At 43.4% G+C, this 70,954-nt stretch overlaps 2 protein-coding genes and 2 long non-coding RNA genes across 5 annotated transcripts; 1 reads left to right on the top strand and 3 right to left on the bottom strand.

The window, feature by feature from the left end:
• Positions 1 to 7,570: 7,570 nt before the first annotated feature.
• Positions 7,571 to 17,248, bottom strand: scn3b (sodium channel, voltage-gated, type III, beta). 2 transcript variants are annotated; one of them, XM_076734894.1, is made up of 6 exons: positions 16,301 to 17,248; positions 14,734 to 14,912; positions 14,408 to 14,636; positions 11,328 to 11,466; positions 9,149 to 9,232; positions 7,571 to 8,593 (listed from the first exon to the last, which is right to left on the bottom strand). In XM_076734894.1, the coding sequence occupies exons 1-5, from the start codon at positions 16,353 to 16,355 to the stop codon at positions 9,169 to 9,171; spliced, it is 666 nt and encodes a 221-aa protein (XP_076591009.1). In that variant the 5' UTR covers positions 16,356 to 17,248; the 3' UTR covers positions 7,571 to 8,593; positions 9,149 to 9,168. The 2 variants fall into 2 exon arrangements, with proteins under 2 accessions (XP_076591009.1, XP_076591010.1); XM_076734895.1 differs by lacking the exon at positions 9,149 to 9,232 and having other exon boundaries at positions 16,301 to 17,074.
• Positions 17,249 to 20,318: 3,070 nt separating this feature from the next.
• LOC143323419 (uncharacterized) lies at positions 20,319 to 38,662 on the bottom strand. Its single transcript, XM_076735256.1, has 43 exons — positions 38,638 to 38,662; positions 38,405 to 38,508; positions 38,111 to 38,290; positions 37,823 to 38,020; positions 37,269 to 37,448; positions 36,956 to 37,147; positions 36,262 to 36,411; positions 36,021 to 36,124; positions 35,190 to 35,392; positions 33,871 to 34,091; positions 33,584 to 33,730; positions 33,329 to 33,493; positions 33,004 to 33,155; positions 32,668 to 32,836; positions 32,360 to 32,468; positions 31,727 to 31,863; positions 31,518 to 31,643; positions 30,859 to 31,038; positions 29,964 to 30,188; positions 29,732 to 29,858; positions 29,364 to 29,563; positions 29,050 to 29,262; positions 28,782 to 28,927; positions 28,126 to 28,253; positions 27,855 to 27,999; positions 26,718 to 26,850; positions 26,410 to 26,568; positions 26,195 to 26,321; positions 25,897 to 26,108; positions 25,643 to 25,805; positions 25,426 to 25,514; positions 24,399 to 24,559; positions 24,177 to 24,291; positions 23,872 to 24,068; positions 23,746 to 23,794; positions 23,518 to 23,664; positions 23,058 to 23,390; positions 22,797 to 22,894; positions 22,605 to 22,711; positions 22,429 to 22,508; positions 21,753 to 21,781; positions 21,516 to 21,647; positions 20,319 to 21,175 (listed from the first exon to the last, which is right to left on the bottom strand). The coding sequence occupies exons 3-43, from the start codon at positions 38,250 to 38,252 to the stop codon at positions 20,666 to 20,668; spliced, it is 6,600 nt and encodes a 2,199-aa protein (XP_076591371.1). The 5' UTR covers positions 38,253 to 38,290; positions 38,405 to 38,508; positions 38,638 to 38,662; the 3' UTR covers positions 20,319 to 20,665.
• A 9,051-nt stretch (positions 38,663 to 47,713) lies between these two features.
• LOC143323513 (uncharacterized) lies at positions 47,714 to 48,947 on the bottom strand. The gene is made up of 3 exons (XR_013077401.1): positions 48,842 to 48,947; positions 48,188 to 48,341; positions 47,714 to 47,793 (listed from the first exon to the last, which is right to left on the bottom strand). It is a non-coding gene; the product is annotated as an uncharacterized LOC143323513 (long non-coding RNA).
• An 18,273-nt stretch (positions 48,948 to 67,220) lies between these two features.
• Positions 67,221 to 68,218, top strand: LOC143323040 (uncharacterized). Its single transcript, XR_013077377.1, has 4 exons — positions 67,221 to 67,265; positions 67,356 to 67,406; positions 67,517 to 67,629; positions 68,152 to 68,218. It is a non-coding gene; the product is annotated as an uncharacterized LOC143323040 (long non-coding RNA).
• Positions 68,219 to 70,954: the final 2,736 nt, after the last annotated feature.

Below are 70,954 nucleotides of genomic sequence, written 5' to 3' on the forward strand. Positions count from 1 at the left end.
GCAGGGATGTGATGAGGAATTCAGCAATAATTCCAGCTGTACTGTGTGGTTTTGCTATTGATCCAATGTGTTCGTTAGTCGCTGCTTTAAATTATTAGTTAAGTCACAGAGGATCATCACATTCATCTCTGCCAGATAAGCTTGAAGGCTTAATCAAAGCACAGGGAAATAATCAGGTATTTTACAGAGATTAAAATTGTGGATAAAACCTCCTATGCCCTGTGCACTTAATTGATCCCGGAGGATTTGTGGAAAGGAGTTTTGACTTGAGTGTCTTTGCAGACGTGGGATTTTCTGTTGAAATAAGGGTCTCCCACCTTGCATGAGATAGCAGCAGAGAAGAGCAGCTGCTATTTCTCACTGCCCATCTATAACTTTATCCTCCACAGATTGAACCTGCTGGTGTGAGAGGGAATTGAAGAGTTTAATTAATTGGGTTTTGATCCACGGCACTAGTGGTGTAAGTCTCTGGTTGCAAGACACAAGCTATCATTCCTAATGAGTGCCCTTGAATGAGGCAAACATGCGAGCATACTTGGGTGAAGAGTGTGCATGCATTCATAACCGTGGGGGTAAAATAACATTTATCAGACATGGTGGGGCTCTCTCTAACTACCAGTGTCAAGAAGGATATCAGCCAACTGCTGCCTTGGCTGCTGCAATGTAATAAAGCGCCAAGCTTGTCAGGGGTCTGGCAATGTTTTAATGCCTTCCCTTTTCCCCTCATCAACTTTTGACTACATGGCATAATTAGAAATCTTTGAAAATCCACAGGGCTAATTTCCCTGTCCGCCACTTTTGTTTAATCAGGTCTGCCGATGTTTTATCGTCAGCGCCTCTTCTCCCTGGAAACAATGTTGCAGTTAATACAGCAACACGCAGTAAATTTTCATCCTGTCGACCAACGAGTTGCTGATTGATTAGATGAAAACCCTGCATCTCAGGCACAGTTAGCTTTGAATTCAGCCAGCCTGCGATGTAATGTTCTGCTTTGTGTCAATTTGTGTGGAGGGCCTCAGGTGCTGCTAAACACACAGCAGTGATTTAGCACTTCTCTGGCAGCCAGGTGTTCATTTCACTAACAATAGAGCTGCGACGTCATTGTGCTATGGGCCAGCTCCATCCTCTCATCGCAAATTAGAAAGCAGGACCCAGTCACTGCCTCGCTTCCGAGTCTGACTTGTAAATGGTCTTTTTATTTAAGGCATCCTCTTTGTCTCGCTAATCAAAGATGCCTCTTGTTTGAAATGCGGGTGAATGAAATGGAGGATGGGATGATGGATAGGAGAGATGGATGGGAGAGAGGAAAGGTTAAAGTACAGTGAAAGGGTTGCTGTTTAATTCATGGATTCAGTTTTCATTAGGAGTTTTAAACAGCTGGGGTTTTGGAGGTGTTATTTCTTTTTTTTTTGTCAGCATCAGCCCTCAGTGATAGACCTTATCGTCTGATAATGAAGACAACAACGACAAAGCAAAGGCTTCAGTTTAGTGGGGTTTTTTTGGGGGGAAAAAACATTATAGATTCCTTATTGGCATTTGACTAAAGCTATTGAGAAAATAAACACGTACCTGCATTCTGTAATGCACACAGCAGGTGAGGAGCGGTACGGCAGGTCCACGTGCATGAAATGACAACAATGACTCAGTAACAGTCCTCCATATGGTTTATTGTTGATTCTACAGCTTCCTACGGGTCTACTGCATCTGCTGCTGTATCTGAGTCTGTACCAGATTTAGAGCAGAATCAAATAAACCAAGGGAGCTTTTGTGGCTACGAGAAGAGAGACGCACCAGATTAGAAAAGGCATGAAAGGTTTGAGGTATTGCTCAACAAATATCACACCTCACTGTGGGATGACAGGAAGACTATAAATAAAACTTCTGATATAAAGGAGCCTTGACAGATTACATTACAGTGAATGAATATTCCTGAGAAGATAGGCTTCTCATTCAGTAGTCAGGAGCAGCTCTCTGCTCATCAAACTCTACCTCTACCGCTTTGCTCTCCTTCACGCCAATGACACCACAGGGGGATGATAACAACTCTGTTACAGCAAGGTTGATATAATTATACAGACACTCAGGAATAATTCACGGGGACTGTGAACATCGTCCGCAGCCAGATAATGCCAACCTTAAGTGGAAGGGTTCTCCAGAGGCGCTTCAAAGTTGTGCCGATGCAATTTAACGGCTGACAAAGACGCTGTAAACCCTTGAGCGATGTGTTGTGCCAGCAGGTTTCAGTTTCCGTAATAAGCATCGACTTTGAAGAATGTGTGAGTCAGAGGGGAAATGTGAATCTCTAATCAAATGTTGACCAAATAATAGTGTGCTGCACCAATGACGCAGAATCACAGCCAGGCATTAGTATCAGTATTAGTGTTTTTTCATTTTTCATTCTTAGACAGCTGTCTTACTGTTAGAAATGTCAACAAAAACAGCATTTTTTTTAGTCTTTTTGCTCTCTTTGGGATGATTTACAAGGTTGTAGTAAAATTGAAGGAATAGTTTGATATTTTGGGAAATACGTTTATTTACTTTCCTTACATAAAGACTGGAACCAGGGGAAACAGGTAGGTAATAAAATCTGCCTACCAGCACTTCAGAGGTTCACTAATTAACATATACATCTAGTTTTTTGGTAGGTGGATTTTGCTACCTTTGCACAGATCCAAGCTAGTTTTTTCCCCCTGTTTCTAGTCTTTAAGTTACGCTGGCGGCAGCCTTATATTTACCAGATAGCCTATGAGAGTGGTATGTGTTCCCACCCTACTCTAGGCAATAAAGTGGGAAGGCGTATTTCTTGAAATGTCAAACTATTCCATTAAATGTGAATGTTTAACATTACATGTCTGGTTTGTTTTTTTGAAAAGATCCTGAGTAGACTGTAAATGAATGCCAAATCAATTATTGATGTTTAACATGGAGATATTTATCCTTAATCAACATTTGACAACACCGTGCAACCATGTCTTCCATTTTTAAATAGGCTCACCTTTCAAATAAGCTGTTTTCTCTATCACATCATTTGTTTTCAAAAGGAGAGTTTAATTATTGCTGATTTATTATCACCCCGGCCTGATGAGAAGAAAACAGTCTGGCTTTAACGCTATCTTTGGTCCGAGACTCTGAATTCCAATTTAATTTATGTCTCCTAAAAGACAGATTGTTTGCAATCCAAAAATATCTCCCATGTCTCCTTTGGCTGGAAGGCTATGATCAAACTGGAGCTTGTACATTCCAGAAATGAATTAATAAGGTGTGGGCTTTTTCGCATGGCAGAGTTAACAGCCTATAAGTCTAAAGTCTATAAGTTTACAGCATAAAATATGTGGTGATTTATAATCATTAGTGGGCTGCCCCCGGCTTTCTCAGAAAAGCCGAAAACATTCAACTTCTGTGCCATCATTTGAAATGTGTGCATTCATTTTTAGCCTCTTAAAGAAATGGAAATTGGCAGGCTGGAGAATTACTGTGGAAATGCCCTCTTAGCTGCTGCTTGGTCTGGCACAATACTTTGAAAATCCCTTTAGAGTCTGTGCCACACAGAGAGAAGACCCCTTGGGAGGAGAGGAGAATGGGGAAAAAACAGCTTTCATGGTTAACAGGTTACAAGCTATCCAAGTTAGAAAGTGAAAAACCAAAGCAAAATATTCACTCAGCTGGCACTTCATCAGTATGCTCATTATGAGTCTCTAACACTAAAACAGATAGAGCTCCAGCAAAGTGACTATTTATCATCTGCAATCAATACTCAAGTCATGTAAATTTTATCCAAAGAGACAGAATCACAAATCACTATGTGCCTCAAAGGGCTTCACAGTCTGTACAACATATGACACCCTCTGACCTTAGACCCTCGATTCAGATAAGGAAAAACCCATTCATCGGTACTGAGTGGACCCAAAACCCAGCAACATTAGTACAGAGGAAAACCACAAGGAGCAAAGTTTAAAGCTTAAGTTGGCCTGAGAGCATTGCTACTGCTGCAGTTCACAGAAGGATCCGGTGAACACTGGCAGGAAAGCTGATGACATGATGACGCGCAGGTGTGCCAGCTGCAGGAGCTTGAGGGGGGGGGGGGAGTGGCCCCGCCCACTGACAGACAGGGGAACCTCAGGAGAGAAAAGGCTGCGTAAAACACAGAAACACAGGGAACAAACTGGAGTTATGGCAAAGACCATGACACCAAAACAGGGTTAAAAAGGAAGAGCGACTGAGAAGGGGTCTCCTTCCTTTTTAGATGTCATTTGCACAGAATGGATCAGCAAAAACAAAAAAAAAATCACAATATGTACAAATTATGATAACAAAAATGTAAATATACTAATAAATAAATGAATAATACATAAGTGAAGAGTATGGATCCATGAGGACGTTAAGCAGTATTCAGCTGGTGGGTATGGTCTCAACCATGGAGACCTGGAATGAGGACAGATGACACACACAGAGAAGAGGCAGCACAGATAGGAGAGAGACAGAGAGAGAGGAGAGGAGAGAAGAGGCTGAATCTCCCGAGGGATGATAATACAGAGACAAACATCTGGATGAGGCACCGACAGCCAGGAGAGAGAGAGAGAGAGAGGTACCTGGACTGCTGATGGTCCCGCAGAGGAGAGCCTGAGGTAAAAGAGGGAAGGAAGAGGAAAGTAGAGAGAAGAAAGGACAGAGAGATACACACAGCTTGTGGGAAATAAAAACAACTGAAGTTTAGAAAGAATTGTGATATCAGAAGTTTACAGTTTGCTGATTTTACCCGAGTACCAAAGTTAACAGACTCATTGAGACTGAGACCGAACAGGGATGAGGTCTGACGTATTGAAAGATGAGCAATGAGTTTTTAGTTTGGATTTAAACGCCTCAACAGAGTCAGACTGAGGAAGGATTTTTCCAGAGAAAATAGGCACAATAGGAAACAGTCTGTGTATCTAAAGACTATAGGAGAGGGCCAAGAATAAAGCTCTGAGGTACTCCACATTACAGAAAAAATATTTTTGTATCTAATATCTCTTTACTACAGAAATAAATCTATGTTGTTAGCTGTTCATGCAGCAAACAAAACACACTTGTAATGCAAAACACTCATGCCAACGTACACATTTACCTTCCAATCTCCTGTAGGCCCTCTTCAGAGATTGTGTTTTGTCTGTAAACCAAGGTGAAGACTGACTGTCTAATTTTGGTAGAAAGAGGCACAATTGAATTCAGATGGGTTGCAATGGTTTCTGGACCAGTGCGACGAGTAGTAAAAACACTGCCGACATCAAATTTAATTAGAAGGTGGTCAGACAACACGGATTAGACAAAACAGACAGAGAGAATCAAGTCCAGGGTGTTTCCACTGCAATGAGTTCATGTACAAACAGAGTGAAACCAAAAAGTATCAGTGAGCGCTACAAAGACTTTACTTTGAGGGTCAAAGGCCTTATTTAGGTGAATGTTGAAATCACCAGATTTTATCAGAGTGACTAATAAGATGAGATAAAAACACCAAATTCTTCTAAAAATGGTGGATGGGACTGGTTTTAATACCAGAGCCTCCAATTAATTCAATGTGACATCCTGTTTGGAGGTTAGGTTGAAAATAGACTTAAAGTTGCAGACAACACTCCCACCCTGTTTAGTGCAACATGGGCATTGTTATATTGAGGTGGGGGAGATTCAGCCATGTTTGACATAAACCATTCATTGTCCACATTATTCTGAGGGGTCAAACCATTTAGCAGTGAGGCTTTGATAGTCAATGATCTGATATTTACATTGAATATAACGATCTGATATGTTTGTATGAGAACATTAACACAGGGGCCACAGGCAAGCATCTCTCATCAGCCCACCTTTCAAAAAGATAAGATCAATAAATCAATAACAAATATCTGAATTCATTGCAAAATATTGCTACCATCAGCAACTTGCACACCAGAAATCCTTCCCCTCATCAGGCAGTTGTGCAGCAGCATTTTTCTTTTTTGGACTTGCTTGACAGAGAGAGAGAGACAGAGAGCTTGAAATTCATAAGCTCTCTTTGATTTCATGTCGATATATGATGACATGATGTGCTTTACACTAGGGGGAGACAAAGACCCTGCATAGATGGACAAGAATGTTCTCCAGGTTGCATGATTGATGATTTAGGGTCATATTTTATGATGTCATAATGCATGAATGCCTGCAACTGTTCAACTGGTCATTATCTGGCAAAAAATGAGGAAGCGGCGGCTGCACCGTCCACACATGAACTACAGGCCCACACGGTCTTAAAAACAGCACTGTTGTATGAGTAGACTGCTTTTTCAGTGGGTTATTGAGCTACTAAATCTCTTTCTGTCATTACCGACACTTTGTGTGATTAGCTATTTCCATTTACGAGCAAAGAAGATTAGCTTCAAATTAAGAGTGTTTATACCCAGGGCTAGTCCGCGTTCTCTGTGTAATGTGACTTGAAATGCTTAGCAGAGCGCCGAGGCAGTTGGGGCCTGGTGGTTTAATTGAAATGTATATTTGCAGAATGTGGGCCATATTACTGGGTTGTATCCTCAGGGAGGCCCGTTGTAACAATAGAGAAGGAAGAAGGAGAGACACAGAGATGCAGAGAGAGAGAGAGAGAGAAGAGGGGGGAGGGTCAGAGAATTACACTTCAGAGTAGATCTCAAAGCCATAACGCCATATTGTTGGAGAGTTTATGGGATGTGTTGCACAATCAATAACCAATCTATGGGAACTTGATGGACGGATAAAAGGCGTGCTTGTTACATTACCTACTTGCAATTCAGACTACATACGTGACCTTGATGGGTTTGTGGAGGCATCTCTCCTGTTCTGCGATAGTCCATCAAGCCTCTTCTATTCCTCCTGAAGCAAAGCATGTTGGGTGGCCGGTCCTCATATTTTGTGCATACTAAGTAATAAACCGCTCTTCATTTTTTATGGCTGAGCATAAATGAATGTCTGAACTATCACAGTGTAATATCTTTGCCACGCAATCTGCCTTGCTACAGCCATGCCTGGGTTGCTATAACAACAGCTGCCTGCTATATCTGTCACTGCTGTGGGTCACGGCTAGCTAGAAGAGCAATTTACATCACATCTCTCTCTAACTGCCACTCTTTTCCCCTTTCTCTCCTCCCGTACCTCTTCCCTTTGTTGTCTTTCTTTGTATTCCACGACCCTTCTGGCCTTATCTGGACCAGCTCTGCTCCCACTGATAAAACCTCTTCTGCTGCACAGAACTGCATCTCAGCTCCGTAAGACAGGCAATTAAAATACACAGAGTTTACTTCAACTAGAAACAAATCGAAAGTCTTTTTTGTTAGCTGCTTTTCAGCGGTGTTAATGAGAGCTGGAAACACCAGAGGTGTTTACTGTGGTTCATTTAAAGCTCACTTTCCCCCCCCCCCCTCTTTCAACACCAGCACAGATAATAAGGAGAACATAAGACAGAAGCTGCTGGGAGTCAACAGCACATTTTCCTCTCAACACCCTGCTATAATCTAAAAGTGGGCTCATCTTATTGTGCAGTTTCAGTAGAAAGAAAAAAGTTTCAATAAACAGAGGAACTCCAACACAGATTGTGGAATGCATTGTGTTTACTAGATCAGAAGCAGCTCACTCACACAGGAGATATATGTGTAATAGACAAAGAACAGCTTGGCATGACTGACTCGCGATACATTTCTACAGTGCTGTGCGATAGAAGTAGGCACACGTTTAGTCTCAATAGCAATGCTACTGTAGAACATGAGCAACAGTCAAAGCTTAAGAATAAATTTTAGCGTAACTGTGTTCAGCAGGATTTAACCTACTGAACATACTTTGACCTCAGTGCTGAACATGAATTACAGATTTACACAGAGGAGAGTATAGGAAAGACCTCTAGATGTATTGTAGATCAAGTGAAATAACGTGACCTGATACAATATAACCCGCTCTTTTACATTGTTGTTTCACTGATGCAAACAGCAAAAACAGGGAGAAATGCACAACCATACAGTATAAAAGCTATGCAATCCATTTTCCTTAAAAAGACATCAAAAAGATATTTGCCAATACAAATGAAAGTGCGACTCAAAATCTCAACATGGTCTATAAAATTGTAATAAAACCAAATTAACCAAACAAGTACAACAGAGTCAGTATATAAGTTGTATATAGCAGCCTTGGGAGCAGTGGGACGGCGTCTTTCCTCGGATCTTTTCTGTTTAGAGGTTATAAATCACAGAGGCGGCACTAACTAAAATATTTAGTAACTCTACGCACTGGCACGTCGAAATGAAGCACGGCTGGTATTTATCTGATAATAAGTGCAGGAGGCTCATGTTGTTGTTAACCTGGCGTGTTAGTGAAAGCACTTGATTTCAGACATCCAGCATGAAGGTTTAACAGAAAACAGGAAAGTGGGGAGAAAAACTGAGCGCTCGGGCAGTTTTGACTGGCTCTTCACAGGACACAGTCGTTACACAGGGGAGCTCGGATGACAGGGTTCCCGTGGCTGTCCGGGAGTAAGGATACCTTCATTGCGGCATAGATAAAGGTTGTGGAATCTATGCCTCCGTCCGTCAGCTGGCCATGAAGTCCCATCGCGATTGGTTAATACCTACAAAGAGCAGGGAACATATTCCCTCTTAGTCAACATGGAATGATTCATATGCTGAAAAAACATCAACTACAACCTTAAACAATATGGACAATCAACATCTGATTCACATAAAAAAACTGATATAACTCAGTTATTGCATACACATGCAAATGCTGTATTTCTTAGTGCCTTCAGTAGATCAGTTCCAGAGGAGACTGCCATGCTCACACTGAACCGTTGAATGGAATACTTCACAAATTATGCCAGTTTTCACAAATGAGACATAAAGCCTTTCTTACAGCACATACTTTATGACTTATCTAATTAATTTATTTAAATGGAGATTGAGTACAAATGGAGGATTTATGGTTAGGAGAGAATTCCAAAAAATGGCAGGAATGAAAGTCCTTTTGAAGGGAACGAGCAAGAGGAGACACGGGTGGTGGTGAAGCAACGGGACTCCACTACGGAACTGCACAGTTATGAGTAGTAAAGGTACAAACAATGAGTTGGAAAGAGAGGAGGGTGATTTCACTGATCTGGATCAGGTTGAGAGAGTCACATGTAAAATACCGTGTCACTGAAAACCACTTTTATTCGGTAACAGGAGCGGCTGGAGGGGCTTTCTGCTCAGAGGGAACGGCTAGGTAGTTTGTCCTGCAGGCAGATTGGTAGAAAAAGCAGAGGAGTGTCTAAGAGGTGGTGGTCAGGGCCTCTGTACCACCAAACACCACAGACCAGTGCCGGTTAAGGTTTGAACAACGCTCACTACAGTCGAACATAACTGAGTTTCCTTCATTCTGGGACTGTGAGGCTTTCAAGTCTCTAAATCATGATGCCTCAACAATGTAGACCCCCAGAGGGAATGGATTTTAAACATAAACACCATCACTGTAATGTGAGCAGCGGGGAGATAATGTGTACAGGCTGCACATCAGGAAGACATGACACCCTCATAGCAAATTGTTAAAAACAGATGTACTAAACATGAACCCAGTTCAATAGAGCTGCACAGAAACTATGTAGACGGAGCAAATAGCGATGAACAGTGAACAACAGTGAAAGAGCTTTGCGGCTCTGTCAGCAGACTTTAAACATAGCCTCATTTTGTTCCATCTTGTCCCCCAGTAACATGACTCATACAATCTGAGCCACTAATGCATCACAAAATGTCACCTCGCAATGATCCACCCGTGCTACGTATCCATTAAGCCCAACAAGACGACCACAAAACAGCCTCTTTGAGTGGGTGTAGCTTCTCACTGCGCGACGTGTGTCACACAGGTCAATAATGGCTGCCAGGTGGCCACAACCCATTAACTCTTTCAGCTGAAGGCACTGATGAAGTTGAGTTATACGCATTCGATTACTTGATGCTTAACTTAATGTGCACTCCGGATCTGTTCGCGGATCGATACGCTTTACCTAAATGCAGAGGGCAGACAAAACAAGAAGAATCATCTCACAGTTGTGTTCCTCCGCCAAACAGTCAAGTTACAGTTCACATCCATGTCTGTCCAGACTTATATCATATATGTAATATGAAGTGAAGACTTTCAAGGAACTTATTAAAAGGTATTGAGTGTATTTTGTTGTGAAATTAGAAGTTGTTACTATTTTGACATGTATGATTCCACTAAGAAATCTTCAATTAGAGACTATTTTCACAGAGACGTGCAGAGGACTGATAGACAGCTTCATCATATGGTGCCATAACAATCAGCTGAAGCTCAATATCAGCGAAAACTATCAGCCTGCGGTGGACTGCTCGAGGATCAGTAGCCCCCCTGCTATTGTTGTCATCCAGGGAGAGTCATGCAAGTACCCTGGGGTCCAGTTCAATAAAAAACTGGGCTGCACTCACAGCACTGAAGCCCTCTTCAGTAAGGGACAGAGTAGACAAAAGTGATTTGACTTGACTTTGTTTAGCTTTATTGCTCTTGTTCTGCTGTTTGCCTATTACTGTTTCAGCCGTTCATTATCATTATTATGTTGTGTTTTGTTCACCCCCTGTATATGCTACTCTAAAAACATAATCTTAGAAATACATTATCCAGTAGTTGGGCTCCATGCATCACTGCAGGATGACTGCAGGATTAGAAATCAGGTTTAATTGTCTGCAAACCCACATTGCAGCGCCTTATCTATGATTGGTCTGTTCAGGACATAAATTGCCTGTTCAGAAGTTGTCAGCGTGAATCAAATGGCCTCGTCAACACCATGGCAATCCGGTGGGAGCTGACTATACAGGTGCAGTCGGCTCTTTGGCAGTGCTGACAGGGTGACGCAAAAAGTGGCTGCAAATCCACCACGGATGTAAAGAGGTAAGAAGAAAAGAGCAGTCAGCAGTGCGTAGAATTATTCAGGCCTGTCAGGCAGTCCGAGTGAGAAGACAGATTACTGCTGCAGGTGGGTTAAAAACTGATGCAGTTTAGACTCAATTACCTTTCTGTCTGTCTGTCTGACTTTCCCTCCTGCTCTTTCTTCCTCTTGATTGCCTCCTAAATTTCTCTGCCCCACGTGCGTCTGAGATTTTAAATTACTGTCATGCAAAGCAGAAAATAAGGCGCACACAGGTGAGGCTTCCACTTATTTGGCACACACTGCCCTGCTGTGTTGTGAGTCACAGAAAAGAGAAAGTCAGTGTGGATCCGGCCATGTTGACGGTCGGTCTGTTTTCAGGACACACAGTGTTCCAGTTGGCCATTTGTTTGCATTTGCCTGCGCAGCTGCATGTTTGTGTGAGACTCACGCTGTGTCCTGCGTCTGTTCATCAGACTTGGAGATCTTCCTGTAGCAGTAGACCATCTCTACCAGCAGCCAGAAGGTCAAGAACACCAGCAGCACATACATCATGATCTCAGAGTAGATCGCTGTGGCGTCTTGAGTGGCTGTGGAGCACAAACAACAGCAAGGAACATGTTTTATTCATATGCATCCTACCTCTGAATGTTTTTTTTTTTTTCTATTTTTTTGAATAAAGCAGGGGAGACTTATTTATTCATAGGTTTAAGGAAGTACGCTAAGCTTGTTCATGTATGTGCAACACTGCTGACCCACAATCGACTGTCAGTTTTAATAGAAAAGGCAATATTTCTGTGGTCCAGTTTACTTTCATTTCACTGACAGACCAGTCCAGCTCAAAATGTAAAATAGTTATTACTATGCAGCTGATCTTTAATCAAAGCAAAGTCATGTTTTCTTGTGTGCATCCAGTTCGGGGATACACTTGATGCACAAATGATGCACAAACTATGTTGCATACAGAACATTATGACCTGTAGTACAATGATAATAGAGCCTGGGGAGTTAAAGGTGCCCTGTGGAGTTTTCTTGTAAACAAACAAAAATTAACGTTTACATTCAGAATTTCTCACCACAACGCACTGGGTGAATCCTTAAGGTCTAACAATTTCCTTCCTCGCTAACATAAAAAAAAAGTATTTCCAAAAGTATTTTAGATCGTGTTCAAACGGGTGTGCTCATTAAACATTGCTCCACAGCACCACTAGTGGTCAAAAACTCCACAGGGTTCCTTTACATATGAATTAAGATGGATATGCAAAGTCACAGTGGTTCTCAGGACATGACAGGTTTTAAGTTTAGAGACTTAAAATTGTAACATTATAATCAATTCATTAAATTATGTCATTACATTTTATTTAAGGCGACACGCTCACATTTTTTTCAAGTCTGTCTTACAGTATGCCCGCATGAACAATGAAACACTTTTTCTGAGGTTCATAAATAATGTGGGCTCTCTGCCACAGTCACAGTCTTTTTAGTACAGAATTCCCTCTAGACATTTTATAGATATTTTTCTCATTCCGGCTACTGAAGCTTCATATTAACCTTGAATGTATTTTTGCACACAGAGAGGATTGTGGATTTTCTCCATCGCTTAAATTGGAAATGCATCAGAAAGCGAGCTTTTAATCGCCAGTATAAAGCAAGCAGGCACTGTTGCAATGTACATATGGGCACCCAACTGCTGTTGTAGGACAGACTTGAAAAAATGTGAACCTCTCCTTCAATATCTTTCACTGCAGGATCGTGATGAGCCACTGTGAACCACTGTGCCAGTGGCCGTGTACCAAATTCCAGAAAGCCTGCTGACCAGACAGTTGACAGATTTCACTGATTTGATTCTGCAGTCTCCCGCAAATAGAGGCTGTTAGTGTAATATAATCCCTTAGATAGGAAAGCATGTTTGCTGCGAGCTAATCCATTCTGCCACTATGGACATCATTGCCGTAACATGATTCCCAAGCTATAATGTACAGTGCACTGACTGACGGCTTTGTGAAATTTGATACCACAGCTGTATGGGATGTGGAGGAGAGGCTTTTAAAAATGTATAGAAGATCAAACTGTAGTATATTTTGGAAAGTCGCACATCGGAGGATAATCACAATTCAGATTGCACCCTGGGATACAACTAGCCTATCTTTATATGCCTCTGATAGTGAACTATATACTACGTGCAAGCAGTAAAAGAAATGGGCAGAATTAAATAGTTCCAAATATACATGTTGTGTTGTATATTCGATCAAGGTGGAAAATGACACATTCAGCAAGCCAAGCATTCGGGAAGCAGAATACATTACCCCTTATATTAGATAGCAAAGTGGTTGGTTTGAATTAACCCCTTCACTGACAACAGAAGAAAGCTTTGATGAACAATAAAGGCAGACAAAACATAACACACAATTATTCCTCGTCAATACAGTCACAGCAAAGGGGAGAGAAGGAGAGTAGTGTTGTTAGTGGCAGAGCGCCCTCACACTGATGCATCACTTAGAGAAAACAAAGAGTCGGAAAGATATAATAAAATGAAAAGCCCACTTAAAGCGGTCTGATAAACACATCGAAGGAGGGGCGTGTACAGCACAGAGAGAACACTCAATACACAGAAGTCAACAGAGCACAGACTTGTGTTTCTGCCAGGAGGGACTGTAAGTCAACAGGCCTGAGCTAAATCTCTCCAGCATATACTGTGTGCAGCTTTACCATCAGCGTCAACATCATCACCATATTTACAGGCCTGATTCCAAAAATGCTGGGATGCCTTGTAAAACATAAAGAAGCCCAGAATGCAGTCATTTGCAAACTAACTGTGTTTACCAACAATGGTTCTACAAAGTGTTCTTCAGCCAATGCAGTAATATCCTTTCTACAATCATGTGTTCACAAAGCTGTGAACCTCCCTCCATCCTTGCTGGTGAATGACTGAGCCTTTCCAGGATGTCCCTTTCATACCCAATCATGATACTTTCACCTGTTAAGCAAAGCTGTACACAGACTAATGGTTGGTAGATAACTGACTTATTTTTCAGTACAATCACTCCTGTTGAGATGTCGTTAGACTTCTACCTCTACTCTTTATAAGACCTTATATTTATATCATGGCCAAATGTGAATAATACATTCATTTGCTTCAGGGCTTTAAAAGCATTTCTCGCCTTGTTAATTTTCCAAATTTTAAAACAGAAACAAACAAAAGAAAAACATGATGCAGTAGATCAGATGGACTGTGGCGAAAAAAAAGCTGTCAAAGCAACAGCGTGAATGTCAGATTTGAGTGGTAGATCTCTTGGGACTGATGTCTATTTTTGGTAGCCTCACAAAGGCATGCCACTGCCTGAAAAGCACGGCGAACTAAAGTCTGAGGTCTCAGTAACCTCATGCGTAGCTCTGGAATAACCTCGGCTAAAACTAACCACAGCTGGTCAATGCTGAACGGTATTGATACGGCAACCAAGCATCTGGCTGAACCCGAGCGCACAACAAGGCAGAAAAACATGAAAGAAAGTGGAAAACTATTGGCCGTACCTTTCTCTATAACCCTCAACTTGATGTCCTTGGCGATGGAGACCGAGGGAGTGAAGAAGTCAAACTCAAACTTGCGAAGTACGTGGCACTCATAGACGCCGCTGTCATCATAGGTGACGTTGATGATTTGAATGGAGACGTCTTGCAAGTCCTGGCTCCCATTCCAGGTCAGGCGGCCCTTAAACGGTCCATCCAATTCAACCGGACTGTCATCCTCATACATGTATATCTAAGAGGAAAGGCAATTAGGCATTTCTAAAATATCTACAGTAGTATGAATACGCATACCACATCAGGTCATATACAATAATGGAGGCACAACCTACATGAGTTTTGTTGGGTGGGATGTTTTTTTCTTTCGATGGCATGTAGTACCAATCCACACGCGTCTTTGCTTTGATCTCCTCCCTCCTCATGCAGGCGATGCAGGTCAACTTCATGGACTTCCCCAGGACTGCGTCTGTCGCCGACGGGACATCGACACATACTGGGTGGCTCAGGTGAACTGCAGGAGCAAGGAAATGTAACAGGAAGTTAGCTCAGCAGCTTAAAGTCCTCTTCAGTCAAAGATGTGTTTTTCACTTGGATGTTTGTGCAGAGTTTAACAGTCAGAGGCTGTTTTCACCTTCATCTATCATTTATCTGTGCTCACCCTCAATCAGAGTTTAAAATGTGTACATACAAGATGACCAGTCAAGGAAAAGTACAGTAATTTCTTGGAAAAAGCATATCGGACACAATTATTATTCAAAGCAGGCTATTTTTTAGAGGTCTTAAAAGATGTTTAGAGGGTTTAGATAATCAGTCACTGCATACTGAAAGTGGGAACAATATACGACGGTAGCTTTCCTCCTGAGTTTCTGAGAGGGCCCCTCAGTACTTGTCACTGAACCAAACACTCAGAACAAATGCAAGAGCATTTCAAAGAAGAAGTGCTTCAAAGCTGTAATTCATCATGTGCAAAGTCTAATGGAGGATAACATCTTCAGCCTTTATTCACCGACTGTTAGGATACAACAAGTTTTTACCTGTACTAATAAACTCACGGCCCAGTCTGTCATACAGCTCTTGCATTCTGCGCTCACATTAAATCCAAGGCTGAGCCAGACACAATACTCAATAAGCGTTGAAAATGCATAAATTAAATTATCCAGCTCTGTGAGCGCTGGAAAGACTTGAGTCACAATACCAATAGCGAATCCAAGATCATCCAGGCCAGTAAGCACTAATGATTGCCTCTGCCCATTAGTATTAGCTGGCAGAGGGAGGAATAAACGGAGGGAGGGAGTGTTGCATGCAGGAACTGTGGATAGTGTAGGAGGAGGACAGCAACGCAGTGTGGGCAAGCAGGAAGACGAGAAATAAGAGAGTGATGAATTGATGCATTACAAGAGATAGAACAGGAAGTGGGGATAAAGAATTCAGGGAGATTACAAAAACAAAGACGGGATTTCTTGTAAAGTCAATTGTGGCAGTAATCTCACCACATGGATGTCTTTGTGTGACTGTTGCTGTGTTGGGTCCAGTGCTCTTATGTAACCCAAAGCCCCCCCTGGGCAGACAGTGACAACATTGATTCTATCTCATCTTTTTTTTTTTTTTTTTACTGAAGGCTCACACAAACAGAGCAGAGAAACAGGGAGAGAGATGAAGAGAAAACTAGAGAAAGGGAGAAGGGGAAAGAGCTGAACCCTGGTGTCCTCTGTTCAATGGATGGAACATTCTGCTTAAATGCTGTTAACAGGGAGCTTGCGCCGCTCTGAAACTGGGTTTTGAGTTCACAGCCCATTAACAAAGCCCCTGATTACTCATCTATGCAACCATGTATGGATTAAAACATGCAACATTCACATCCTAACGACACATTTGAGCATCTTGCACAGTTATACTTACCGGCAAAAAACAAAAGTACCAAAGTTTGCAGATGAACTCTGGTTTGAGTTACCATATTAAGCTCTTTCTGGAGCTGCTGTTGGACAGTGTCCCTTTAACTGCTGCTCTCTGGAGCAACCCAAAAGTTGTCTTCACACGAGGCCAGGAGTGAGAAAGCGGTTGTGGAGAAGACTTCAGCACCACGGACAGCGCCTCTCCTCGGCAGACGAGCGCGCAGGTAACTTCCCCGCTTCACGACTGGAAATCCAAAGTAAAAAGGCAGGATTTCAAACTACAAGAGCTACAAAAGAGATGCAGGGACGAGGCTGTGAAGCCTTCATGTGCTCATCTGTGAATTTAAGTCGAGCACTAGCCCCCTGACTCGCCATTCATCATCTACCTACAAAGAACTAACTTCATTATTCCCTCCGCGCGGTGACATAAACAAGTCCGTGATGTGAGACGGCTGTCTTTGATCCGCAACTGCTGTCTTTCAGTCCAAATCCAGCCAGAAAGCGCACGGATAAGAGCACAGGCGATGAGGAGGGACCTGTGGAGTCTCAAAAGCCGATTTACTCACTTGCTGCTGCGAGGTGTGGGGTCTTGTTCACACGCAAACAGCGGAAACAATGATAACAGTTCACCCCTCAAAGAATCACACTATTGATTGATTGAAGTCTATTTCCTGCCTTTAAGATGACTGATGACATTTCCCAGCCGCGGCTCACTGCCTTTGTTTTCCAGCAGTCACTTAACGCTGGCAGAGCGGAGGGCTTTGATACGCATGCGTGAGTCACTCCCTCCCACGCTACAGTGAGCATGACCGTATTCTTGTCATCAGGGAAAGCCTAACCAACCCGTCCGGAGAGTCTGTTTGCGTTTGCCTTTGAGTGCAGGAGCTAAACAAACAAAAGAGCACAGCATCCCATCATGTGTGAATGCAGACACCGAACGCGGCTCTATTAAAGTGTGAGAAGAACAATGAGACAAGCTGTAATGTGTTACATAATCCTGTTGAGCAGCTGTTAGCAGAGCTCTTTCATTTCATTTGTTTCACATCAGCAGTTGCATTATTACTATTTCTCAGGTTTTAGTCCAAAAGTTGACAAGAGGATCCATATTCACGGGACAGGCTGTTGTTTTCGGTTACTATTGTTAGTAGAAGCTTGCAGGTTGCGTGTATATATGCACTTGCATCAATATAGAAAAGCATAAAGCAGTATAAAGGCTTGGGTGTGTATTTTGAAATCATAAGTATGGCAAGCACATACACAGACTGATCTATATCTTTGGTTTTACTGCAGCAATGAAGCCAATAAATACTGGGCAGGACGCAGCCCACTAATCTAATGATCTCCTGTCCTCTGGAGTTTAGCTTCAGAAGGGCCTGACCTTTCCTGCTCTATTCTGTCCATATCTGAGCACAAACTCTTCAAAGCTGCATGACAGCAACGATCGGCTTCTCTTTTCTTCTCTTCTCCATTTCCCCTAATAATTTAAAGGACACACAGTGCTAAATATGAAGGGTAGAGAAGAAATCTTTTAATTAATTCAGTAACCATGATTCACTGATTGAGGTAGAAAAAAAAGACCTTCTTTCTGTCCATCACACCAACACAGCCTGCAGCAGAGAGGACTGGAGTGACTGCTGAACAGTGTAATTATATCACTTTTTTTTTCTCTGGCTGAAAGCTGCAGTGATTTAACTCTTTTGTAAAGGCTGAAAGATGTGATGAAAAGGCAATAAAATGGCCAATAGTTTGAAACAGCTTTTTGGGTTTTGTCTGCTCTATATGCCATCCAATGTGAACATCAATAGAGATTTAAACAATGTCGTATCTGTTATAAACCTCTAATATGTTACGGATTGTATGCTAAAATGCAGTTTAATCTGATTTTTCCAAAGAAGTCAATCAGTATTATTATATATAAACCTAACCACGATATGCTGTTTCTATGTTTCTTTCATGGCAAATGTCTCGTTCATATTTTTTTCCCTAGCAGGAAATTGCATTACTGTGGTGTTTGATGTTGCTATCTGCCAACCCCGTGAAAGAACAAAGGAAAAAGCGCTTGAGATGAACTCGTGACACGACATCCTCAGGCCTGAAAGAGCCAAGTTAATCTCACTTTGACATCACGGTATTTAATCTTGCAGCCATTGTAGCCGGAGTAACAGAGGATTACTCCAGAAGAGAAGAGGAATCAAGGGTTTCAGATTTTCTGCATTTGTTTTTCTAATATACAGCACATGTGAAAAGAGAAAAATCTAACTTTCTGTTTTGTTAATATCAAACAGCTTGCTTTTAGGACATCTTCTGCTGAGCCATAAATGCCAAAAAACTGAATCCACAGGTTTTTGCGGCAATGCTCAGTTGTTGGTGCAGATTTTAATATAAGAAGAACAGCAAAGAGGCAGCTGAGTGCATCCTTGTGCTGCTGTCAGCATCAGCAGTCGGCTGGCACTCTGGAGGAGCAGACTAAATATGGCAGGCCTGGTTCAACCACATCCTGCAGATAAGGAAACCATAGCAACAGTAATGCAGTGCCATGGTGACGACAGGAGGCCTGCTTAGCTACAGACTCTGGAGAGACAACAGGAAGCCTCAAACCCATGCGGTGTGTTTGACTTTGTTTCTACAAAGAGAAAACGGTGAATAAATCATGTGTTTTCACTCTTGAAGTGTTCTTCTGCGCTCAGGTCTAAGGGCTTTCACAACAGGGGGCACGCATGTAACGAGCCCATTTTATCCCAAAGACAATACCAGCTCCAAAACAGGAGAGCAAGACAGCAGACTTGTGTCATAATTTTTAGTCAAACACAGCTTTAATTAGCAGTTGACATAAGAGAGCGAGTGATCTAAGTGACTGTGTGTATAAATAAGTGGGTTAGAGGGAGTGTTTTACTCATGTATGTACTGTTTACATCTGTGTGTGTGTGCAGGGCCCCTTGAGGTTGAACTGCAGCGAGCAGATTTCTAGGGATTTGGAAGGATTTCAAGATTATAACATGATTACAGCAGACATCCATGGATGAAGCATGTTGGAAACCGAGATGTAGAGCTCATGTGCAGCTTGCTAGTAAACCCTCTTAACAGTCTATATATCTATTCTTTTTCTTGATCCATCTATATCTGTATATCCTGCACTCTACTTAATGTGTGGCAATCTGTGAAATCTGTTTGGATCAGGACATTAGAGAGTGTATACATACAGCATGCATAGACATATACATGTGCATATACTCAAACAAACATCCCACAAAGATGCTCTTCCTAAAAATAACCTCTGTGTTGATCTAAACAACTAGAGCAAGCATAATGCCGTAGCAGTGCAAATCACCACACAAAGACTTAGACACAGGCGGCTCCAGTGCAGCTCAGCATGGAGTTATGTGATGCCATGTCCCACTGTGGGGCAGACACATGGGCGAGATCAGTGGCACATAGCAGCTAATCTAATTGATAAAGTGTATAATCTCAGAGTGCCACTGAACCACACCCCACATGCACACAAGCACACACACACAGAGCTTCAGGGCACTGCCAGATTCAACCCGAGGGGACTTGGCACAGAGCTCGAAGCTAACACTGATAGCAAGTGAAGACTCGTTCCATCTGACCTTCTGATTTGGCTCACAGCCCCCTGTAGGAATACTCACTTTCTATTATAAGACCCAGAACCCTGTGCGTCAGATAAACCATCGGACCAGAAGTAGGCAGCAATCGTGCTGCATAGACTTCTCTTCTGCAGCAGATTTTGAGTTTAGCAGCTACTTTTGCTTTCACTTGGTTAACCTGCTGGTTCGTACACAGAAAGCTCACGACACTGAAAAAGCTTTGGAGAAGAAAGGTTAAAGGTGTGTGTGCGAGGCAGGGGAAAGAGGGAGACAGTTATTGTAGTCTAATATTAAATATTCATGAAGACATGTGGGTCATCACCTCTACACAAGGGAGAGGTTGTTGTGAGCAGGAACCGACACGGCAAGCACAACAGTCACCTTGTGTTCATTCAGCTGAAGTTTATTGTCTTAATTAGAATATGGTAATGAACAGAGCCCGTCTTAGAGGCCAGTATTAACTCCTGACTGACAAACTATTTGGACAAGATGGCAGACTGTGTCACACCGCTGCTTGCTGACAGAAATTATTTCTGTCCTGGATCCCAGATAATTAAACAAGGCACAGCCGAAAGCTGGTGCAAATGAAGACAGAGTTCACTCAGGTCACTCCTCGACAAACTAGAACGAATATTATGAACGAAGATAACCGAGCCGCTTTGGGCTGAAAAGGCACAAAAGGAAGGAGACTGAGAAATTATAGTGAGAGCACAACATCAAAACCTCAAACTTCTCAGCATTGATCAACATTCAGATCCGGTTTCTGATCAGTCATCGATTTCTGTATGTCCAGTTGTGTTTTCTATTGTGATCTGACTATTAAGCTCCTGCTTTCCTGGGACACTGACATGCAGCCGATCTTTGCTCTCCAGCACCTGGCTGTCTAGTAATGCGTCAGGGTTGTTTCTCTGGACGATGTCACTCCTCTGCTGGTCAGAAATATGACTCTCAAGTTTATAGTTACTGAGATTTGTGCTCTCTACGGTTTGTTGGCTGTGACTCTGGCTAGCTGGAATATCCTGCTGCTGGCCATCAGCGGGACTGCAGCCAGCTACGCCAGGATAACGCTCCCTCTGCCCCTGCTGAGTGTTGCTGCTGTCTGTTTGAGTATGGCCTCTTGTCTCGTCTTTTGACTTGCTGTCATGCTGCTGGCACCGTCTGATCTGGCCTAATGTGATTTGGAGCTCATTGAGGCGCAGTGATACATGGCGTCTCTTCAGTTCCAGCAGGATTGTTCCATTACGACTCAGGCTTGGCATGCTCGTCGGTGTCGCCCTCTGTAAAAGGATAGATCACAGAGAATGTATTGTAGATGATGCGGGGTAAAAGATATAAACAGATTCATGCACACGGTCTCAAGTAACAATGCAAATGCAGGCACACGTCGCACTCATGCACATTCATTCACTCCGTTGTCTCTCATGTCAGGGCTGAAGAGGAGCAAATGAACATCACATGAGTCGTGAGAAAGTCAAACAAAAATATCACAGCACGATGAGATTTATAGGAAATAAAATGCTAATCCTAATCCTTTCACAACACTGTTAAACTACCTCGCAGATTAATTCTCTGGATTATGTCATTATATATGTCATGTGTAATATGCAAGCTAATTACCTCAGAATGGCTGCCAGCACTGCTCTCTCTCTCCTTTAGCTGTGTGCTCAGTTGAGCTCTCTTCTGTAGCTGCACGCTCAGCTGCAAGAAAGACTCATTCAGGCGGTCAATTTCATCCTCCACGCAAGACATCTGTTAAAGAGGAAATGGTGAAGTTGCATGAGTGGTGCTTGGGGGGGGGGGGGGGGACTATTCTCTTACGTTAAGATGATACGTTGTGATTTGAGTGAGTGATACCTGCACGGGTGTCCCTTTTGGTGGTAAACCTGCAGACATTAAACAAGACTTTTGATTCTTCAGAATTTAAAAATATTATTTGAGGGTACGTTTCTTAATGAAATCTCTTTGGATGGAAAGAAAACAACTGAAACACCTACCAGTAAATGATTATTGTGTATTTAGCATGAACACAACCACCTACTGCCTTCAGAATAGCTTCAGTGCTCAGCAGCATGCTGCCATTAAAGTCATGAACTGTGTGTAATGCGTTATTGGACCATTTTTCTGGGACAAAAGCTCTACAGATGATGAAAGAGGTGAAACTGACTCATTTTCTCTCCAGGACTTCCTACAATGGTTTAACGATGTTTAGATCTTGTGACTGGGGAGAAATGGAAAAGCGTCTGATTTCAATCTTACATCAACATTAAATGAGCGCATTAGTTTATATGGGTGCACGTTTGTCGTGAAATATGGGAATGCCATGGTTTCACAAGACAGCTTGCTCACGCAGTTACAAATCAAAAGCTCCAGGGCTGGAAATTGTGGTTTGAAAGTATACAGCCTATCATCACATAAGAAGAAACTGTACAAGACTGCTAGTAAGACCTTCATTTTCCATTGATCCAGGGTCATTGGTTTTGCATGTTGTATAATCTAACTGCATCTTACTATAAATGAGCAGTCGTCTTACCTGTGTTTGTGTCCTCAGTTGGACTCTGTTTGAGGTCTGCGATGAGCTGCTCTAACTTGAAATATTTGTATTTCTCAAGTCTAAAATTGGGAGATTGCAGAAAAGTTATTTAACTGCATGCCTTTGCTGAAAGGGGGATACTGTTCTCTGCAGTAGGTTTCATCGTTCTCACCAACCTGCTCGTTAATAGGTGCTCAGCGAACTGTGCTTCAGTGGGAACTCTAATGTTGAGAAACTCATCTGCTAATCCACCATGCAGCCCCTCTGGAGCATCCAATTTTGTCTGTAAAAAGAAAGCGTAAAAAGAAATCTGACCCTGCTTGTGCAGCATGAGTATGATGTGCGTGGCTTAAATAGCACTTACACACCTCTGCTGTGCTCCATTTGAAAGAAAAGTTGAACAGCTGAAGGCTTAAAGCTGAAATAGCTTCATGGAGAGCTTGCAAAAAGCTCTGGGGTTTAGATCCTGGATAAAAGATAAAGAAAAACAAATATCATATTGCTTCCAAAGAAGATTACTTTGTGCTTTTAAAGATGATTGTTACAGCTGTTATACTTTACTACACCACGATTGGAACACCATGACACAGGGTCTCAGGGCTCTCCTCTGCTACTATCTGTCTGATTACCTGATGCTATGTGGGCCATAGACTGCAGGATAGTAGCGATGAAATGCCCCACGTGTTGAAGCGTTGCCTCCGACAGATAAAGGATTTGATTGGTGGCATCAAAATAAAAGTCCCTTGAGCAATGTGCCAGCAGAGCCTCATCAGAGGAAGCTGAAGACACAGGGATTGACTTGGCCAGCAGCAGAAGCACAGAGGGGAACAGGGGACAGTTTGCAAGCAACTGCATCACATGGCAGCCAAACAGGAAAACGGCAGCATGTTGAGGTGAGAGGTTATCCAGCGCAGTTGGAATAAGTTGCCCATCACTGTACTCCTGGACAGAATGATCTGTAGCTGCAAAACAGATAGAAAACGCTGTATTTTAGGCTTTACATTTACTCGAATCTGTTGTTATATTCATTATTAGTTTAATTTGTCTTTCTTGAATGTTGGATTGGTTTTTTTTATCATGTTTCTGTACCACTGTGGAGATGCTGATTGGACTCAGCTGCGGTAAGCTCCTGCAGAGACTGTTTGATCTCCTGCAGGGTCTTGAATAGAGGAGACATGCTGACCAGCTTGGACAGGTCATGGTCACTGAGACATGGAGCTGTGCTCTGTAGATGAACTGGGGAAGACAGATTCATCTCTCATAACGTCCTGATGCTCTTGGAAATGCAGCAAACCTTTGTTAAGAAGTGTTTCTTACCTGGCTCATGGGGAAGAGCCTCTGCTTTGGTCATATTCAGTGAAGAAAACTGAGGACATAATTAAAAAGAATGAAATAGTTCTCTACTTAAATGTTCCAAAAACAGGACAAAATTCACTGTAGTACCTGCGTATAGCACATGTTGGTGTCACTGGGTTGTGTGTATCCAGCTTGCTGCTCACATTCCCTAGGATCATGAGGACCAGTATGACAGAACAGGGGACCAGGCAAATCCTGGTTCTGCCAAGCTTCTCCGGACAGCCTGCATAAGAGAGCTTCCACTGACCTGAGAACAGTTCCCAGTAACGCTATAGAGGCCTCAGCTGGGGTGACAGGGACGAGAAAAACATTTAATGAAGGAGTAAGTCGAGGACGTAAGATCAGTTTCTCTAATGACATCACAAACTCTGTCACCATCATTCAGTTTTTACCTTGTGTGTCTCTCTCTCCTGCACTGCTGTTAGATGGTTTATCCCTCATTGCTTTATGGACTAACATTTCTTTAAGAAGACTCAGCTTTTTATGATCCATGTTCTCGAAAATATTCTGGAAGAAATAATTCATTTTTACATTATTTTCCGGTGGCGCTTGAGCCACATGTTTAAAATATGACATCTAATGACCAATTCTATCCTCACAATGGTAAAACTCACCTTGACTGCTTCGGTCTGCTGGCAAATATTTCTATAAAACTCCTGTGTGTCTTTGCGGTGTCGGGCCAGTTGTGAGGCTATGTGGAGGTTCTGATCCTCTAGTTTGTCATACAGAGTCTTCACATTGAACTCCTCCAAATCACAGCACCCTGACAGACTCCCTAAGTGGGAGCAGTAAATGTCAATAATACCACATAGTTAGAAATGGATGAAAATCAAGGGGGAAAGCCTCAGCGTGCCATCCTTAAGAATTAAGGAGATACTCTGCTGATGAATGGCTGCTCCTTGAAATGAAAAGCTTCCTTAACTGGGCTCCATAGAGTCTCTCTGGCTTTTTAGACCGCAGGTGATGGAGCATGCAGTGGATGATAAGTACTTGAATTAAAATTGCAGAGGCTAACTAGAGAGCTAGAGATAACACCACAAGCCATTAGAGTGTGATATTAGCCATTATTTTCTTTATCATCGATCAAATGGGGAAAACGATGTTAACTGCTACCTGGTCATGCGTGACGGTTTCATAATGACTAGGCCAATGGACGTTTAAACTCCCTATCAAAGGGCATGAATAATGCAGTAAGCGCTAAGTGAGAAACATTAAAGTCAACTCTACCTCAGAGTCATTTCAAACATTATCAGACTAGAGGGAAACAATGGAAAATACATTGAAAACAGTCAGCAGAAAAAAAAGTTTGTTTCTTTAGTGAAACTTTTCTGGAAACATTTTCAATGACTGACTTAAAATGAAAGGTTTGATTTATTGAACATAACCAAACCTGGTTGCAATAAGTTGTGATGGTCAAATACACACACCCAAGGCTATTTTACTAAGCTTTAACTATAAAATGCCATATACTGTATACTCTGTGTACTTTTAGCCATGCTGTGCTTATAATTTAATACAACCCCACAGAGCTGCTAGTCTTGTGTTGCAATAGGTGATGTGCAAATGTTGAATTGCAGTGAAAAAAGAAGATTCTTCATTCTCACATACAATCATACCAAGGACAATATAAGGTTTGCTTACCTCCTTTAGAAACCGCGGGCTCCTCAGCTTCTGCTCCCTCTCCTACACCCCTGCTGCCCAGAAAACCACCTAGACTTGGGCAGACTATGCTGAAACACAAACACATCATGAAGGTCATAAAGGGTACATACACTGTATGTGCTACTAGCACACCTGACATAAGTGTCCGGACACATGGATAAAACACACCAGGAGTTCTGATGTCAAGCCAACACACCTGTCTCCACTGTAAACACAGTCCACTGGACAGAAGGGCTCCCCAAGGCTACGCCACTTGGGCTTCGTCCTCCACTGGGAGACAAGTTTTGTCTTGCCAGGTCGCAGAACTAGCACTGTGGTGGTCACAACCACAACAACAACCAGCAGCAGGCTCAGGATCCCTACACACAGTTAGCATTGTGTTGTGATAAAATAGAAAGGGTTACTTGCTACAGGCACGCCCCTGAAAGGGTGGACAGTAGGGATACACACCTGCTATCACTCCCCAGTCAGGTAGAAGGTTCAGTCTGTGCTGCTTGACAATCCCGAACTTGACCAGTTGTGCCGGGGTCATGGGCTGGAAGACAGAGGCCCGAGGGTCACACTCTGTCCCCTCCTCGCTGACCACCACCACCATACTCCACTCGGGGACGGCGCTGTCAACAAACACATACTTCCCTGTTTCTGAAAACACATGTGCAAACCTGAGAAATGGAGAGGAACAGACATGGAGGGCACGGTCACAAAACCAACACTTGAGGCTCCATCTGCAGTGTGAACTCAATGCTACCTCGTAGAGTTGAAGTTTGTCTGCTTCATGAGTATCTGCAGACGTCTGAAGGCACCAAAGTCCCAGCCGGGGTTACTGTTAAACAGGTGGTCTTTCTGATAAACCGGGAAGTGGCTGAGACGGCGGTCTTAGGGATATAAAATAAAGTTAGAGCAAGCTGACAGTGTTTTCAACAAAAATAGAAGATAAATATGAAAGAAACAAAATCAGGGTACCAGTGTGGTTGATGGTGAGGTGGAAAATGAGCATGTCATCGGAGGACAGACAGGCGATGGGGTTGGGGATACGAGGAAGGACAGCTAAGTTGGCAGCATCATCCTCCTCTTCTATGTCTCTCCTCTTTCTGGGGCTTGTATTTAGGAGTTCTATTGGCTCTGAGTTGAGGTAAATTGGTGTTAAATCAGTTAAAATTTCAACTATTTTCCTGTAAAATGATGCTGGATGCAGAAATCGAATGGGTTGATTTAAGACCTTAGAAAAATAAATATAAAATGAATCAATATGACAAGTTAAGACTAGTCACCTGACAGAAACTGACTGATGATCTCTCTGTGTGTGGGAATCCAACCGAAGACTCCTTCAGAGTCAAACTGGACCAGATGGATTTTACCAACACTCTTTGTGTGGATATCTGGTCCTAAAACATTCATCACAGCCTGGAAGTAAACAGAAACAAGCTCAATAAGAAGTGCTACTGCAGCACTGCACCACTGCATACTTCATAAATTCAAGGAACAAAATGACGAGATATCAATAACTAATTTTGAGACGCCGTCTCTCATGAAGCTCACACCATTGCATTATGGACATTGCACTAAAGTGTCTTCACCATATTGAAGAAGCACTAACATATAAAAAACAACTATGTAATATTGTGTTTCTGCATGAATTGGATACACAGTTTATTTTTATGATGACTGAATTTGGTATATGCAGCACTGACTTTGGAGTAAGAGGCTTTGTTACTTCTTGTACAATATGTGTATTGATCTCTGTTTTTATTTTCTTTCTAGGTTTAAATTGTGCTTTCTGTGGCTAAACACGTAGATTATGGCAGAATGATGGCCACATTTTAAACACAAAATGCTTTACAGTGTAGATAAATGTCCTGCACTCAAGAAATATTGCTGTTAAACCGATTTTCTACAAATGATTAAACAGAACTAAACCCACTCAACTGCACACACACCGAATATGCACATCCGCTAATGATGAAACGAGTGAAAAATGATGAGACCAAGTAACTGTTCTGTAGAAATACTAAAAACGTTTTCTTGCATGGAGAGAGGAGTTTGTTATTTATCAGTTTCCCTTCGGCCTAATGCAACACTATCACAAAATCTGCAGCTGCAATATTTTTCTAGGTGTCCAGCTGCTTCTCAGATTGGCTGAGACCCTGATAAATGCCACTGCAAGCTTTCCTCCAACTAATCCACATAGCTAGACCCTACAGTCTGAGAAGTCTCTCGGCTGCATCGCTTCAATACTAATGTTACATTTGTGCTTATCTTTATCTGGTGGTAGCAGCTTCGGAAAATCCCTTTCCCTCTATCACATGTACACTTTTGTGTAATTGATTAGAAGTATAAGGTAAATAAGAAATCCATTATCGGAATAGCCAATCATCAGTTTGTCAATGGCCCTGTCACCTCTCTCTTACCCTGGCCCAGACCATGCTGTCTCTTTCTTTAAGGCTGAGCAGCAGGTGTCCATCTGGGGAGAACTGGGCAGAGAGCCGAGGCAGTGTGGAAAGGCAGGACGTGTTGCAAAGCTCCTCAGCGGACACATATCGCTCACATTGGCAGCTGGGGCATCAGGATCAGGCAAGACACAGCATGTCAGGCTATTTCTTCAATGCAGCTAGCTTTACTAGTTTTTACAGGGTAATTTTTACAATGGCAAAATCATTGAAAAATACAAGTGAGATTCACATGCCCATCTCCACATCCAGAGTTCCTCCATGTGGTCCACAGGTGATATTACAGGAGTGGAGGGAGGGTGACACACATTCTCTGGATGCTGCCAGACGTACCTGTCCAGTGGCACACCGTCTGTTCGCCTGAGACACGTACACGCACAGACATAGCCATCTGAAAGGACTTCAAACAGACCTTGCTGGTCATTACATCATTCATGATTGAAAACCAGTACTGCATCTCACATTGTCATATTGATTTCCAAATCTTCTGGAAATTATAAAGTAAAATCATGACAACCATGGCCACATGGAGGCAGTTTGTTTGTGGCTGTAAACACCGAGGGGTGCGGGGGTTGTTGATATGCTTCTGGGAAGCTTCCACGTCGGGCACTTGAGAGCTGGCTGCTAAACACAATCTGACATCAGAGGTGAGGAATTTTTACACTTGGAGGAACACTTGTTTGTCTGGCATACTTTCGATCAATCCTCACCCTCAAGTGCATTTTCATGAAAACTTTTGAAAGAAATAAATTAAAAATTCAAACAAAAACAAAACATTTTGGAGGGAAGTGAATATATTTGGGCCCAAAGATGGAAAACAGTGTGGAAATTTGATACAGTGGTTGATGCAAAAGGAATTTTTTTTCTTATTTTAGATCTGCTGCTGACCTCAGGCTGGCAGTCCAATTCACTGTCAGAGCTGGAGCTTTTGAAATCCAGTTCACTGTAGAAGATAAAACCAGTTCTGCACAAGCATGAACCATCCGAGTGCTGGAATGCACGGTTCTTACCAATGCAGGTACAAGACGAAGAACCTGAGGAAACGGGTGAGACACGGCATATCAGTACAATCAACCACTCTTTTGAAACTGTAACTTCACTTAAAAACAAAAAAACAGCCGAAACATTTAATGTGATCTGAGTTATCTGATCCAACCTGACAGTGAGGTGGAGGAGCTGCCGCAGGGAAAGCAGGCCTTCTGAGCAGGCAGGTGGTTGAAGGTGCCAGCTGGACATGGGTGACAGTCACGTGTTGCCTCAGCATGAGTGAGGTTACCAAAGGAGCCAGGGGGGCACGGTCGTGGCTGGGTGGATCCCACGGGACAGACGTACCCAAGAGGGCAAGGGTTATTCTTGTAGTGGTCTGTACCTGTTGAATGAAAATAGCCTTATTTGGAGTTCGGCATGAAATAACAAATATTGTCCACTTAAACTGAGATCTGAAATGATTTATGGTGGGGAGAAAAGTACCTGGAGGGCAAAAGTACCCTGGCGGACATGGAAGGCATTGTTGGATGTGGGAGAGGTATGGACGATAGGTGCCCCCATCGCACACACTACAGCAGCTGCTTTTGGATCCTCTGAGCCCGCTGGTGTTGACAGGCATGGATCCCCCATCACAGGACTTCATATCTGAGCTGTTGGCTGGGCAGTAGTAGGGAAATGGGCAGCTGTGGAGCATAGTAACAAGGTTATTTATAAATAAAGCTTTAACCTGCGCTGTGCAGAATCAGTCCAAACCCATTATTTCATAGTTAAATCCTCTCATTTCCGTGTGGATCTTACAAATACGTGTTTTCATGCCAGGTTGTAGCATATTGGGCCTTTCACGCACTCACATGTGGTTGGGGGTGTGGTAGGAATGGGACCCCTCAGGACAAACATAACCTTCAGGACAGACTTGAGGCTCAGCAGTCTGAGGTCCACAGTATGAGCCAGCCCTGCACAGCCGCTCTGAAACTGCACCTGGATTATGAGTAAAAACACATTACTGCAGAGCCTTATTTCAGGAGTCAAATCCATCCCATACAGAATCTAATATAACATGACAAACTGTGTTGATAAACCCACCCATGGGACACTGATAAGAGGCCCTGCAGGGGATCCCCTCCACATTGGGCTCTCCTGTAGCCAGAGGATTTGGGCAGAACGTTCCCCCTGTACAGGGTTCACACTGGCTGGGTGAGGCAGCTCCAGGAAGGGGTCTCTTAGTGCCTGCAGGGCACAGGGTGGGAGGTCCAGACCCACTGCACCAGAAACCAGGTGGGCAGGGACTGCTGGAGTAGTCTGTAAGCCCTAGAAAGTAATAGCTTTCTGAGAAACCTATTCATCACTTTGCACACTATAACCAAAATAGAAATAAATTTGCTGCATCATCGTCCACACACACTGAGCAGGATCTTAAATGAAAACCACCTGAACCTTTAAGCTTATCAAAATGCCATTATTTATGCATACAAAAAATCAGGGGGAAGGAGACCATCTGCTGGGCATCAACCACTCGATTAAGTTACAAAACAGTCTCAGTTTTAAATTATTTTAAGCTTTTTTGAGGGAGATAAAGGAATAAGTATTTTCTTTGTAAATCCACCACTTAATCATTACTGTAGCCTCAAGTATAAGTTTTAAATTCAGTGTCCTCAATCACATTATACCTCTTTCACTCTTATCTCAGGCAAGGCTTCAGGTGTCGGTGTAATAGTCTGCGTACGTATTGAAATTAATAGAACTGGGAAAGCCAATTTTCTTTTGACTATCCTTGTAAATGTAAATGCGAGCCCATCAGAGAGAGGAGTGTTATGGTGTATTTAACACTTCATTAAAAGCACAGGATATGGCAGAATGAGAAGGAGGAAAAAAATCCTCTGTTAATTGAAAGGAAACAGTTACATTTGGAGATGTAATTCCAGTTCATCTTTTTAATGAGTGCATTGTGGTCTGCTGTGAGAGGCGCAGTGTTTCAGACCTGTGCTGTTGCAGTGTGAACCAGGAGGGCAGGACAGGCAGTCACCCTTGCTGCCTGCTCCAGGGGAAGATCGATAGGTGTACAGAGGACATGGTCTGGGTCCTGTCCCTCTACTGAAGTCACTGCCAGCCACACCGTCACAGTAATGACCAGCGGGACACAGATGAAGGACCGGCTCTCCTGGAAGCAAACAAATTTTAGGGATAAAACAGGTTTCAGATGTTTTAACAGCGAAATTGTTTTATGGCACGTTTGATACATGCTTGCTTATCAGTTGAGGAAAAAAACTTTATTGATCACTTTTAAGCCTCATCAGGCACTTGGCCCTGGCTGCATCTCTGACCCGCTAATCGTCCATGAGCCCAGGCTTAGTCATTATTCTCAAGGCAGGGCTCTCCTAGCTGTTTCTAATTCTGAGCCTGTGGTTTTACTGTAGTCCCAGCCAGATCCTGCTGATATCTGCTTACACTCAGTTTACACATGAGACACACGATGGCTGCAATTAACTGACAGGATAACAAGCAAGCCGGATGCTGCTTCCCAAGCATCGGGACTGAAAACTGCTCATCTGTCAGAGCTCCCAAACTATACAATGTTCTTCTTGTATTGATTGTCTGAATCATTGTCTCAAACTCAAACTTCTCAAAACCAGCTCATACCAGGTTTACACCAATGCTGAGGTGGGCAGGGTAAGCAGTCCTGTAGGCTGGCACCTCCTGGGGAGCTTCTGAACGTGTTTGCAGGACACAACTGAGCCTCCTCTGTGCCCTCAGGGCAGAAGAAACCTGGAATAAAGAACATTTAGAGGCATTAACAATTAGCATCTGCATTTAGGTTGTTTTATTTTTAAAGAGTTGATGCACTGTACCTGGTGGACATGGTCCAGCACACTGCATGCCCCACTGACACTGGGTCAAGTTAGACATGGGTCCCTGAGGGGTGAAATCTGCACTCCCAGAAACACAAAGATAGCCTGCAGCACACACACCCTGGATCCTACCAGCCCTTAAGAAAATATACACCGGCTTAATTTATTTAGTAAAATCCACAAAACCACAAGATTCATTGAATACAGACAGAATCACATATGCACATAAGGCAGTTTAGAAGACACTAAAACGTACGCTTCATGAGTTAAATAGAATGACAATTACATAATTTCTAACATTTTCACCACCCATACTCGTATCTACATTCATTATATTAATGCATATTCAGCTGTTAATTTGGCTGTTCAGTGAACCGTGACTCCTTGAACATGAGACACTCCTGCATCCTGCTAATTGTGAGTATAATTAAAGCAGAGGTGAGCGTTTGCCTTTGAGCATGTGTCTGCATGTGTATGCATGAGAACAGAATGCGTATGTGCCTAATTGTGCGTCTGTCTGTGTACATGCTTGTGTATTATCTGGATATACATGAGTGTGAGACAAGTGCACACTGACAGGTGCGCGATGAGCTTGTGCATGCATACACCAGGGCAGTGATGCATCCAGAGTACCTGCAGAAATTCCCTGGAGGGCAGGGTAAACACTCTCTCTCCTCCTGTAGCCCTCCCTGGTTTGAATAAGTGTATGTCCCATTAGGGCAGGGCTGAGGCACCATGGTGCCTGTAGAAAATGCATTAAATGCATTAAAACTGAGGCTGACAGCGTGATTTATTACATAGTGATGACAACAAAGGAATGTGTTTTTTGCAGTAAAACACAAAACTGAGAGGCCATCTTTTTTGTACAGTGCTTAAAAACGGTATATAAAAATTAAATTGCAGTTGCCATCCTCTGTAGTCAAAATGTCCCTTTAGAGTACCTGCAGGGCAAAATGAGTGTGGTGGGCAGGGCCATGGCTCTCCCACAATGGCTTCCTCACAGTAGAATCCAGGTCGGCATGGGATGCAGTTCTCTGAGCCTGGGTTCGGCTGATACTCTCCTGTGGGACAAGGCAGGGCCAGGGCAGAGCCTTCTGGACAGTAATGGCCCTGTGAGAGAATGGAAAGGACAGGGTGCATGATAAACAACATGGCACAAGCTTCTCTAGGAAAGATAATGTTAAGAAAACAATATGAGCAATGGAAAAGGGAAGGACAGGTAAGGGAATTTAGTGGAAGAGGGAATGCAGATAGAAGAGCATATGATTAACCCTTACCTTGGGACAGAGGAAGGCATACGGAGTGGTTGAAGAGAAGTCAAAAGGGCAGAAGAAACCTGCAGCACAGGGGCCACTGGGGCTGGCCAGACCCTCTGCGGAGCAGAAGTAACCTGCAGGACAGGCAGAGCAGCTCTCCATGGACACACCTCCTATGAGGACAACAGATAACAGTGAGGGTGCACAGTGATGCAGATCAGACAAACAGAGTACAAAAGACCTCATTTGTAAGTCTTTCAAATGCAAATGCAGTGCCTATACAGTAACTAAAGATCTGTCACATGATGATGTGCCATTTCATGATGGGTGTAAACAGGAGGTGTACCGGTGGAGTTGCGAATACTGCCAAGAGGGCATGGAATTGGGGAGAGGCACCCTGCTGGACAGTAGTGGCCCACGGGGCAAGGACCATTCTGGGGGAAGTTGTCGGAGCTCTGTGGTGCAGGCTCCATGGCTCCGCCTTGGCAGAAATAACCCTGCAAACAAGAGCCTAGACAAAAATGCAAAGACACTATCAATCTGTCAATAAATGGTTCGAGTAATGTGAGGGGTGTATACATTTTGCAAAAACAATGATCACCTTGTGGTGTTGAGGCTCCGTGTGAGCTGCAGTACAATCCAGAGGGACAGGGTGTGCAGGAAGAGAGAGAGTGGGCTCCTGTCTGGTTGCTGAAAGTCCCTAGAGGGCACGGCAGAGGCAGAGCTGTGCCAGCAGGACACAAATGACCTAGGAAGAGAGCGCTTGTTAAATATTGGTTTATCATTACTGCAGAGTTGACCACCAGACAGTATTGATGATTCATGTAAAGGGGTAAATGACCTGATTTATTCTTATTCTGATTCAAAGTTTATTTTCACTGTCCTCACCAGCTGGGCAGATAGAGGGCTCTTGAGTGGCTGAGGAAGAACACATGGTCCCTTTGGGGCATATTAAGCAGTGGGCTGCTCCAGGGGCAGGACTGTAAGTGCCAGGCTCGCAGGGCACTTCACTTGCTGAGCCGACAGGACAGCTATGGCCAGCGGGGCAGAGGTAGCCATCGGGACCGTCTGATGGGGTGGGACTGGAGCTGCCACCAAAGCACACATACCTGTAGGCGTTAACAGTGAAAACAAACTTCACATCACACATACTGCCACAAGCTGCCATTAGAGAAGCTGAACGATCTGTCGGTGACGAAATGTTTCCAAACTGCGGAAAAGTTTTAGAAAAACACGGGTGTCACTTAAGGCCACCTCAAATGACTTATTCAAAAACAGTGATCTCTTGACCCTTTTGGGTCACTGTTTTTGCTTTTTCTAACACTTGCTGGCTGTAGTTACTTAACTTCCCTAGTGTGGAATCAATAAAGTCCTATCTTATCTGAAGCACCATCAGCTGCTGAGTATAGTGAGTTTCCAGAAAAAAAATAAATGCGGTTTAACAACTGGCAGTGATTTATGTCAGATGCAATAAAACATATTTTACTGCTAAAATATCTTTGAATTTCACTGAATTTTAAGTCTACCTCTGCCAAGTCACATCAGATCACCTTATTTACAGTTTATAAGGCAAAAAGAAATGAACTCAGACTCTGAACCCTTGGCAGACCCACTGAGGTGCTCAGGTGCTTTAAAGTGGGTTTTATCTCTGAGTATTTATTGCCGAGCATATTGCAACCAAATGCAACAGTTAGTAAAGTGTCTTTAGTGTGGATCTTGTCTTGCTGAGGACACCTGCTCCCCCTCCTGCTGAGACTCAGCAGACTCTCATGTAAAACACATCTGCTGTCTTCAATCTATCTGACTGATTGTCTAGTTTATGTGTACACTGGCTTGCGATTGATTTTTTGAACATAGGACATCTTGCTGGCATATTGGACTGGTCCCTTTAATCCATGTATAAATCCTACACATAAATCCAAAATACACAGAAGCAACGTGGTGAAAACACTTCGCTTTAGACACGCATTCAGGACGAGACTGAAAAAGGGAAGGAAAGATGGAAAAGATAGCTTCCTTTTTTTTTTAAAGAAAGGAAACCTATCTCAAAGCAAACCATTTTTGGACCACTTTCCCTTCAGGTCAGATGAAAACAGTCAAGTGAACAATATAAATAACACCTGCAATGGGAAAAAAAACTGTGCGTGTATCCTCACTCAGAGTGGAGAGATTTGATACTGAAAGAGCAGAAGAGCAGAAGTGTTTACCCAGCATGACACGGGAGAGCATCTGTGAGCTCTGCTATTGCAGGCCTGTCACAAAACATGCCAGGGGGGCAGGGGGGGCATTCGTCATCCCGCTTCAGTCCTCGGGAGATGGAAAGTGAGCCTATGGGGCAGGGGAGTGGATAACCAGTGCCAGAGGGGCAGTAGTGGCCAGAAGGACAAAGAAGGCTTCTGGTAGAGTTCCCCTGAGAAAAAGCATCAAAAATAGATAAAAACATGAAATAACACTTATAACATTTATACTTTTCAAGGCATAATCTTCTAAGAATGCATATTACTTTAAAGCAGGCACGTCATAAACAGTCTTAACGTCCACTAACGCCCTGAGGTTCTGTGGCTGAAATATTTCTTCAACCACACTACAAAAAATGGCTCAAATGAACACAAAACACAATGTTCCTGGAGCTTTGTGAGGGGTGGGTCTGGAAATGTGGAGGGGTCATGGGTTCGTTACATCAGAACAGTTCATTCCCATTAGTGTCCCATTGTGCTCAGCAATATTCCTGTTTGATTAGGCAGTATGTTGTGTGTGAAGTAGACGTTTTTGCCCTGGAGGGGGGGGGGGGGGTACTGAAGAAAGCTTATGGAGGGACCAAAATGTGGAGCAGAAATGAACTTAACAGATTTTGACTATATTTCTTGTTGACATATGGAAATTTTGACATGTTTCCATACTTCATTAGATGAAAGGTCAGGGGGTCACCAATATCATTATAGTCATTCTCTGGGATCAAGGACCTACTGACTAATTACTGATTGACCAATGTCACCGAGTTACAGACCAACAGAGGCGATAGAGAACAAGAACAACACCTGATACTCAGTAGAGTTAGGGCTGGTTGATCCAGCAGGACAGTAGAATCCTGCTTCACAGAGTCCTGTTGGCTGGGACAGACCAGACTGAGAGCAGAACATTCCTGCAGGACACACCAACAGAATAAAGTAACCATCATAAAGAGCTAAAACACACTCAGTTGACTGTGCACAGTAGTTTTTCATTTAACTAGAGGTTAGGTTTTGATGATGTCGAACAAAACACCAATCATTTGCACACCAGCAGGGCAGAGCAGGCAGGCCTCAGGACTGGAGGCTCCCAGCTGGCTCTGCACAGTGCCAGGTGGACAAGGGAACTCCAGCCCTAGAGTCAGTCCTGGAGGACAGTAGTATCCAATGGGACACTGTTCAGGCTGCACAGTTCCTTCAACTGAAAGGGCATAAACACAGATGATATCTGATGAGACCAATAAAACGAACAGCATTGTCATAACTTCAGAACATGTTTGACTTTGAAAAGACAAAGCTGCATAATTAACAGAAACTGACACCCTGACACTGTAAAATCAGTTGTCAGTTAGATTAGCTGAGATAAAGAGAGGTGTAACTTCCATTAGCTGTGCCCCTTTTACCTTAAGATGTATCAGCTCTGCTTGAATTAGTGCAACAGTGTGCTTCCCAGAATAACTGGATAATCCCCATAGAATTGGTGTGAATTTGTTGCTTTTATTAAAAACTGAACATATGGGCTTGTAAATATTTGGCAGCTTGCTAGCCAGTGATTTGTGTCCTCTAGATATGTCTGTGGTCATAGCTATGCCCCTTATTAAAACAACTTGTTAAAAACATGTCCTGTGGCTGGAAGCATGCTAATCTTTTTTGACTACTGCTGGAAACTGTATGTGATTGGATGTAGAAAAGCTAAACAGAAATGCTCTTGTTGCGGAAGATAACTCAAGGACATTGTTTCCTACCTTGACAGTAGTATCCAGGGGTGCAGGTGGTGCAGTTGCCTTGATGTGTGTTGCCTGTTTCAGAACTAAATGTTCCTGCAGGACACGGCATGGGGATTGGTGTTCCACTGGGGCAGTAGAACCCAGCTGGGCACAGAGTCTCATCTGCTCTGCTGGATCCCCAGCCACAATAAAATCCTGCCCAGCAATCACCTAGAGCACAAAACGAAGAGTAACACATTCAATGGAGGATAATCACTTTAAAGTTAATCAAATCAGCAGAAACTGTATTAAAACCTTACTGAGAAAACTCAACATTCATTTTAAAATCTACCTGCTTTTAGGCCCTGTTGGCAGAAAATCCCAGGCGGACAGAGAGATCCAGTTCTGTTGTCAGTCGGGTTCGGCACTGTGGCACCCATCAGACAAAGAAACCCAGCAGCACACACTCCTGAAGGCTCAACCAAACCTTCAGACCCACAGAACTGACCCGCTGGACACATTAGGCACTCACCTGCAAACACAGATTGACAGCTTTGACCTCAGTCCAAACAGCAAAACAAGCTACCTGCCAGGTGAGATCAGTCACCATGACCCTGAGACGGTTGGACACTGCTAGAAGTGTCAATATCTGAGACAAAGCTAAATTAAGAGAAATCATTTCCAGAAAACTGTTCCACAGTCAGATTACGCCGCCTGATTCATTTTTCTGATTTGAATAATCAGCATAGTTGATTGAAGAGTTGCACCACAAAACATTTTCCTTAACAAGTAATCTTCTCCCCTAATCGGTGCTCAAATTATTTTCAAACATGAAAAAAGCCAAACAATCATACAAAGTAACTCCACATGTTCTATTTTTCCCCAAAAGAAGTTCAGGGATCTTACCTGTGGTGGTGAGACCCTGACTGGGGCTGTAGGTGCCTTTGGGACAGGGGAGAGGCCGACTGTCTGGACTCCCCCTTGGACAGATGTAGCCAGGTGGGCAGGGCAGAGGGCTGGTGGGGCTGGGACTCAGGGCCTGGCAGTGGAACCCAGGGGGACAGGGATTACACTCTCTCTGGCCTGATAACTCCTGGAACCAGCCTGGCAAAGACATCCAATGACGATGATGACGCCCAATGATGTCTTCAGATGGCACAAAGTTAAGTTCACACAGCATAACTTCTTGTTTACCAAAAGGGCATGGCTTGCAGACATATTTGTCTTTTCCTCCAGTCTCATTCTGGTAGGAGCCAGCTGGGCAGGGTGAGGGTACACTGCTGCCCTCCGCACAGTAATGGCCTGCTGGACAAACACCTCCAGATACACTTGACATTGGAGTAGCAGTCTGGGATCCCTCTAGACAGTAGAAACCTGGGGAGAAACACTTCAATAAAATGTTTGAAAAGCTAATCCTGACCCTATTTTTATATCAAGTAAACTAATGCATCACACTAACATGACTAAATTATCTGTCTTATTTCTGACCAGGCAGGCAGGGTCCAGAGACCACAGAGAGGCCGGTCCCTGAACAGTAGAAGCCAGGAGTGCAGCTACGACACTGAGACTCATCCACAAGCCCGCTCTGCTCGCTGTCAAAAGATGTGAATATTTTAATAACTATAAGCCGCAGCAGGTGAGTTATTTTTTAATTGTGATAAGTAGGGGGAGATGTAGTTTAACAGATTATTAAATACACGGAGATATTGTGGGATATGCACCTGAATGTTCCTTTTGGGCACGGTTTTGGTACAGAAGTCCCCACAGAGCAGAAGAAGCCAGGAGGACATGGGAATCCAGTCTGACTGTCTAGTGGTGAAGGCTCAGAGGCTCCCCCAACACAAACAAACCCTGCAGCACATCGCCCACCTGGGAGAGTCCTCCCTTTAAACAAACAGCATTCAAGCACAGTTGTTATCACCCCAACAGAGCTGCAATTACCTGTAATTGTTTTTGGAATGCGCCTCTAAATTTATACTGCAGCTGTCTGCAACATCTGTGAGAAATGCATAACAAGTAACTGATAGGGTGGAGTGAATGCATTGTACCTGTTCCTCTACAGTACATCCCAGGGTCACACAGGGAGCACTGCCATTCCTCAACCAGTCCTGACATGTTTCCATAGGTCCCTGCTGGACAAGGATGTTGACTTGCTGATCCTCTGGGACAATAAAATCCTCTCTCACATGGAAGTGGCATCGTCATTCCTGAGGTACAGGTAGAGCGCAAAACACACTGATGCTCCCAGCTGCTAAATGCTTTGTCATCCAACACTTTTTTCAACCCATCAGCGTTACCTTGATCTTGACAATAAGAGCCAGCAGGGCATGTCTCGCAGCTGCCCTGGCCTGGCCTGAGCTGGTAGGTGCCTGGAAGACAGGCTGTCTGTCTGACACTGCCCTGGAGCAACCATTAGATTGATTTTAGTAGAATTTATATCAGAGGAATAATAGGCATCATCAGGCATGATCACGGAGCACCAATAACAGTGACAGACACAAATACAGGGACAGGACTGATGCAGTAACGCACCTTTCATGACACAATGAAAGCAACAGCTGAGAGGGAAGACTCATGCAGAGACATCACATACAATATTCAGCACTGATGACAATAGCTTGAAGATTAAGACTGGATGGTTGACCTTCTCACAGCAATGTCCCACTGAGCAGACATGTTGTTGTGGTGTCTCAGAGCTCTGTCCCTCAGGACAGTAGTAGCCTTCTGCACACAGGCCACTCGGCTCGGCTTTTCCTCTCTGGTTGCAGTAGTGACCTGGAGGACAGAGCTGGCAAGCCTCAACTGTAGATCCACCGAGGGAGCCTGACAGACAGCAGACATTATACATATCAATTGAAAATTAAATAATGAATTGATATCCTTTAAAAAGTCTGGAAACATTTGGAGTTACATGTTTATTGACCTGCAAAAAACAATCAGCAAATCACTTTGTAAGTCGACCTAATGACAGCATTAAAACAGACAGCAATGTTAATTTGATTCAAAGTACATACCTATTCCCTCGTCAGTTTCTAATTCATAACCATACAAAGGGGCTACTGCACATTTTAATAGGATTCTAGCTGTCCGCCGCGAGACAAGACTACAACTGTTTGATTAAACCACTTTGTGACTGAAATTATTCATAGGCGCCCAAGGGACAGAAAAAAAGGCTTCAATTGAAGTTTTCATATTTCTCCACATCACTGAACTGCAAAGATAGATGCTAGTTCGTGTAAGGGCATTCGCAGGAAAAAACTGACACTGCAACAAAGAGGATTACGTGCTGTACTTCTCAGTTTAGGATTGTGTCTGATTACTCATTCATCATTAATTCATGACTGAAAAAGGGCAGGGGGGTGCTGACTTGTCCAGAATTGTCTCTCTTTTCAAGGGATGAGAAAAGATTCAGTTTTCTTTTGAAAATGTAATTTTTCACAAAAATCAAACAATAAATGGGAATACTAGATGAATCACATAATTACAGCCAACGAGCAATATCTCACTTTTCACTGTCCCGAGAGGACAGGGCAGAGGAAGAGGAGTTCCAAGGGGGCAGTAGTGTCCAGTGGGGCAGGGGGTAGCATGGGGGTCTAGAGAGCCTTTGGGGCAGAGAAATCCTGCAGCACAGGGCCCTGCTGGGGCATCCAGACCGGTCTGGTTACAGTAAGAGCCAGCCTCACAGGGCTGGGGGTAGGCGGAGCCTGAAGGACAATAGAAACCTGAAAAATAGCCACAAAACATATCACTGAAATAAATTAACTTCAGAGAGACCAAAAGTCCAATCAGGAGGATTACAGGTCTTGTGCACACACTCCCTCTGGAGATAACAGATTTTCTCAAACTCTGAACTTTTTATTCCCACTCTTATTTTCAGCCTCTTCTATTTACACTTAACCCAGCAGATTTTTTTTCTTATGTTCCAGCAGGCAGTAATTACTCTGCTGCCAGAATTTAAAAGCGTTCCTTGCTGGTCTGACATCAGCTGTTATTTCAGTGCCGCTGCGCATCACCACCCAACCATCTCAAGCTCCTCAAAAGGGAGGTCTATCTCCAGCATTATGGCTTTTCATCAAATCGGGGAATTTGAACTTTCAAAGGTTCATCTGCGAGAGGAATTCTATTTGCATAACCATGAGCAATTATCTTGTGCTATCTTGCCTGATTCAATGTACCATGGTGATAAATTGATAATGAGGTGGAATTGACGAAGCCGTTTCTGTAATTCTTGATTTTTTACAGAATTAACAATGAAAGAAAAGACTGAGCATTAATTCCTGTCCTGTTTCAGCCATCAATGTTTAAACAGTGTCGATGAAGATAAAGTAGTATTAAAGCTAGAGTATGTCGCACGCACCGGAGAGAGAGCAGATGGAATCAGTCAAATGTCACAGCAATTACATTAAGTGGGACTACCACGTCATGAGCAAGGAAGATAACACGAGAGCCTGAAGGAATGATCAAAGTATGACATTGAGTGCACAAGTTCACTGTCAGGTTTCACCCACCCCTTGGGCATATATCTCCTCTGTAGGTGGAACATGCATAATGTGGACTCTTGAGATGTGGTAGTGGGTGAGTCACAGCATGTTCTGAATCTGCCCGTGGCGGCGCTAACACATCGATCCAGCTAGCATCTCTTCCTGTTACAGAACATGGTAGATAAAGCATGAAAGTTAATATCTTTGTCGTGCAGGCAAGAAACCAAAGAGGTGCTGCTCTCTCTTTCTACATGCTGATTTTACAGTTTTGACTGCCAAAGGAACAACAATCTTTCTACAATGTAATACTGCAAGGCAAATGATTAATTTGTAGAATATTTTAGGGGGAAGGTCAAACTGAAAAGCTGCTGCTTTGCACGACATTTTTCACAACATGTAAGGCTTTGCATTCTGGTTGAATAGTTTGAAGAAACTGATGTACTGTCCTGTCAGAGGAAGCATTTATTGTGTTGGAGAAACCCATATTTTACCAGAATTACTGGAGTTATTGAAGCAGGACAGATTGTGCATCCAGAGGGCGGCACCTGCCTTTGTGGTATAAGCCTCCAGTATTTCACAAAGACAGCTGAATAAAGAGGAGTTGGCTCGAGGTGTGGGGCTATCGGCACCTCCAGAACAGAAGAAACCTGCATAGCACAGACCTAACACAGGGAGGCATTAGAAAAGGCTTGCAAGGATGGAACAAGTACACACACTCATTACATGTGATCTTGGCCTGATAATTCAGTTTGATCTAGTTTTACTTCATTACTTATTTGAATCCCCAGAAAAACTTGTGTTGGCAGCGATTCAGGGGTCTGGAACCAGGCTAATGTGACGTGTACTTAGTTACAGTGTATAGCTGAAACAGGAAATGTCCTCTATTCTAATTGAGCTATTCCTAACCATCCTAATGGGAAACCTGGTGAAATCCCCCACCTGAGGGCTGTGAGCCTCCAGGACTGATGCAGTATCTCCCTGGGGAGCAAGGGTGGCAGTGAGAGGCAGAAGAAGCTCCAGGCTCTGGGAGGAAGTTGCCAACAGGACAGGGTTTGGGTGACCCACTACCCTGAGGACAGAAGTATCCCTTGGGACAAACATCTCCGTAAGGCCTGGAGACAGGAGAAGCCTCAGTGGACCCCAGGGAACAGAAATATCCTGTGGTGGACAATGTGGTTAGACATATCACTGAAAACACTGCGACATCTCCGGTGTAGGATTAGCGAACTGTGTTATTCAGAGGCTTCATAACATGCAGTGGAGGAAAAGACACTCTTATAGCTCAATTCTCTGTCGTCATTTCCCATAGCGATGCTGGAATGTCAGACCTGGGCTGCAGGGTCCAGCTGGCTCTGTCAGAGCACTGCTGTTACAGAAGGAGCCAGAGGGGCAGGGGGAGCAGTCAGTCAGGGACGCCCTTCCAGGTGATGGACTGACACTGCCCATCGGACATGGAGATGGCACAGATGAACCCTCCGTACAGTAGAAACCTGGGTTTTAGAATGGGCTTAATTTGACCTTTGTTTCTTTGTTTACAGTTTATAGTATGCATGTGAGTACACAGACAGTTTTTAAATTACCTGGTGGGCAGGTGTTACAGGTGGCTTGTCCAGATGAAGATTGAAAAGTGCCAGCGCTACAGATGGCCGGCTCAGCACTACCATGTGGACATGCACGGCCAGGTGGGCACTGATATCCTGTGACACAGTTAAATGAAGTTCAAACTGTTATCTGGTGCCTCCTTGTGTACAATGAAAACAGGAGTAATGTGCCTATAAATATAGTGCTAAATATCCTTTTAAATACACTGATGTGGCAATAATCCATGAAAGCAAGCATGGCTGCTGTATTTCACTGTGCCCAATGTGGTACCATGGAAACAAAGCAGGAAGAGAGTGACTCCGAGCACTATTTGTCTTGTATGAAAATCCTGTGGGAGGCAAGGAGCAGAGAAACGGGCTCAACAGCAGGTGCCTGACTCTGACAGCAATGAGCTGGAGACTCTTTATAGGTTCTGGGCCATTTCATGCTCAAATTAGCAAAACATCTTCTCAATCACAGGCCAAAAGGCGGCGGGGTTGCCTCTCAGAGAATTTCTAGGTATGCATGTAATATAAGAGGAGGGAGAAAGCTCACCTGAGGCATTAAATCACCTCCATTCTTGTGAGGAAGTACATAAAGCTTGGTCTTCTGAACCAACCTCATCATGCATAACTGTTCGGAAACCAGACTTAGAGCCACCGTGTTGAAAAAAAGAAAAAGAAGATGAAGTGCAGAGACTACCGTGGTTAAACCAGAGCTGACCCCTGATGATGTACTGTACCTGGCTGATGTCCAGACACTGATCCTGGTGGACAGAACCACCCCGGGGGACAGAGGAGGTCGACAGATGTCTGAGCCCATAAGGGGCAGTAAGAGCCTGGATAACAAGCTTCACAGTCAGCCTCAGTCTCAGCTGCAGACTTCCCCAAGAAAGTACCTATATGGAGGAGACAAATTATCATGTGAGTAAAAATAACTTCCACTCTACTTATTAATCATTTTGTCTCTCCCACACTCACACACTCACACACACACAGAAAGAAAAGGAAATAGCATGGCTTAGCAGTGTCATGTATGCACACCACAGATTGCTCCATTCATTCACTTAGGTAAGTAGCTAGCTGACCGTTATGACAGTTTTATTGGACTCACATTAGGTTTTACACCCTCCTCTAAAGTTCTGGATACATTAAACCATTATAATTTCCCTCTGAGGTCAGACACATAGCTCATTCAGGGAAATGAACTTCCATACTGCTGTTTAACAGCATGTTCATGATACATAACTGAAAGAAATCATTTTCATTTCTCTCAGAGCTCTGTCTGGATATGTTGCTGTTCTACCTGGAGGACAGGGGCTTGGCTTTGCACTCCCTTTAGAACAATAGTGGCCTGCAGGACACACATCACCATGGAACTGACCCAGGGTTGAATCGCCAGGAAGTGGGGATGAAGATGTGGTATCTCCTGTAACTGAGACAATAGACCTTTATTGGTATGTCATTACTCATTAGGTTAGTGAGTGAACTAAAAGGCCAGAGCTATTCTCTGCAATCCTAGGGAGGATTACTACTAAGACAATGAAGACTGGTAAATGTTCTGTGGAGACCTCGCCAGCACTGTTGGGTCAAAGGCCATGACAATGTTAAATAAAAACAGAGCATCGAGATAAGATGGTGCACAGCACAGTATTTTTGAGGCTTGTGTCACGTTACCCTTGGCTTTTTTATATTAGAAATACCATTTCTAAAATAACAAGGCATGCATGTTGCCATGCATTTATTAACACAATGTAAAGGGCAAGAATAATCGGCCTGTTACCTGTAGAATTACCCCAAGGTGTGGCCGTTCTGGATCCCCCTGTGCAGTAGAAGCCTGGGTTGCAGGGCCCAGATGGGGAGGAAAGGCCAACCTCAGCGCAGAAATGACCAGGCAAACAGGACTGACATACTTCTATGGAAACTGCCCCTGGAACACCACATATGACAACTTTTATGTTTGATCTAAATGATAAAATATGGGTGGAATCAGGATCAGGTGAAATAATTCCACTTAATTTGCTTTTCGTAATTGTTTTCTGAAGAATGAGGGGAAATTCTTTCAATGATTTAACTTAGTCAATCAATAACTTCAGTTAAGTAAGCCCATTATGTTCAAATGTCACCAGCAATGTATCTGTGTAATTATTCAGTGTCAGATGTCACCATCCATGGAGCTGAAGGTGCCTGCAGGGCAGGGAACCATATAGCTGGTACCCTGGGGACAATAGGACCCTGCAGAGCAGCGACTTCCTGTTGGGCCCTCCTCTGGCTGGGCAGAAGTAGAACCTTGGATACAGAGGTAACTAGGAGCAGAGAGATGAGGACAGAGATGATGGGGAGGGGGATACGGGATGTAGAGAGTGATAGATGAGAAAGACAGAGGCAGAGACAGAGCATAAGGGAGGTTTAATTATAGACAAGGGAGACAGACTTAAACAGAAACAGGATGTCATATCTTTCATAGTCTATCGGTGAACATGATGAAGTATGTGCTCAGTCTGCCTGTGTTTACCCAGGAGAGCAGAGCCCAGTGGGAGCAGCCAGTCCAGAGGTACTGCAATATCTCCCTGGAGGGCAGAGCTCACAGCCCGACTTATTGGACAACCCCATCTGCCCGCTAAAAGCACCAGCTGGGCATGGGAATGCTACACCAGACTGCGTTCCTGTAGATAAACAGCGCATAATATCTACAGATGGTCCAGGACTAAACATCACAGAACAGTGTGTGAGGACAATCCTTATCTTGATTATGCTCTATAATGGCCATTTGCATAATTAGAAAGCTATTTACTGTTACAGCCACTCATTCAGGAGTACACACAAAACAGGAACAATATTCATCAACATTTTGCATGCAACACAGCACATTATTATAATTAATAAACCTCACTGAGCCTGCAGCGTCACTTGTGTCGCACGTATATTTATACGTGATAACATGATCTGATAACGTACGTTTGTCATGAATGTGTTAGAATAGCTCCACTATTGTATCCTACCTTGTGGGCAATAGTGTCCTTTAGGACACAGCATGGGAGTGTGAGTCCCAGACACATGGCCAGTGTCAGCATCCACTGAGCCAGCACAGTAAAATCCTGCAGGACATTTGACACACGCTGCCTATGGAGGGGTAAATAATGCACATCATTTTTTCTACACCTTACAAACACATATCTATGACTACAGCTGTTCACTAACATCAACAGACACGAACACCTCAGTCGCTTGTGTTGGAGATTATAGAAGCTAAACTATAAACTGTATACAGTACACACAGATGAGCCTGCTGCAACATTATCTCTTGCTTTCCCTCAGAATGGGCAAATAACACAGCTCCATTATACACGATCTAGTTTTAGGTTAACATATATTTGTCAGTCCAGCGTGTCAAACCCTATACTTCATAAGACTGTAGAATAATTACTGTAGGTTATTTTAATTGCATCATATAATAGGTGCACTTTGCCTGTGGGACACATCTTCCTCACCTGTCCAGGTAAATCCTGGTACGTCCCTGGCAAACAGGGTACTTGTCTATCAGATCCGGGTGGGCACATGGTTCCAGGTGAGCAGGGTATAGAGGCCTGCTGGCTGCCGTTTTCTCTGCCTGGACAGTAAGAGCCAGCTGGGCAGATATGAGAAGGCAAAGAGAGCCCTCTGGTGACACACAGGAAACCTGCAAAAGAAAGAGAGCTCTGTGAAGCAGCCTCAGAGACTGTGTGAAGGGATTATCCCCCGATAAATCAAGTTATGTAATGGGAGCTTTATCTTTTAGCCGATAAAAAGACACATAATTAAACGCTACATGCAACAGGTGCTAAATTAGTTCCAACCTGGAGGACAAAGCAGGCAGTCGGAGAGATGACTGTTCCTGGTTTTGTTGCTGTAATGTCCAATGGGACAGGGCAGTGGTGCTGAGGAGCCCTGGGGACAGTAATGACCTTTAGGACATCTGTCACCTGTTGTCCCTCCATCCTCTGGTGTAGGCGACCAGGCCCCAGACATGCAGTAGTACCCACCGCTACACTGGCCTGATGCAACACCCTTCCCAGGGGATGCACAGAAGACCCCTGGTTTGATCAGAAAAAAAGGGGTGAAATTAAGTGGAATGGAAAATTACCCTGAATTACCTTGCAGAACACAAAATGTGGAACAAGCACTGTATACTGAATTAATCCCACCTGAGATACAGTGTTTGATCTGATTATTTTGCTTCTTTACCCTCAAGGTCATCATAAACCCTGCTTCAACTACTCAACCTTAAAGCAACTTATAATGATTAGCGGTAAATGGTGTATGACCTGGAGGGCAGGGCAAGCAGTCCTGGGGTTTTGCCATCCGAGTGTGGGGGTTGAGGGATCCAGCTGGACAAGGGTACTGGTGTTTGGACCAGGTCCCGGGCGGGCAGTAATGACCCACTGGACACTCATAGCTCCTTGACAAAGTGCCATTATGTCTGCCAGGACAATAAAAACTATCCAGACAAAACAATGATGGAATAATTTAGGATTTGGCTGCTAGTGGTGGCACTGAGGCATAAATGTACTTGTGTCTGTGCGTGTGCTGTATATATGTATGCATGTAAGCATCAAAAACAAACCATGTACAGTATAGTTACTGTTCATTCCTAATCCATCATGCTCATACTGAATGTGACAATGCGTATATGTTTACAGTGGAGAGTGACAACGTGTGGCTGATAAGAGACTTTACCCCTGGGGACAGACACTGCAGCTGGCTCGACCGTCTTCTGTGCTGATGGTTCCCAGGGGGCAATGCTCAGGAGTCACAGAGCCCTCAGAACAGTAATAGCCTGGTTGTGTGAAGACAAGAGTCATGAAAGGGATGCACACTCAAGCACACACACACACATACGCACACACAATCCACAGGAGACGGGGTCAAATTTCCAGTGTCAACAGAGCAGCTGCTTATATTTAGCTCTATTAACTTGAAAGACTGTTTTGTTTACCTGTTCACTCAGCTGGCTCTGGGCTTACTCTATGTATATTTTAAGCTTAATAAGTGTGCTTGAAAATTCCCATGTATTTGCTATAATGTCGTGAAAAGTTTAGCTTTTTGCTGCCATTTCCTGTCCAATTTTCTGTCTGATGTTTTTTCTATTGACTGTTTTCATGTGTTTTCTTTTGACAAATTTCTCTCATTTCATTGAAAAATGACAGACAGATTCAGAGAGATCTGATCACCCTTTGGGCACTGTCCACCCCGGCTGTCTCTCAAAGGAGGGTCAGGACGATCTGCACCCTCCAGACAGAAGAAACCTTCCCAGCATTTTCCTGAAGGTGCTGAGAGCCCCACAGCATCGCAGTAGTAACCAGGGAGACATGGCCAGCAATCCTCCTGAGAGGGGAAATGAAAGAGAGAGGAAGAAGACAAAGGAAGAGGGAGACAGTGAGAGAGAGGCTGTAAGTAAATGGTAAAAAAGAGAGAGTGCCTCGGTGCAACATTGATTGGGGATTAGATATTGATGAGCTGTCACAGTGAAACACAGAGAAACCATTGGAAGTTACTGTATATTCTGTATAGGGTGGTATGGCAGGACTGCTGACCATAAACCTTTCCAAAGCAGAGTCTGATAGACATCTATAGGATGCTGTCTTGACCAAGAGTGTTGATATAATAACAAAAATAATAAAAAGTAAGGCATGGAATGAAATAACATCAATATGTCATGTGTCACAAAAAAAATCCATCTCTACACAGATTTTCACAATTCACTAAACAAAACAAAATTTGACATTTCTAAATGAAATTCGACCCTGGCGTCATTTTGAGGGGACAGATTTCTCTTTTAATCACTGTCAAGGGGACATGTGAGTGTGATATTGAGTCAAAGCGACCTTGGAGACTAATTTGGTGAGGTTAGAGAATGTTCCACGTGGACAGGGAAGAGGATGGACGGTGGCCTGGGGGCAGTAATGACCAGCTGGACATGGCCCTCCCTCTCCTGGTGAGAGACACAGAGAACAGCTGCCATTTGTCAACTACCTCAAAATAGAAATACTGATGGAGAACCACTTGCACAGATAACCTTAAGTCTGACAATTCTAGTAAGAAAGAAGTAGTATTATCAGACTGCATTTCTTGAATGTGTGAACATGAAGCACATGCCTGGTGAAGAGTTTGTTTACCTGTAGTCTGTGAGAGAGGTTGTGGAGATGTGTTTCCATGTGTGCAGTAATATCCTTCCTGACATGGTCCAGTGACAGTGGTGCTATTTCCAGAAGAGCAGTAATGGCCGCCGTCACACTGCTTGCACTGAGAGACAGATGAGTAGCCGGGGTCAGGACCATAAGTTCCCTCTGGGCAGCCTCTCAAGTCAAATCCAGTTCCTTCGGGGCAGTAAAAGCCTTCAGGCCACAGAACAAACACAAGGAAATGCATAAATACAAAGGACACAGACTGTTGGACGATTTGTTTTTTCACTGATCACTGTTGTTTGTTTTCAGTTTTTAGCAATTATTTTACAATTTCACACAATGAGCATAGAAAAGAACGTGGATTTTCACAGGGGCTCCAAGAGGATTCAAATAGCAAATCACGAACCTGCAGGACACAAGTACAGAGAGCCAGACACACAGTACCAGCCTGGCACACAGGGCTCACACTGGGTCGCATGTGTAACGGTGACATAAGTCCCTGGATCACAGGGCACAGGGTGAACAGTTCCCTCTGGGCAGTAGGAACCCTCAGGACAAGGTCCCCCTGTAATTCCATCAGTAGGGGTGGATGTGACCGCTCCCTCTACACAGTAATATCTGCATAAGAAACATGAACAAAGCTCTAAAACAGAAATCAGGGTTATGTTATGTGCGCAAGGGCCAGCGATGGCTAGAATCTGTATTAAATAATAACAAGGAGAGAAGAAATATTTATTTCTTTAGTTGATCAGAGTTTGGTGTACCCCCTACTGCAGGGTCCACTAGGTTTAGTGAGGCCGGCAGAGTCGCAGTAAAATCCTCCCAGACAGGGTTTGCAGTCCTCCTGGACACGCAGGCCTGAGCTGTTTGACCAGCTGCCTTCAGGGCAGGCCACAGGAGCTGTGGTGCCTGTAAAGATGACACAAGCACCAGCTCACATTTCAACTCCAGTTAACAGAGCAATATGTTGAAAACCAGTCAAAGACAATGCAGTCGTTGGGTTTGGGAATAAAATATACTGTGACAATGTTTAACACACTGTCAGCAGAATTTAAATGTGACAAAATAAGTGAGACACTCGAATAAAGCACCCACTGCTGCAGCATTGAGCAACTCCAGAGAAGGCAGCGTTTACCCTACAGCAGCATCTTTAAAGCGTGGGTCTGGGTCCCAAGTCAGAGGAACAAGTGCACAAATTAATTTGAAGAAAACGGTCTCAAAAGTTACAAGATAAATGTTGTCAGTACTTCCTGTAGGCCACCAAATGGTAATTAGCATGAATAAAACATTGTAGCCCTTGAACATAATATGGTAGAATGTTAATAACCTCACACAGTATAAATTTGGTTACATTAGCCTATAAAGTAAGCTGCATCAGCATTTGATTACACAAAACATTATTTTGATAATATGGACCCCCTACAACTTGATCGATTCAGGCATTAACAGCACTGAAGCAGCTGCAGGTGGTTAACCACTCAGTAATGGAGGACAAGCCAATTACCGGAGGGGCAGTATTGACCAGGCGGACACAAGGAGCCTGAGAGTCCATCCAATGGGCTGGGAGATGATGCTCCCTCTCTGCACCAATAACCAGCATGGCATGGCCCTATGGATAGAAGAATATGTCGACACGTGCAGCACTGTAGATAAACCTACAGCCTCATAGTACAGGCTAGAGATCACAAGAGAAGAGAGAAAACAGAAGAGAGAAAATCGAAGAGAAGAGAGAAAATAGAATGGATCTCCTCTTTCTCACCTGCTGGCTCTGACAGGCCCACAGAAGGACAGTAGTGTCCAGCGGCGCATGGCATGCAGCCAGCAAGGCTGTGTGTGCGCTGTCTCGGGTTGAAGGAGCCTTTGGGGCAGGGGAGCTGGTTGGGCAGGGTGGTACCTGCAGGGCAATAGTGTCCTTTAGGGCAGGGCCTCGGCAAGGAAGCGTTGGCTGGTCTCAAATCGCAGTAGTAACCTTGAAAGAGGAAGAGAAACGCATATTCTTAAATTAGTAGTACCAGCATAGAAAAGTACTAAAACCATGAGAGAAATTTAAAAATTACAGCCTGTTCAGCAAAACAGAAATGGGACACGGCTAAATAGCAGCGTTTAAAAAGAGAAAGGAAATGTATGCTTCTGCCGAGAAGGTAAAAAGAGTAAAGAAGGCTCGTACCTGCCTCACAGACATTGCAGGCTGCCTGTTTCTCTCTGTCCTGGTAGGTTCCTGATGGACAGGGCTCTGGAGCTGCACTTCCCTGTGAACAGAAGTGGCCTGCAGGACATGGCAGAGCTGTGGCCACAGTCTGACCAGGAGGGCACCAGTAGCCTATCAAGGTGACAAGAGACACAATATAGTTGAGTGTGAAAGGAGTGGAGGAAATAATGTATCAGACACACATATCTATGGAACAGGCAACTGCCAAAAACTTTTCTAACACCATTGAATCATGTCTCAGTGTATGGACTGACCTTGGCTGCAAGGTCCAGTCGGTGCTCTGAGACCTGCTCCTCTGCAGTAGAAACCAGCGGTGCAGGGCTGACAGCCAGCCTCACTGGTTAGACCTGGCACTGGGGAGAAAGTACCAGCTGGACACAACTCTGGCTCTCCTGAGCCCTCAACTGTAGAGAGAAAAAGTTGGAAGAGTTATTCATTCATCGAATCATTCATTGCTTTTACATGCACATGCCTATTCTGGGCTGTAGGGCAAAAGGGTTTATACCAGGATACATTGGGCAGAAAGTGTGGAAACATCCTACGCAGGTCAACACAAATAGACACAAGCTGACTCAGACTGACACCCATGGGTAATTTATGGTATCCAGTCCACCTGAGTCATAGCTACAGCTACTTTAGAGTCTGTGGTGCACCTAATTTGCATGTCTCTGGGCTGTGAGAAGACACTGGAGAAAGAAAACCACAAAGTTAAAGGCTGGGGCCTTTCTCGCTATAAAAACAATGGAGAGCTGCCCTTTGAATATAAAGTAAGACATCACGGAGTCTTACAGTGTGTGGATTCACTTTCTTTTTGTTCTCTGATTCTGTGTGGCAGCCACCAAAATATAATGTATGATGGTGAGATTATGGATAATATCAATCTCAATTCTAAATACTAATATTTCACCACTTCACCAAGCGCTTCAGGCAGGGCTTACCACAGTATGTCCCTGGTGGACAGATGTTGCCGGTTTCTCCATCTGTTGGTCTGGCCTCAGTGGCTCCTCCAACACAGTAATAACCAGGGGAGCAGGGACCCATCGGCAGAGCCAAGCCTTTTGAGCAACATTAGTCCATTTCTTATTTGTATTTACATACTCAAAAATATTATGCACAAGTTAACTAAACACAAACATCCTGCATCTGCAGAACAACGTGTGAGCCCTAAATATATATATATATATATTGTACCTCATCTCAATAAAAAACAGATTATATGATGTGGATTTGTCAGTACTTCATTAACATAACACTGTTTTTCATATTTTTAATACTTTTAAATGCATGCTTGCTTGAAATGAAAACCAGTATACTCTCGTGCATGAGTAGGTATTTGATTATAGGTGTCCAAATACCTGAGATATTACAGAAGGTTCCAGGTGGACAAGGCAAGGGCTCCAGGCTACCTAAGGGGCAGTAAAAGCCCACCTGGCAGCGGCCCCCTGTGGAGGTAGCTGGACAAAGACAGTTGGCATTTGTGTAATTATCCAGGTCAAAAGGTTGGGAGTTCCATGCCGCTGACACACAGAACCAACCTGAAAGGAGCAAACACAGGAAGACACAGAGTGGGAGACGGTGAAAGTGATGTACAGATGTTTTGACTGCTGTCTATTTCTGTGATATACAAACACTCTTGCTGCAGGCACACTGTAGCATCATTGCACATCACATGATGACTTTCTGAGCACAGGGTGAAAGAAGAAGCTCAACAGAGCAGGAAGACAGCAATACAGAGCAAGGTGAGAGAGATGAGTCATTGGTATAATGAAATTTGAAAAGAAAAGAAAAGAAAAGAAAAGAAAAAAAGGCTTAATAAATCAGGTAGCTGTTCTAATATACTGACACGTGTGCATTAGGTGGTTGGCATATGGAGCCAAGCTGTTTTGCACCTTTGCACATAAATGAATAATATACAGGGAATTATATAAAAGCTGTTGTTATTGTTGAAATGCTCAAGTAAAAGTGCAAAGAGAGAAGTAATATAATGACTGATGTGGTTGGTGCTGAGTTGTGATGTTTCGTGCTTAAGGTGCACACTGTGTTCCCTAACCCCACGTCTTCCAGACTGCTTTGAACTGGCTTGCTGGCCCCTAGAGACACACACGCTGGCACAGAGGACGAAGACCTGACACTGAGAAACTAGGCTGTATCGTCACCTTTGGTAGAAATAAACAAAGACTCTTACTGACCAGCCTTGCATTTCCCAGATACTTTGGTCAGCCTCTCCTTCTCACAGTAGTGTCCTGGAGGACAAGGCAGGCAGCTGTCCAGACTCTGAGTCATGGGCTCGGGGTTGTAGTATCCACGAGGACAGGGAAACTGGGTGGCATGCCTTGTGCCTACGCATATAATACAATTAGATTTCAACCAAGTGCTGCATGTCATGTGGGTATTTTAAATACCTGTAAAGAACACAAGCATGGCTGATAGTGTTTTGGATGAGTCTACCATCAGGGCAGTAGAATCCAGGGGGACAGGGGAACTTTGCAAAGTTGCCAGTCTTTTCTGCACAGTAGTAGCCCGCGGGGCAGCGGGAACACACTGACTGGCCTGTGAGGTTGGTGTAGGTCCCAGCTGGGCACGGCACCGGGCTCGCACTACCCTCAGGGCAGTAATGAGCCAGTGGGCAAGGACCTCCTTCTGAGCCTGGAGAGGAGAAACCAATTAGACGTGATAAATTATTGAGATTATGGCTGCTAAGCCCTTAATGTGATGAATCCTGTGATAAACCCTGATTAATTCAGTAGTCATTCATTCAACAAAACACCCTCACACATTCAGATTTCCTGTATTTATCAGCATGTGTTTCTCCTCTATCTGATGCTTATTCATAAGATTTCTCTCCACACATTATATATTAGCTCTGTTCTCCGCTATCTAATTTAATGTATGAACTTCATCCATTATGAATCACTGAGTAATTAACTCTTACATCATTATGTTGATATATGAGGACCGTATAACTAGGTTTATCCTGCAGAAAATGTGGTGGAATGGAGTAAATCACTTTGTCATTAACCCACAAGTAAAAATGACTTTCCATGAAAAACAGAAAACTTTCAGAATTTGCCATTCAACCTGTGGCTGCTGTGTCTCCCCCTGGACAGTAAAATCCTGCCTGACACAGTCCAGATGGACGAGTGAGACCTGCAGTGCCACAGAACTGACCAGCTGGGCATAAACGACAGCCGAAGGCATCTGTCAGATGGAGACTGCAACCAGGCACAAACATATATAGTAAAACAAAAAGGTTGACAGTTCAAAAGTGTGTACATATAATATTTGGGTCCACCGACCTATGAGAGTAGGTTCCTGGCGGACAGGGGAGTGGGAGACTGGTGCCCTCTGGACAGTACCTCCCCTTCGGACATGCCCCTCCCACTCCTGTGCTGAAGTTACCATCTGGGTTCTGAAAGTTTACACCTTGAGAGGTTGCACATTTAAGATTGTCAGTCAGTTTAGCAGCACACTGGCCCTTTAAAACAGCAGCAGGTCTTTAGGTTAGGTTACAGTGATAAACAGTAATATTGCCCACATACATACAGTGTACCTGCTATGCAGTAGTAACCAGCTTGACAAGGTCCAGTAGGTTCAAACAGACCCCAGTCCTCACAGAAGAACCCTGCATGCACAGCGTGAAGAATTTTAAACACCATTGCAGGAACAATAAGATGTGCAAGTCATCAGTTCCTCTTCAAATTAATTAAACGTTATAAAACTCTGTTATTACCTTTTATTCAAATCAGTTAGTTCCACAACATCTTGCAAACAAATGGCTTAATACATTAAAACCAAAGCTCACAAAACAATTATGAAGCAGTGCAATGAAAACAACCACATGACAATACTCTCACCTGCTGGACAAATGAGGCACTGCTCCACTTGGCTGAGGCCAAACTCAGGGCTGTATGTGCCAGGAGGGCAGGGCAGGATACCCTCAACACCGCCACCAAGACAGTAGTGTCCTGCTGGACAGGGCTGGACACCTTCTCCTGACAGGCAGTAGGTCCCTGAGGGGCAGTCACCACATGTCGCTGCCCCTTCAACCAAAAAAAGAAAGAATAAAACAGTGAAGTAACACCTGTATTTTATACATGAAATCATGATACTTGATATGTTATGCAGTTACATGAAATGAATTGTCAATACCAGTAGTGTTCGAGTTCGTCCCATCAGGGCAGACTACTGGAGAAGTCGAGCCCATGGGACAGTAGTGTCCAACTGGACAAATGTCCCCTGTCACACCATCTGTGGGCATTGAAGACTTGGCCCCTCCTGAACAGTAATACCCTACAAATCAGTAGATACAAAATTTACTGACTTAAAAATGATGATGCTCTCTCGTTTTTTTTTTCAGTTGAAGAATAAATTATGCGTCACTTTTATTTGTGGACACACAGATATCTTCACCTACCCATAAAATAAACAGTTTGGAAAGGTCAGTGGACAAATACATGAATGAAAGTGCTGGTTTTTTGCATTTGCACATGTTATTTTCCATCCTATCAAACAATGTTTTAGAACATCAAACTGTTTTTCCCCCACTGTTCCAGATAATTCATTGTCATACCTGTGTCACAGATTCCTGAGGGCTGGCTGAGTCCAGTACTGTTGCAGTAGAGTCCTGGAGGGCAGGGCCAGCAGGAGGACAGGTTTTGAGCTCCCACAATGCTGCTCCAGGTTCCTACAGGGCAGGGGTGCTGCTGGGGGTGCGTGGTGCCTCGTGGACAGACGTAGCCTGCAGGACACACACCACCAGAGGCCACAGCCACCTGTGGGAATGTTATATGTATATTATGCATAGTAATAACCAGAGAATGGAAAAAGTTTGATAATTTTGGCATTAGAAGTTTAAAAGTTAAAGCTGTGGGCAGTTTGAGTTGAGCTGTCATTCATTTCCCACGCACTACCAGCAGCATATCCAAAAAACACTTCTGAAAAATAATTATTTATTTAAGCAATGCAAACTTGAACTAAACGTGCCTCTTAATTCACATTCATATCCAATGACAGAAAACGTTTCAGCAGTCAAAGTGTGTGGGAAATTAATAGCTGCCATCAAATCAGCTACACAGATTTAACTCAGAAAGCAGAAATATTCTACTTAAAAAACAGGATATTTCCACCTTTTTAGTACAGCCATTTGCTGACAGAATACAGGATTGCCTTACTTATAAGCAAAAATCAGAGACATAGCACACAAAATGTCAATCACCATCATCGTATATATTAATAAATCAGCATGGTATATCTGAATGACAATTTGGTAATATGACATAAAAGCATAATAGTCAATTAAATACCTGTAGAATGAGGTGTGGTACACTGCCTTTGTGACTAGTCTTTATTCTAAGAGCCTGTCATGAGAGCTAAAAACCACTTCTTAAATTATTTTATGTTATCATGTCTCTCTTTCAACCCTTTAATTTTTGGTAAAAGATCAGTTCTAGCATAAGGTGCTTGAAGTCAAGTTTTGTTCACTATGTCTTACTGGAGAGGCAGTGGAGGCTCCAGAGGTGCAGTAGTGTCCTGGGTCACAGAGGCCTAGAGGGTCAGAGAGACCAGCTCTGCTGCAGAACCAACCAGCCTCACATGGTCGACAGTGCTGCACAGCATCACCGCCCGACTGGTCAGAGTAAGAGCCCTGCATAATCAGATAGTATCATTTATAATGTTAATGATGTGAATTTAAATGAGGGTACATGCAATCAATGAAGCTTATCTCTGAAACAGAGATACAGCTAACATGACTGACTAAGAAGACTGCACAACAAAGACAAGCTTCAAACACACACTACACAACCCACATACTGACACACGGATACTGACCGGAGGACAGGGTCGAGCAACGGAGGACCCTGGAGGACAGTAGTGTCCCGTGGGACACAGTAGTGACTGGGACATGCCTGTCTGGTTACACAGTCTGCCTCCTTGACACTCCACACATGATGGTGCACCTCGGCGCTGTGAGCAGTTAGAATATAGAAAAGGGAACAACCTTGAACGCGGATTTATCTCATTATCCAATTTTACAAGTACACTTTCAGTAGAATGGCACTTGGTATTCTGTAAGGATTATTTCCTACTGATTGGAAGGTGCCCAGAGGACATGGTTGTGCCCTGGCTGCCCCCTCCAAGGTATAATAACCCTCCGGTGTTTCATTCTGAACAGGCGAAGCTGCGCCACCGCTACAGTAGAAACCAGGAAAACAAGGGCCTGAGGGTGACGTGTTGTTTGAACCTAAACAATAGAAACTGACAGCGAAGAAAAATGTTGAGATCAGTAAAAGAGTTTTCTCTTTTTACATGGTCCTCTTAAATAAATTGGCAGATATCTGATGAATCATATTCAGAAGTGAATATGTAAGGCATTACCCTGGTGGACAGCTGACACACTCCTCACGTCTGCTGAGGCCAGTGCTGTTGCTGAAGGTACCGGGGGGACAGGGGAGGGGAGAGGACGAAGCTAGAGGACAGTAACTTCCTGGAGGACACAAACCTCCTGTCGGTCCATCTGCAGGCATCTGGACAGTCACAGTACACACATGTAAAGAAAAGCCTAAATGCACTGCAGTGAAGTAATTTCAGTGAGTGTAAAGTGGCTTTATGTGAATGGTTTTGCACGTGACAGAGTCCCTGACATAAAAAGTTCCTCCAATCTTTTTGTAGTTGCTCTTCCTGAGAATACAAAGCATTTACAGAAGACTTTATTATTAATATCACTGAATTTACTAGGGGACCCCAAGAAGACAAGCAGCAGCTTTATGGAAGTTAATCCGGGTCAAATGAATAAAGAATTGATGACTAGCCTACATTTAATAAATGATTAAAGTAGCATTGAAGTAGCATTTTCATACTGCAGACTTGGCTCCTTCTCTGCAGTAGAAGCGCTCTTTACAGCTTCCAGAGGGCTCCGAGAGTCCCACACCGGTGCAATACTGGCCTCCGCCACAAGGGGAGCACTCAGACCCATCACTGAGGGCTGATCGTGTACTGTAGGTTCCTTCAGGACATGGTTTTGGAGTAGAAGTGCCTTCTGGACAGTAAAAGCCCTGTTAGTAAAGTAAATGAAAGAGAGAAAGAGACTTCACATGCACACTTAAAGGCAAGTACACTATCTCATCCATGCAACAGCACAGTTGTTCAAAATGCTGGATATTCCTACCTGAGGGCAAACTAAGGGAAAGTGAGTGCCTGGTGTGTTGCAGTAATGCCTGGATGGACATATCACACACGCCTCTCCACTGTGACCAATTGTGTTGTTCCTATATCGGCCAGCCTGACAGGGGTGGGTGTAGGGGTAACCAGTTCCGAGGGGGCAATAGTGCCCAGAAGGACACACCTCTGTCTGAAATATTACAGCATACACAACACATGTGCAACTTATTCTGGTCGCCTACGCCTACTGTTTTTGTGCTCAGTATTTGAACATATAATCATGCATGATCAAAATTGATTAGTAAATATTAAATGCTGCATATTTCATTCATTTTGGTACTTACAGGCTTGGTAATAGGCTGCTCCTGAGGCTGCTCGGAGTAACAGTACTTCCCCTCAGGACACTGGACACACTCACTGGCGTCACGCAGTCCAGGAAACTCACTGTAGGTGCCATTAGGGCAAGGAATGGGGTTGGGATCCTATGAGGGAAATCACATTTGGGCCTAGTTTAATGGACGGAAAGTACTTCAGACATCTGAAAAGCAGACCGTATTAATTTTTAAAAATTCTTCGTCTGCTGCGTGTACTGTTCTCTGACTCACAATGCCTCCTCCGGGGCAGTAGAAGCCTCGAGGACAGAGGGGGGCAGAGCGCTGGGGGTCTCTGGCCAAACCCTGAGAGCAGAGAAAACCTGGGGGGCACACCATGACACTCAACATGGCCTCCTCGCTAGTGGTCTCATTGCTGCAGTAGTGGCCCTGCAGGCATGGAGAACACTCCAAAGAGCCCTCGTCCTACACACCAGAGAACGTGAAGGAAGATTCAGAGAGTTGAAGTTAAAGATATCAAGCAGTATGGGGGAGGGATGGAGCAAAAAACACACCGAAAACTCAAGGAAGAGGAGGATCGAACTTGGAGGATGCTGGAAAAAGTGATATTGCTTCAATATTGAGAGAAAAACCTGACCTATAATACAATTTGACTTTAACAACTCCTCTAGCTGACATTTACAGATGTACATACATGGTGAGTAATATAAGACGATATCAGTGTGGGTGGAAAATGCTAATCTAAAAATAGGACAATCAGAGCGGCTTATGGAAGGACGAGACGAATACACCAGCTCTGATTTCCACTGGCTCAGTCAGTTGACCAGTCACAGTGGACCATATTATAGATGGGGCCTTACAGAGTAGCTGCCAGCTCCACACACTCTGGGGTTGACAGTGGCTGAGTGGGGACAAAAATAGCCAGCAGGGCAAGCAGAGCAGTCCTCCAGCCTTCGACCTCCTTTCAGACGGCGAAATGTGGAGCTGGAGAAAGACAGGACAGAGTGGATATACTAAATCATGCTTATTACACCAGCTTAACACTTCATTTTACCACATATGGCAAATTCTTTCCATCTCATCACCCTCCTTGTCATTCTCACATCTTCCTTCTACAACATACAATTACTGCTTACGGTGGGCACGGTGATGGTTTGGAGGTGCCCCGTTGACAGAATGAGCCTTCAGGACAAATCAGGCAGTCCTCTCTGTGTCTGTTGCCCATTTGGATGCTGTAGGTGCCCGCAGGACACGGAAACTGGGTGCCATAAGCAGTCCCTGGTGATGTAACATTGAAATAGTTATATCCACCTGAATGACTCATGCTTACAGCTCTGGAAGAAAAACAAATCTTATTTCTTGAAATCAATTTCATGCAAAAAAAAAAAAAACTGTGCTTCGTCCTAAACAGTTTGAGAAGCAAAACATTTCATTAGATATTTTTGCCATACTAAGAAAGGCATAAATTTAGCTTAGATACTACTTATATTACCGCTTATGTCACACTCATGTGTACCTTCAGGACAGTAGTGTCCAGAGCTGCATCGACCTGATGGAGCTCCAGATCCTGCCAAACAGTACCAACCCTGTGGGCATGGTCGGCACTCCCTCTCAGCTTCCAGTCCACTTTGACCGCTCCATGTCCCCACAGGACACTTGTACTGGGTGGGGAACATAGTTCCAGGTGGACAATAATGTCCTGCAAAGCAGGAGAGTGGTGGTCTCTGGATACCACCAGTTCCTGATAAAGCATAAATAATATAGTAGTAAACTTGTTTGTAAAGCACCTTTTGTACAAGAAATGCAGCTCATAAAAAAGATAGAATGAACATAAAAAGTAGGAGAAAAAAATAATGGAAAATTGACAGAAAATAAAACCCACTTGATAATAATAGTAAAAACAAGATAATGGCATAAAACAGGGATAGAATACAGGCATCAATGTGGGAAAACAAGCTGCAAACTGTAGAAAACAGATTATTAATGTTGATGTGATGATTAAAAGGCTAGATGCATTCATTGTTCTTTTTCTCTAAAAACACTCAGTGAAGCTGTGTGAACATGTTGACTCATTTCACACAATATATATCATACTGATAGACTGTATATCACCCAGGTATATGTAGCATAAGCAGCTAATTTAATTCTTCTCATACTATGAAATAAGATAAATGGCACCTCGGAGACAGGCAAATCGCGCTGGGCACTGCTGACACTGTGAGCGGTCAGTGAGGTCAGTGCGATTGCTCAGCGTCCCTGGTGGGCAGGCATTGGTCGGTGTGTTGGGTTTGGAGGAACCAGGGGGACACACGAACCTATCAAGATTCAGGCAAATTGGTCAGATGAACAAATTAAAGATTATATTACAGAATGTGAAAGTCTTGGTGCTCATTCTAAGTTTACAGTGTCACTAAAGCCTGCTTCAGAAGAGAATCTGAAGGGGGGCACTCACCCTTGCATGCAGTCAACATCGGGGGCCCTCAGAGCTACCTGTGTGCAGGCCTTCCCTGCATAGCACTCCCTGCAATCAGCCAACTCATCCTGACCCTCTAAGGGGTTAAATGAGCCTGGTGGACAGGGAACAGGGTCGCTTGTCCCCTCAGGACAGTAAAAACCGGCCAGGCATTTGAGACAGTCCTTCACACCTGGAGGGGATATTTCCAAACCGGTTGTTTTAATGCCAAGATGCAATCTATGTTATAGTCCTTGCTCATGTAGCACAAGTCAGTTCTCCCTTGACTGTCAACCATTATTTTTTCTATACTGGACTCACAGTTCCAGCTCGCCATCAACAGTTGTTCTTTTATTGCTAAAAATCTCTCTTTGCCCTCGTAGCATCCATCTGTTGCGATTTCTCATCCATATATTCCAGTTCTTCATGGGAACTAAACAACACTTCTATCTTTATATAACCGCTGCGTTTTGCCATGATAGACTGTGAGGGCACCATAACAGTTTAATCTGAGCTGCAGAGGAATTGTGGAGCTTCTCCCAAATAATAATGATTTCACTTAAAAATAAATGGCAAGCCTGAGCCTCATATCTAGCATGCAGGGAAAAAAATGTGTGCATATGAAATACGCTTGTCAAATGGTGAGTATAAAGCTGTGATAATACGACATATAAACTCACTTATTGCTCCTTGATGAGGGGTGAAGGTACCTCGAGGACATATCACTTCTTCCAAGCCGGCAGGACAGTATCTCCCCCGAGCGCAGGGCAAGCCAGGCCCAGATGAGCCTGTCACGCACACACACACACGCACATACAGAACAGAAAATGGAGCATTGAGCACAGTGTATCCTGCAGTAACATTTCATCTCTAAAAATCGATCTTCTACTCTGTCACATGTTTTTTTTTAGTATTCCAGTGTTTGTTGCTCCACCGAAGTCAGTGTTTTAGTGCTAAGACTTACCTGCAGGACAGAAGCGTCCTTCTCTACATCTCTTACAGGCTGCCCTACTTGTCTGACCCAGTTGTTCCCCCGCTGTACCAGCAGGGCAAGGTGACCCATGAGGGGTGGCTGTGCCCTCTTCACAGTAATAGCCCTGTGGGCACAGGAACTGGGAGGTGGGTCTCTGTGAGCTGCCTTCCAGACAGTAAAACCCTTGAGAAAAGTATTTATAGACAAGTTCATAGGAATGTTTTTTATAGGACATATTTCGTAAAGACATGATAAACAATTAATTAATTGGCCTATTAAGCTTGAGAAACTGTAACTGAATAGGTAAGTTTATGGTACTGATATGATTGCAGATGTATTTGACCATCTTTGGACTGTGAGTCTAACAATATTGAAGGTTTTCCACTATCAATACTCTACCTGCAGGACAGATTGTGCAGTCTATCACCCTCTGCAGACCTTCTTTAGGGCCATACGTCCCTGCAGGACAGGGTACAGCTACACCTCCCACGCAGTAGTGACCTGAGCCGAACACAAACATGAACAAATACATACTAGGCTTCTTCCGGGAGGAAAGGAAACGAATAGAGATGACAGAATGCAGTGATAAACACTAACCTACTGGACAGACCACACAGGCTAAGTCTTCCCTCGTGTCTTTGTATGTTCCTGGCCGACAGGTGATCGTTTGACTGGACCTGTGGACTGGCTGGCTCCAGCGGGGGGCCACAGCTCCCCCACACAACACAGACGTATCATTACAGCTACGGCAGGAAGTCTGTCCAGGTGTGGATGACCAACCGGGAGGACAGGGGAGCGGCTGTGACATCCCACTATCAGGACAGTAACTTCCTATGGCAGGCAGAGCAAGCATTTCTAATTGCTGTGGGACATTCTTAGTCACAAATTAACTGATCTACTCACATATCAAACAGTAGAGGTTAGAGCTTATTAGATATGTTAATGGTCTTTTATTACTGCACTACCTGCAGGACACTGCAGACACTGGATAGTACACACAGTGGAGTAGAAGCCTCGGGGACAGTCATTACACAGGGTGTGATCTACACTGGGCTCCTTGCCAGGCCCACACTGGAAGACACATGTAAGATAAATGAAGGAATGAGGAGAAGAAGCAGATGATTTAGAGTAACTTACACTTTTAGGTGCTTTTTGCCAAACATTTAGAATGAAAAACTACACGTTTTTCTCTCTCAGATAACACATTTTTGTAGGAAGGATTTGGTCATTGAATTTTTTTAAACCTCTGTTTAAGCAGAAATATTCACACTGAGATTCAAAATCACTTTTGCGAGGGAGTCCTGACCCAGACAGCTGCATAAAAGCTTCACATAAAAGAATGAACATCAGACTCAAAACAGAAAGAAGATAAAATAAACAGCACAATAAAAAATTTCCCATAAAAGAAACAAGCAACAGAACTCCAACCAACAGCAAGTTCCCTCAGACTATGAATTAGCAGTGTGTAGAAACAGGACATGCACATTAAGTTGTCAAACAGCCCTCAATCCTGTTTTTATAGTCTTCTATGCTTATATAAAAAAAAAAAAAAAAAAAATCAAGTTTAAGGTGACTCTGCAGCTCACACCATGATGAGGGTGCAATAACTTCAAAAGCACTTTCACCAAAGACAGTGCAGGTTCAAGGAATGACGTACTTAATTTGTCAGCATGACCGAAGGTTGTAGCTACGGAAGGTTTTAGGAGCCAGTAGAGAACATAAATAAGGAGGCAGTTTATGTAATACGGCCTCACAAAGAAAAATAGGCAGTTAAGTTACCTTAACAGGAAATCCAGAGGTGCAGACAGAATCTACAGGGCAGGTCAGACACTGGAGGACCCCCTCGGGAGAATGTAGTCCTGGGGGGCATAGAGACAGGGTCCCATTTGCTGGATCACATGAGAAACCTGCAGGACACAGCCTGCAGTCCACTCTGTCCTCTGAACTGATCAGACCTGGAAAACAAGGCTGCAACATACACACATATGGCAATGATACTACCTGTGATAGAGCATCAAGCACATTAAACAGAGCTGTTTCACATTTTTTTTTTTTTTAAAGGAGGGCATGACAGAGAAAAGGTTTGGGAACCACTGTGTTGTATAATGATGTGTTTTTTACCCACAGCTGTCTCTTACCTTACAGTCACTGATGCTGCTTTTCCCTGTGTACAAGTTAAATGTTCCTGCTGTACATCTATGAGGCGCAGATACATTGCCAGGACAACTATGTAACAGAAATACATTCATTTATTACAGTTGATTGTCTTACTAGTAGCGATTAAACACATGATCTCATCTATGAATTTAGCACATAATTAAAGTGTACAGGTCAGTCATTTCAAAGATGACTTACAAATGACCAGAGGGACACTCTAAACAGAGATGGTGGGAGATGTATTTTCCCTCTGGACACTGATCGATGTCTGTCTCTTCTCTGAGGGGGACGTCTGCACTCCCTTCAGATGAATCTGACATACAGACATTAATGTCAGGAAGGATGTGATTAGTCAATATGTTGGATGTCCTAGTCAAGGCAGTTTTGTTTCGTCTTCAATTAGCTTAACTTTAGTAAGTGTACCAATAAAAAAAAGATATGAATTTCGACAGTCATAGCTCTTACCTGAGGTGAGTCCAGACTGTGTCAGCAGCAGAAAAATCCATGAAGCTGAAAAACAGAGCAGGCGCATTATTTTCCATGAGCACATTATCACTGTGTCTCTCATCAAGTCCACACTGGTTCTGTTTTATTTCATTTTTTTTTTTTTTTTTTTGTGAATTTTCATTCAGCACTGTTTGCTTCAAGCCTACGCGACCAATTGTTTAAAGGCATGAAAGTGAGAGGCCCTCAGTCACTGAAAGTGAAACACGAGCACGAAATGTGATTCCCATGTGATTGCTCTAACTGACAATGGTACACAATGATGTTCTGTAACTGTACCTTTCACTTTCATAATGTATGAGGATGTGCTAAAGCTAACCCAGATATTGTGTCTGTTAGTGGATCACTTTAATTATTTATGTTACCTGTGTAATTCACTTAGGGGTTATGAAGAGAATAAAATGTGGGAAAGATGTGAAAAATCAGATGGACTACTGGAATCAATTAAATTAATCCGGAGGCAAAGCTGAATGCTTTGTCACAAAAAGGCTTTTGTCTTCAAAAGGGTGTGAATTTAAAAATAAATTATTCAGTTTTAGTGCAAAATGAATGTCAGACACAACCTCTGCTCAAGCAGAGAGCGAGCTGCAATGATGCATCTGCAGATACTGAATGTGTGCAAACCACATTATCGTGTAGTCTTTTTCAAGGCAGCTGCAAAATGTATACTTTGCAATATTGATGCATACGTCGAATGCTGTTTATGTTTATTTAAATATGTTTGTGTGTCATCTGTGTATCATCATGCTTGAGAACATGCGTTTGTCCTATGTTCAAGAGAAGCTTACTTTGCAGGAAGTTAGGTGCAATAAATGGAAACTTGTGAATTATTTTTATACAGTTATGAGTTTTGCCACAATACCACTTCCTGTGCCAGTACCTGGAGCACACGGGTTGGTATTTCAGCATTTTTCTGCAGGTGCAAGCATCACCTACGAGAGCACAAGATTTTTGACTGCATGTTTTGAGCCAGCAGGAATCATAACAACGATGATGATCTCAGTCCACTTCACTTTGCTCCTTTTTTGGGTGACAAAAGGTAGAGTACATATAAACTTTCTCACTGCACTGGACATTAGCAATTGTGTTAAATGCATGTGCTCTGTATATGATGTATGATGTATGTATGATGTCATACAATGGGGTTTTTTAAGGGTTAAAATGTCCTCTCTTTGCAGATTTTGTGAGCTGTGTTAATATGAAGACGACCCTTGATTTTGTGACTGTAGCGTTAGGAGACTCGCACACATTAAAATGCACCTACAATTGCTCCACCGGATTTGTTCGTGGCTGTTGGAGTAAAGCATCAGATAACTCTGGCTGTCACGGGACAATCACAAAAAGCAACTTTTGCACAGTGTCTCTTCATCTATCAAACGTGTCGACGGAAGATCTGAAGAAGAACTACACTTGCTACACAGAACATACAGATGATGTTCAGCTCCCACAAAAGACAGAGCGCATTGTTTTACTGCGGCTGCAAGGTACATAAACATTAATATATGAACATCAATATGAGATACTGACTTGTCTAATTCCATTTGTTAAGAAAGCAACAGCTAAACAAATTTCACAAAGCCAGAAGTAGATTTAACTTCAATATTTGTTTGCTTTCAGCTCAAACAAGAGCTCCAAACTGGACAGTTACCCCAAGGACTGAAACTAAAAATGGTGAGGATCTTGTATGTGCAAAAGAAAAAAACTTGCACAATTGCAAGTGTACATTATTCATATACATTACTTTTATTTACATACACTACGCTCTACATTTCTCAGCATCTATTTCTGCTAAGCCAGAAGATTCAAGTGGAGGTGAGATGTCACTTTGAAGCACTTCAGAAAATAAAGTTTAGATCATGTATGAACATATTTTATGAAATTATGTAGCCCTATGTGGAACAGATACAATCCAAGTTAATTTTGCTGTTTCCATGTTAACAGGAGAATTTACTGGAATTAAGGTTTTAGCAGCAGTTACGGTCACTGTAGCCATGGTGCTTGCAGCATTGGCTGTTTATCTGTGTCTGAGCAGACAGAGCTGCAGCTGTAAAGGTAATTACAAAATGTAGCACTGTGAACATAAAGTTGCCGTTAAAAGAAACAATTTCTGAATAAGAAAATACACACAGTTTTACCTTTATACCACTCTGTTAATAATGTCACACATTCCAGGAGAGCCTGCTCTGTCCAGGTCAGGGTGAGTACAATTTAAGAATGACTATTTGGGTAAATCTGTGTTCAAATTGATGATTTGCAGATTTCTTTATAAGTTCATTTCTTTATCTTTTACCATTTCAGCTCACCACTACCTCCTCACTCTGTCCTCTCGCCAGTGAATGGTAGCGGTTTAAAATATCACAAATAAAGTGCAAGAATTTTATCCCCCGAATGCAGCTCTGCCATTCAAAGCTGTCATATTCCCCATGCAGGGCCCCTGTCCACACAAAGTGAAAGGGTGACTTTGAGGATTCCTACGCCAGGTAAGATGATCTATCAGTCCCAGCATGCTTCTTTTTAAGTGACACAGCATCACTGTCAACAATGCACAGACTGACAGTTACTGATATATTAAATAATTTCTTTGCCCCAGAAAATGAGAGTGACACCGAGGTTCCATATGCTGACATAATGATCACTGTCCGAGGCGTCAGTACACCAGAGCTCACTCAGGTTGGCTACTCGACTCCGGGGGATCAAAAAGAGGTGAGGGACGAGACCTCAGAGACGACATACTAACTGCTAAACTAACCGCTTACTAAAGCTGGGACTGCCTGTGTTACAGATATCGCTTGTAGTTTACTGCTGATGTGAACAACTCAACATCACCACTCTCCAAAATAACCATAAACTTGATTCCAGACCTCTCTGGAGCAGTTTACATAAAATGATTATGATCTTGATGAAGGCTGGAGTTACTGCAAAGGGGTTGGGTGAGATTATGCTAAGATTATGTTAAGTCAGCTAGTTGTACATACTGGAAACTGAATACAACTTGTATTGGAGTAAAACTGGTTGCTTAGAATAAATGTGTTAATGTCACTTTTAAAGACTTCACATAATGCAGCCACTTCTATTTTTAGTAACAGTGATGTACATGTATATCATAATAATAATATATGTTATTATTAAAGAGTGCACCAGGGGAGGCCTCCAAAAGTCTGGAGCTAGTCTTACTATTCCCAACATGCCAACATGCCACATGGGTTTTTTCTGCTTCTCCTGCAGTGGTGGGGAGATGAACTGAGGTCTCACCTGCAGTCCTCACGTTCAGCTGACAGACTGCACGTCCCCCTGCCCAGAGACGTCAGCCGCAAGATGAGCACCAACTCGGAGTATGCAGTCATCACTTATGCCTGACTGAGGTCGTTGCTGCTGAGAGCAGAGGGAGAAAAGAACACACGTCTGGTTTTGTTATACTTGCTTAACACGTTATCTCTTGTTTTACGTTACGGTAAATGTTATTATTGTTGTGATTTTTATGTCTATAATTATCCGAATTTGTTACCAATAAAGCTATTCGCCCTTGTGAGTTTTACGATGTTTGAGCCTTGTCGGTGTCCGTAGTTAGAACCGTTGCCTAGAAACACTTTTCAATGAAACACAGTCGCTAACCAGGTATAGCATTGAAAACTAAAGGTGGATACAAATTGCAGGTGATTTCATGTAACAACAACTTTTGTTTTCATACTTTCCTCATCTTTATGAAAGTATACTTTATTTTACTGTTGTGTGACGACCGCCAAGCTACTCAATTAACTAACTTTACAAAGGTAAAGTTAACGTTAGCTTACCTGTATGAAGTTCAGTGGTAGCTTCGACGCTACACATTCAAGGGGGAAGTAAGTTACTGAGGAAAAATTTCTTCCTAAAAAATGTCAGAGCCTTTCTCCCCCATTCACCCGCGGGTCCCGCGAGGTTTTGCTACCCTCGTGGAGGACCTGGTCAGAGAAATACTACGAGACCAGCCAGAAGACATTCCTGCATATGCTGCAAAGTACTTCGAAGCTCTTCTTAGCCAAAGAGAAGGTAACTGCAACTTTGAGTGTGGTAAAATTAAGAAAATGCTATCAAGTGCTGTGAAACATTTCATTATTATTGCGAGTGTGTGTTTTATCATGTCAACGGAGAAGGGACTTTGAGGTGATACAACTTTATTGATCACCAAACAGTCGCAGGCGAACAAAGATCCAGCACGTGCGCTGCGCGACTCGTGATATTTACCGCGGAACAGGAGAACAGACATGGTGAAAGGCAGGCAGGTTCAGCAACAGAGATCAGTCAAGTTGTGATTGTTGGAGTGTCTTGCATGCAACCAAAGAGCAGTCTGGCACTGAGAGAGTGTGGGAGAGCAGCTTAAATACTAGACTGGATGGGAATGAATCTCAGGTGAGTCGACAGGTAGGTGGGCGTGGCTGGCAGGGTGGTGAGCACTGACCCAGCATGTGAGCAGATGAAGGAAAATGGCAGAAAGTATGAGACTCAATATACTTTGACAACAAGCGAAAGAAAGGAAGTTACCACAGTAGTAACAGACCAAAAAAATATCAGGTACACAAGTTCAAGATGAACCTGAAATGGTTGAAGAGGAAGTTAACTCTGAAGAGGAGGAAATGGAAAGTCAGCATAAGGCATGTGATACAAGGCCCATGTCAACCACTCCCCACTTGGCTTTTCCACTGCGACATGAAGTTGCTTCAGTGAATATCATTCCCAATCAAACATTTGCATTTTAATTAATCTTGGCAACAATCCTTTAACTCACCGGAGGAGTAACAAAGTGTTTGTGTTCAGTGAACACATGGATCCTGAAGTACATTGGCTGTTTTGTGTACGTATTTCTTCAAGAAAGAGAAGGATCATTTCTACGCCCCGCTCTCTTTTTAGTGCAGTTACTGGTATCAATAGCTATATTTAATAACCAAACTTGCTTCTACCAGGTGTCAACAGCAGCATCAGCCCACCTCAAAGTGCAGATCAGCCGGCCTTTGACCTGCAAGGAGAGGAAAGGCCACTTGGGTCTGAAAAGGACTCCACAGAGCCTGAAAGCGACAGTGATGAAAAGGTAAAGTTTGATTGATTCTTTGTATTTCACACATCTCTATATGCCTTAACACCCATACCTATACATCAGCATTGTTGTAATGAGAAAATACCCCCGATAGTGTAACATTTACAGCCATAACTTGTATGATTTGAATATAATAAAGGCTGTTGCAACTCACCACATCTCCTCCATTTTTGTCAGCAGGCTGAGATTAAATGTTCAGTTTGAGAACGAGGTGTCTATGGCTAGGTTACAGTCTGCTCTGCTCCCATTCCTGTCTCAGGTAGCCTATATAAATAAACCCTTCAAGGACAATCAACAGTGGCCCTCATTGTTTCCCCCATGGACTCTCTAAGGCTAGGTGATTGAAAACATCTCCAAAATAGTTCATTTTCTGAATGACGTATGGTGGCTGCTCTGGTAAACTTTGAATGTCATCGAGAGGGTCACAGTGAAAATCTCCCTCACTGAAATGTGCAGAAATTGTAGTTTCCGTCTCAAAGTTCTCCCTAATCTGCGTCTTTGTTCATACACTGGCATGTTAAAGATGCTGTTTGAGGACTTTGCTCTGCTGCATGCTCATGAAACTGTAATACTGTGGCTTTGTTAATGCCAGATCCTCCCTCCTCTCGGGAGCCACCGCAGCCTCCACAGATTGAAGCTTGATTCCGGAATCTATCATCATAAAAGACAGACAGAACAATCCGTCTTGTGAATTAGGCCTTTAACATTTTTACTGCTGTCACACTTAGCCCCGTCTGATTCGTCTGGACCGACAGGGCTCCAAACACACAGGGAGGGAGTGTAGGAAGGGGTACTAAGAATGTTGCCATGGTAACCCCTCGCCATCCTGCTCCCTCTTAGTGTCGTCATGGAATTAATAGGAGATGGTGATGCTGATAGTTGCTATGCACCATCTGTATTAGTAATCTACCTCTAATAGCAGCTCCTAACTGACTGATTAAAAAGTAAAACAGCACTGGC

This window comes from Chaetodon auriga, chromosome 7 (assembly GCF_051107435.1).
Source record: "Chaetodon auriga isolate fChaAug3 chromosome 7, fChaAug3.hap1, whole genome shotgun sequence".
Classification (NCBI taxonomy): Eukaryota; Metazoa; Chordata; class Actinopteri; order Chaetodontiformes; family Chaetodontidae; genus Chaetodon; species Chaetodon auriga.

Bases quoted from the DNA above. Each gene is read 5' to 3' on its own strand.
- scn3b (XM_076734894.1), bottom strand. From the start codon at position 16,355: ATGGTAACTCAAACCAGAGTTCATCTGCAAACTTTGGTACTTTTGTTT. The intron at 14,913-16,300 runs GTAAGTATAACT...TTGCTCCTGCAG, and splicing joins GGTACTTTTGTTTTTTGCCG to TTCACCTGAGCCACCCAGTA. The intron at 14,637-14,733 runs GTAGGTTGTGCC...CTTTCCTCTTAG, and splicing joins TCCCACCCAACAAAACTCAT to ATATACATGTATGAGGATGA.
- LOC143323419 (XM_076735256.1), bottom strand. From the start codon at position 38,252: ATGTCAAGTGTATCTGGAGGTGTTTGTCCAGCAGGCCATTACTGTGCG. The intron at 29,263-29,363 runs GTACTTTTCTCC...TTCATTCAACAG, and splicing joins AGGGTACTTTTGCCCTCCAG to GTACAGACCACTACAAGAAT. The intron at 23,665-23,745 runs GTAAGAAACACT...TGTCTTCCCCAG, and splicing joins GGCTCTTCCCCATGAGCCAG to TTCATCTACAGAGCACAGCT.